Source organism: Poecilia mexicana, unplaced genomic scaffold (assembly GCF_051168715.1).
Source record: "Poecilia mexicana isolate PSO_F unplaced genomic scaffold, ASM5116871v1 scaffold_2, whole genome shotgun sequence".
Classification (NCBI taxonomy): Eukaryota; Metazoa; Chordata; class Actinopteri; order Cyprinodontiformes; family Poeciliidae; genus Poecilia; species Poecilia mexicana.
In genome coordinates this window covers 4,507,301-4,578,853 of record NW_028263371.1, presented here as the reverse complement: position 1 = coordinate 4,578,853, position 71,553 = coordinate 4,507,301, and the positions used below count along the sequence as shown (strand labels likewise).

General features: G+C 37.6%; 3 protein-coding genes and 1 long non-coding RNA gene across 7 annotated transcripts; 3 read left to right on the top strand and 1 right to left on the bottom strand.

Moving 5' to 3' along the window:
- The first annotated feature begins 1,150 nt into the window (after nt 1–1,150).
- On the top strand, nt 1,151–25,286 carry LOC106919790 (uncharacterized). Of its 3 annotated transcripts, none has more exons than XM_014990377.2 (12): nt 1,151–1,368; nt 14,819–14,877; nt 17,722–17,925; nt 18,011–18,122; nt 18,209–18,299; nt 18,833–18,920; nt 19,842–19,975; nt 20,487–20,673; nt 20,885–20,984; nt 21,115–21,181; nt 21,327–21,398; nt 22,265–25,286. In XM_014990377.2, exons 3-12 carry the CDS (start codon nt 17,835–17,837, stop codon nt 23,240–23,242), a joined length of 1,920 nt encoding a protein of 639 aa, XP_014845863.2. In that variant the 5' UTR covers nt 1,151–1,368; nt 14,819–14,877; nt 17,722–17,834; the 3' UTR covers nt 23,243–25,286. The 3 variants fall into 3 exon arrangements, with proteins under 3 accessions (XP_014845863.2, XP_087865379.1, XP_014845862.2); XM_088009253.1 differs by lacking the exon at nt 1,151–1,368 and adding an exon at nt 7,991–8,830 and having other exon boundaries at nt 14,822–14,877; XM_014990376.2 differs by lacking the exon at nt 1,151–1,368 and adding an exon at nt 7,991–8,830.
- Nucleotides 6,687–7,213, bottom strand: LOC106912838 (uncharacterized). Of its 2 annotated transcripts, XR_015764378.1 has the most exons (3): nt 7,136–7,213; nt 6,855–7,060; nt 6,687–6,783 (listed from the first exon to the last, which is right to left on the bottom strand). It is a non-coding gene; the product is annotated as an uncharacterized LOC106912838 (long non-coding RNA). The 2 variants fall into 2 exon arrangements; XR_015764377.1 differs by having other exon boundaries at nt 6,687–7,060.
- A 5,439-nt stretch (nt 25,287–30,725) lies between the features above and the next one.
- On the top strand, nt 30,726–40,248 carry LOC106919791 (uncharacterized). Its single transcript, XM_088003846.1, has 11 exons — nt 30,726–30,804; nt 32,341–32,487; nt 32,569–32,674; nt 32,810–32,891; nt 34,280–34,367; nt 34,441–34,580; nt 35,725–35,911; nt 36,164–36,263; nt 36,345–36,459; nt 36,676–36,679; nt 36,809–40,248. Exons 2-11 carry the CDS (start codon nt 32,409–32,411, stop codon nt 37,852–37,854), a joined length of 1,947 nt encoding a protein of 648 aa, XP_087859972.1. The 5' UTR covers nt 30,726–30,804; nt 32,341–32,408; the 3' UTR covers nt 37,855–40,248.
- An 82-nt stretch (nt 40,249–40,330) lies between these two features.
- On the top strand, nt 40,331–58,563 carry tmprss6 (transmembrane serine protease 6). The gene is made up of 18 exons (XM_014990374.2): nt 40,331–40,765; nt 42,909–43,041; nt 44,269–44,411; nt 45,036–45,103; nt 45,337–45,524; nt 45,616–45,657; nt 46,656–46,860; nt 46,998–47,134; nt 47,497–47,609; nt 47,702–47,811; nt 48,891–49,033; nt 49,117–49,215; nt 50,552–50,665; nt 50,870–50,986; nt 52,188–52,356; nt 53,603–53,880; nt 54,640–54,776; nt 56,161–58,563. Exons 1-18 carry the CDS (start codon nt 40,691–40,693, stop codon nt 56,323–56,325), a joined length of 2,436 nt encoding a protein of 811 aa, XP_014845860.2. The 5' UTR covers nt 40,331–40,690; the 3' UTR covers nt 56,326–58,563.
- The last annotated feature ends 12,990 nt before the right edge of the window (nt 58,564–71,553 follow it).

Below are 71,553 nucleotides of genomic sequence, written 5' to 3'. Positions count from 1 at the left end.
GGATCGTTCCGGAACCTAATTTAAATCCACAAAAAGGTTCTAAGATAAAGCTGCTGCTATGTTTAGCTCCTTAAGCATAATGGAAAGACAAGACTTGGTAAATACAAGACGTACAGCGTTTTGTATCAATTCAGCTGGGCTTCCTTATTTGGCTCTTTTGTTCTGTTGAAAAACATGACTCTTGGACTCATTTTTTGAGTCATTGTTCACAGCTCATCCTACAGTACGAGTCAGGGACACGTCATGTTGTCAGACAACACAACCAATAAAAATAAACTCAATATGCTATTTTTATCAAATTTTATTGAAAGTAACTGTCCCTGCTGCCAGTTTGACGCCACAAAGCTTACAGGACATTAACAGCATCCATCGCTATGAGGAGAGAAGTGCCGAGCCGTTAATATCGATCCTATATTTGGAAGTGTGGCCAACATGGACTGAATGACTTCATCCACTTCCTCCTCTGCCATGGCCATGAAACTACAGACAGACTGCAGATCTAAAACTGCACAGAAAATCAGCATCATCATTCACAACTTGTCCTTCTGTTCGCGCTTGAAATTCTACTGGAGAAATCCGCTTGATTTGAATGAACAACGCCCATTGTTTGTTCACTGGAGGGAGATGAGAATCCACAGGAAATGCATTCGAAGGCTGGTAGTGGAAGGAAGCAGTAGAAAGTCTGTGAAAGATCGGAGTTAAAGTCATATGCTCTACAATGAAGAAAAATTCAGTGAATTTCTGTGGACTTTTGGTAAAAATATTCTGGATTTAATTAGTGACAGACTATAATCTGTTTTCTTCCTTCACAGATTTTATTGTAGTCACATGAGAGGAGGCTACTTACAGCCTAGCTCTGCAGCCATAAGTTTAAGATATAAGTTTAGATCTGCACCATTTTATTTTACTGTTAAACATTAAAATTTGCCTCAGCCATTCTTTTGCTGCATCATACTTCTAAAGCATTAAGGCTATAATTTTCCACATTAGAAATCTCGAGTTACTTAGAAACTGAGTCAATAGATGAGGAAGTTCACACTGGTTCAGAGAAAAAACCCACTTCATTAAATGGTCACAAGCAAGCGTGTGGGTGGGTTCCTCTTCCTTTTTGGTTGCTTCCACAGTTAGGAGTTAGTATTTCATGCTTCGAACTTCAGTAGCCTCTAACACTGATGGAGCTACAGATACCAGCAGTGCCATGGGAGCCGTCATGTTCTATGGACCATATTTTCCCTCCGTACCTGATGAGTATCACTTTCTGATAAATATACATTTATCTTGGCTTGAACACTTGTATAAGTACAACTGATTGGGATCCATCCGTTTCATCCACTTTGTCCTTCACAAACCGATGTATCCTCACACAAGGTGGGTAAAATGATCAAAAGGTCTTTAAACAACTGGAAGAAAGTTCAAGACGTGAAACAGGACAAGAGAGATAACTCATTGTTGTGTCGATGACCTGCTAGTTGCTCTTTGTCAATCAGTTCATTGGTGATAAAACAGTATTTGTAGCATTATGCTAGTAAATATACCTAAAGATCCTATTTCTGTTTTGCTAAAGCTACAGTGAAATGGAATTTAATGGAGGCAATGTTATGCGATTTCCAGCTTCAGAATAGTAAATGTTAACTTCAGTTGTTCTAAAAATGCTGAATATATCAAATATGACTTAAAAACAATTTGACCTCATAATTTTTTTTTAAATTGGGCAGCTGTCTCTTTAAAAACTCATCCTCATTTCTGAATTCAGGAAGTCATCACAACAGCACTCCTCTATTAATCTTTTAAAACATTTTACCAGCGTTGCACTAAAAAGTAGCTGTATAATGAGCTAACTGCTGCTAGGAAGCTAACTCCTGCTAGCCAGCAGCAATTAGCAAGCACCTGTTGGAACTGACTGGGGGGGTTATGTAGTGTTGTAGTCAAGACCACCTAACCTGAGACCAAGGTGAGACCAAGACCAGAGTGTATCGAGACCGAGACAAGACCAAGACTTTTAGGGTCCGAGACCAAGTCAAGACCAAGATCAGCGCCCCGCGCTACATGACACGATAAAATGAGAAATATGATCAAAATTGCTTCTCAAATTGATCTGAAAGATCCACATTCCTATAAAAACGCCCAGATGTTAAATGCATATAGCTGAAATAAACTTAACCAATATTAAAAGCAGAACAAACTCTTTGTTCTGCTTTGCTTCCAGCTCTGTGCCACAATCCACTGAGGTCTCCTGCCATCCCTAAAAAGAAAACGCCCTGGGCGGTTGCCCATATTGTCCATGTCAGAAACCATCACTGTTTGTGCTATTAAACATAGCAATTGAGGCAATGCATTAACGGTAAACAACGCTCAACTATGAAGGTTGCCTTGCAACAAGCAAGAAGTAACCAAGCAGAAGGCGCTCACCGTGAGTGGTTGCCTTGGGAGAGAAAAGGATTTCTCAAACTTGCTTTAAAAGAATCAAGGCAACACTCCAGGTGTGTTTTTGAGGAGGGAAACCAATTATAACATGATGTAAAGTAGAAAAAGTATATTTTACATAATACTGCCCCTCGTTCAGCATGTATGAACCACAAAATGTTTTGTGGGTGAAGGTATCAAGTTACAAATAATGATTCACAACTTTTGCACAATGCATAGGACTAGTCATGAGTTTAGGGATTACAAAGCCTACTTGGAGAAATATGACAGGAAGAATGACATTTACTCAAAAAAGGGATGTCAGAAAAAAACAGCATTATTGAGAAATCTTTAAAAAAAAGTCATAGTCAGCTGTGACACTGAGCTTTCCTTTGAATCCCATTTCCTGTGTGCAGAATACTTCCTCTTGCGTTTTCTGACAGTTTTTATTATCACTTAGCTTAACTACAGCATTTTGTGTGTTTACTTATTATTTTAATAATAAATCCCACAAGAAATCATATAATTTTAGATTGACATTATTTTGATTGAGTTCTTTGGATAGCTGTAGTGTAATTGTAACACTATCCACATGGGGGCAGCAATGTTTGACCAAACAGAGAAGGATCCAGACTGTTTCATTACACATATTTACTATTAGTCTCGTCAAGGTGTGAAAGGTTGTTTTAATCTTTTAAAACATCGCAGTATTTCTTTGTTTTGTTAAAGGCAACGAAACAGTTGTAACTGGGGCAACAGGGAAATGTCACTAAGCAAGACAACATGCAGGAAATACAGATGTGAAAGTTCAACAGATTTTCTGTGGCTTAGCAGAAAGCTGAAGTTAAACACATTTTGGTATTTCAGAAACAGAAGCATCATTTGATCCAAGTTTTGCTTACAACCACTGACTCGTATCAAACTCTGCTACTTTTAGGTTGGTTTTATGCATCGCAGTCAGAAGCTTGACTTGGTATTTTTAACATTTTCAAAAGAATAAGCAAACAATATTATGGAGGTCGCCATGACATCATCCCTGAGCAGCGTTTAGCGAATGGGTTGAAATTTGGTGCCTTACAAGTTATTCTAGAGTTACAATCCTATGTTTTCTTGTTGGTCTGCTTTATTATTGTATGAACAACTGAAACCGGATGTTTTACACAAATCTTTTGTTTTTTCTTTTTCTCTGATGTTAATTTATGCTTCTCCTGGTTTTGGTCAACTGGGATTAACAAAATTACCTTGTGATGACAAACAGATCAAATCCTTGGACTGGTCGCCAGTCCACTTTTAAAGATGTTTTAAATTAACTTCTTACACGTTAAAAGCTAGATTAAAGTTTTAAATTGCACTCATAGATGTTACATTTTGGAGCAATGCATTGTGGTCTGAAAAAGTAAGACTTAAGTGTTTTGCCATTATTAGCATTATTACATTTGGAAGAATAAGAGGGAAACCTCACCAGTCTTGTCTGTGACTTATGGGAATTCCAGCATCATGTTTATGGGAGTTTTGCAGCAGGAGGGACTGGTGCACTCCTTAAAACTGTTGATATCATGATGAGGAAAAATACTGTTTCAAAGCCAGTAAAGCCAGTCAGTCTAGGTCAAAAAACATTTGACCTGAGTCATACAATTTAAAATAAGCTTCCACCAAATGTTAAATATATTTGTACATCTCTGAATTCAAAGAGTTTTAAGAAAATGAATCATAATTATATCAACCTTAACTGTATGTCAACAGGAAGACTTTAGTCTCATTTAATATTTCTGAGGTAAAAAAAAAAAAAATACAATGTAAAAAATCATCTGAGCACTGATATGTAGATCTAAATAAATATTCTAGAAGTCAATAGCTTACTCACACCACATGAAAAAACACAACCTTTTTATCCTGCGTTAGTCGTTCTAGAAAAACCAAACCTGCCTCAGCAAAACAAAAAAGGAGGAAAAGAAAGAAGATCCTAAAAAGAGCTGAGGCAAAGGTCAGGTCCGTCATACCAGCAGGACTAATTGAGTCTCCATCTGTAAAAAAACAAAACAAAACAAACCTCCACCCCAGAAAACAGAGATAAAATGCTAAAAACCACAATCCTCTGTGGTTTTCAGCCTCTTCCGTGTTCATCAGGTCAGGTGGAGGAGCGAATGTTCAACAGTTTCATTAATGCAGCATGAGACTGGGTGACATGTTACTGCTACGTTTTATTATGTTGTACATATGAAGGCTTTGCAACTTTATAAATTTGCTTTGTTGATACCTTAAAATTAATTATGGGACAGATGAATATGATGCAACTTCTGCGGTCCATTAAAGTCTTTGAGATCTTCTAATACAAATAATGTGCCTTAATAATTTATGTAAATTCTGAATTTAGAAATTCACTGCTATATTTAAATTCAAATAAAAAGGAATATTTGTCAGATCTTTTAAATTCTGTATAAATTATTTTAATTTTTTTTTATTTTACTTTTAATTTAAAGCTGAAATTTTTAAAGCGTTTTGTTGACATTCTGCTTTGAGGTCTGTCTGTATTCTGTGGGAATTTAAGCGCTCTTGGGCTCCCCCTGCTGGAATCAGGGCCTTATGTCACTGTAAGACATATTATCAGGAAGCAATTACCAGAGAAGTTACTATTTGTGAAATGGAGTCACGATTTACAAAAATAAATAAATAAATAAATAAATAAATAGTAATTTTTATTATTTCATATAATTCTTATTTCTCATGCAGAATCCTCTCACTCTTGCAGATTCTGCTTACAATATTGAGGCAAATGTTAAAAGAATAATGTTCTTAGTAAGTAACATTTACAGCATAAACCAGGATGTGCTTATTGAAAACACTTTGGTGGTTGATCTGTTTGTAATTATCACAGATTTAGTTTTCTTTGCATTTCCTGAATATTTAAATCAAGTGTTTTAAAACTCCTTAAAATTTTAAAACAATGAAGAAATCGGTCTCTGAGAACTGAAAATGTCACCACTGCTGCATTTCCATTGAGCATTTGACGTTTCAAAGTTAAATTCACTTAATGGTAACATGCCAATTACAAAATAACTCTCATTTCTCCCTAAAAGGTTTTGGTGCTAGGACGAGGTGGGTTTTTTTTTTGGTCATACCAAATTTAGTTTATTTCGGAATGGAAACACTTTCTTCGCATCATGAGTCACATGATCAATAACCGGCTGTTGCCTCTATCGCAAACCATGAAGAAAAAGATGACAGGAAGTAGCTGGGAGGATCGTGGCGCAGTACGTTTGTTTTTTCACAACATTAAAGGAATAGCAGCAGCGTTTCAAACTCTGTTAATGTTGAAAAAACTATTTCTCAGGTGCAGTTTTTCCATTAAATAAGAAACGCATATAAAATCACACGTGAATAAGTTTATGTAGACGATAATTCATCAAAAATCATGCCGCATCATCACCCTCCAACTACTTCCTGTCATCTTCTTTTTTGTGGTTTACGCAGTGGCGCAAAAAGGGGGGTATGCAGCGCATGCAACGCATAGGGGCGCAGCACCAGAGGGGGCGTCAAAACCCCGTCTGGAGGGGGCGGTGCGCCGATTATGTTTTCCTATACACTTCAGCGCGCCTTACACTCCTTCACCTCGCGCACGTTACGAGGTAAATGTAGCGAGTTTTACCTTTCACGTAACTTCGTCTTCGTCTGGGGGGGCGAGGGGGGGGTAGAGCGAGCGTATGTTTTCCACGCTCCTTCAACCTTCCTTCGGGAGAGAGGGGGGTGGGGAGGTGCCGATTTATGTTTTCGCATCCACCTGAATAATGTGTAGTTGCGCCACTGGGTTTACGCAAGTGTCAACAACCGATTGATGATCATGTGATTTGTGGGATGCGGAAAAAAAAAGAGTTTCCATTACAGTTTTGCAAATTAAACCAATTTTGACACCAACAATAAGCCCACGTCATGCCCGGCCCGACGCTGGAACAAGTCAGCGTCGGGCTGGGGCTGCGTTTGTCGTTTGATTTTTACCCAGGAAGCACATGGGCTAAACTGTGAGTGAAAGAGTCACTGGAACTGACTACTATATATTCCATTGAGGGAAAGTATATTTAACATTACATACTGTTAAGGAAGAGATATCTAAATTAGTTAACTTTGGAAAAAGTCTGGCTCTCTCTCTTCCTCTTGGATCCCAGGTCCTCTCGGCAGGCCACGTGTAGCCACAAGGAAAACAACAATGCGTGTTGACATCACAGAATTACTGTCATAATGAGAGGTACCAGGACTCGAAGGCAAGCAACAACTACGGACACCCAAACTCAGTTTACAGATTTATTGAACAGGAAGGTGTAATGGGGAAAACAATGGAGAGGTGAAGATCAGCGGCAGCAGGGAGGAACCGGGCCAGAGGAGGAACTGAGAAATGGGTGAGCAGTTAGACAGAGGAATAATGACAGGAATGATGATGTAACCTGATGAGGGCTTACGGATTGGGGGTTCAGGTGAGCAGAGGAGGGTACAGCAGTTGGGGCAGCGAGGGGTCTCCAGGTGGGGGAGTTCCAGCAGGTAACTGAGGGTGGACAGGCAGCAGCAGGGTGGTGGTGGTGGAGGAATCCAGGGGCTCGGCCAAGCCGAACAGCGAGGGCCAAGTAGTCCAGGTGATCTGATTCTCAGAGAGAGGTCAGGGCTGGTTCTAGGAGGAAGAAAGATGGGAGAGGCGTCAGGAACAAGTTAGACACTTGAGACAGCACTGAGAGCTAGAGTGTACCACTGTAGAAGCGGAACCATCTGGCATCTTCTTCAGGGAAGCCTCTCCTATTTAAGGCCATTGTTGATTGGAGATGACAAGCACCAGCTGGATCCCGTCAGCCTGCCACCCTGAAAATGTAGAGAAAACACTCCCCCGCAGAACCCAACAATTACAGAGTTTAATCCAATATAAGACAATGCATAAAATTACAACAGAAACTGCAGAACAACGGAGACATACATTCATTTACCTGACATAAATGGAAAGAAGAAAGAAAGAAGTGCAAAGACGTCTTTGGAGAGTTGCAAGAGCAAATCTGATCTGTTACTTCTGTGTAGAAAGTTTTATAGTAAAGGTGTATTCTTATCTTTAATTTATTCAAATAAGGCGTATCTTTGCTCATCCAACCAGGAGCCATCTCTGACCCTCTATCTGAAGCCAGAAACCCCTGCCGTGTTTACGGCCTTTCACAGATGAGTGTGAAAAGCTACAACATCTACTGTATTGTTTTCCCACACAGACAAAAGGCAGTTCAAACGATCCCAGCAAACCATCTGCTGTAACTACAAGTAACATAAAGGTCAATAGACCAGAATACATTACTAATTTCAAAACCACAATTAGGGTATTTGAATCAAGACATGTTAAGTTTTAAAACTAGCTTATTTTAAATTTATTTTCTCAACAATACACCTTTCTGAACAGGCAAGGGCACACGTTCTCCGTCTATAATCAGACATTAAAGTGACTTGAAACCATTCCTCCAGACCCGGGCCCCCAAGGGCACCCATCCGAGCCCGGGCCGCCCCCCCTTGGGCTCCGTGCCTGGTCATGCTAGCGCCAAAACCTTTCGTTGAAAACCAAGGGGTTTTTTAATTTACGAAAAGTCCAATTGCGCAATTATATGGTCAATGAAAACACAGCTACTGAACACACGTCATTTGAGTTGCATTTCTTACGTAATGGAAACATCACAATTTCAAAATGGTGTTTTGTCAACATCAGGGGGATATCGACATCGTTTTGTGTGCTTTTGCAATGGAAACGCAGTGACTGGTGACTGCGAAATATGGATTAGTCTGATTACAAAATTATAGAGTTTCCTCTGAAATTGTGTAAAAACCTCTGAATGATCTTGAAGACTAATGTGTATTTACATAAACACAGTGGCTAATGTAAATTTGATAAAGGGTTAAACTATATTATGACACTGATCTAACTCAAGACAAAATGGGGGAGAAAATTAAAAAAATGTTCTTTAAAACGTAATACTAGAAAGCAGGAGACAGGTCCTCAAGAGAGTTTGATGACTATCTTTTAAGAGCATCTAATTCTTGGTTTGAGGGAAGAAGAAAAAAGAAAACTGCGTAAATTGTCACATGGTAAGCAAAACGCAGCAGTTTCCAGAAAGGCAGGTTCTCCTTCCTTCAGCTTAGAGATAAAGTGCTGTGAAAAAGGAAACGGAAAAAAAAGAGCAAAAAAAACTTGGGGTTTTCACCCTGACGTTTCGTATTGCAGATCACACAGTTACTATCAACAAAACCACACGCCGCAGTCAAGCCACAGCTTTGTTGTCAGCTTCACGTACGTTTCCCCGTCGTCACTTTAGAGAGGGAGAACGAGAAACATGAAAACTACAGACTAGTCACTTTGAGTTCAGGAGGTACGAAGTAATCAGAAAAGCTCAGAACTCTACTGAACAGCGCTGCGAAGGTAGGCTGCTTTCCTGACTGATTTTGATGAACAGGTATTGATTTTAAGCCATCGTTTTTTCACTACAAGTCTTGAATGATTCTGGCGAGAAGTTATGTCACCTCACTATTAATATCCTGATGAAGATGACGATAAAATCGTGTGTTCGGAGAAACAACAAAGCGGGTTTCATTGATGTCTTTTTCGGCTAAGTGAGATAAAGCTGTCATATTGTGATAACAGCTTGACAACTTTAAGCAATCGTGAAAGCCTTTTTCTTTAGCTTTTGTTGTGTGTCTCTCTTGAAGTTGTTAAATAAAAAAGTATTTTAATGTGCTGATGAAACATCTCCATTTAAGCCACACATGGGGTAAACCATGTGAGGTTTTTAAAACAAAGATTTCAGTCATGGTAAACGCTCACAAACATTTAATTCTTACCCTTTGACTGTATTTTTATAGTAAAATTAAAAATTAAAAGAGAAAAGGGAAAGTTTTTGTCTATTTGAAATGCGTGGTAAATGCAGGAAACGTGTGGAAAGTGCAACAAGATAGAGAAATGACGCTAACAAACGAGGAGGTGGGTATAAGACAGCCAAACGTCACAGAGTATCCAAAGGTCATCTGCTCAAGGTGGTGACACGACCAGGTGTTGTTGTTTTTTTATTACTGGTACAGTCAGGGGATTCAAATTCTCATTGGACGAGAACTAGTGAGAGATCGTTTTAAATCCAGCAACAAGCCCACACCTTTCTTCCACTGAGTCGTGGCACGTTGTCTGGTGCCGCTGCCGCCGCTGCCGGGGTTTACATCGCTCACTCCCACATGTCACATCCTGCTGTTGAGCCAGCTTCCATCCACCCACTTTCACTCAGTTATGAAAAAAAGCCATAAATTGTCATGTACAACCAGAAACAGAGGTAACAAAGTCTTTGTAAAGTAAGTCCTGGCTGAGGAAACTAGATAAAATGTGACTGATTTAAAAGTGAACTCAGCTTTGTTGAAATGCCAGGTTTTTGATGATACCAGGGCCGGATTTGCAATGATGCGGGGCTCTGGGCTGGATCCAGTTTTGGTGCCCTGTTCTCTAAAATATATATATGTTTTTTACTAATTCAAGAACTGTAATTTGTACTAATTACAGTTCATTAATAAGTAGTCATATACACCAACGTGTATGAACTGATTTAATAGTAGGTTTAATACGTTCCCTGTCCAACAGCACCATGTTGTTCCCAAAGAAACAACAAAATAGCAACAAAATGTTATTTTCAAATATCCTGATATTGTTTTTATTTATTTATAAAATCCCAAAATATTGAGATAACTCACCGGAAAAGTTCAGTTTCAGTAATTGTACCGTTTCTATATTTTCTATGAATATTGGATAACTGTATTAACTCTTCCGTAGTGTATATATAATCTTGTGAACTTATTTATACCCTTCTCCTGACTGATACCTTGTTCAATGTGGTCACATTACCCATCGTAACCTCTCTGTGGACCAGAGCGAAAGTTAAACGATGTAAATGCCAAGATAGTTATAGGACAACTGGACCTAACTTTAGTATTATCAGATTGTCTGTAAGCAATGTGAGGCTTTTACCCCAGAAGACTGAAGGCTGGAACTAAAACTAAGGCTGTTTTCACACCGGACAGTCCGATAGGCTCAGTTTGATTGGGGACCAAAATAGCAACATTTGTTACATTTTCAGCTGGTGTGGTTCGCATTCGCACAGTACTTTGTCAAATGAACCAAACCCTCTGAGAAACCTGTTCCCCCTCTTGCCTGTGGTGGCGCTGCACCGAGAACCACTGCTGAAAATGACACGCAAGCCTCTGAAGAAGACATAAAGTGCAACCTCCTTCTTCGCAAAATGTGAACAAAAATGTAATGGTGTCAGATTTTAGCGGTTGCAGGATTTCTCCTCTGTCTTTGCTGAAAGACTGCGAGCCATTTCACCTGCTCTCACATTTGTTTTGGTTGTAGTTACCCAGAATGCCGTGCGCCTTAGTCTGCTTCCTCCTTTTGGAGCGGTCTCTGCTTGCGTCGCCACCAGAGTTCACTTCAACCGACGGAGACCTACGGTGTTAGGAGGACCAGAGTTCGATTGCGTAGTCACACCTCCACAAACGAGAGCTGGTGTGACACCCTGGGGGTGAGAATACACCCCAATGGGTTCATTCACACCAGTCCTGCTTAGTCCCTTTAATCAAACTATCAGGTGTGAAAACACCCTAATGTTCTTCAAAAAAGTCCTATATGAAGACCATGTAGCCTTCTACACTGTTTTACTGCTAAACCGTACAGTTATTAAGGGAAGGAGAGTTTGGGAGTGATTTATAATGTTCTATAGTTTTTTAGACCTGGAGTTTCAGAGGTATGTTCACTTTTGAGAGCCACTGCGTTTCATAAGAGGGTTCACTGTTTTTTGCAACACCACCAAAATAGGCCACTCACTTGGCCTATTTTGTGCTCAAACACTCAACCTTTCTTCTTACACTGTACAACTTTAGTGCAAAATACCAATCATCTTCATAGAATCTACTTTTCCAAGAATACAAAAACAGTGAAATTTATCAGTAAAGAAAAGGACATGCCTCCACCTATAGTTCAGCCAGATGAAAGATTTGCACAGTATTCCTTCTTTAAATGCCTCAGTTGACAATAAAAAAACAAAACCCTGCATTTTCTCTGTTAGCTTTCAGTATTATTACAAGTTACCAGTCAATAAAAAGTTATAGATCAGGACATGACCAAATGGGTTTCTTCTTTGTTTATTTCTTGTCAGAAAACAAAAGTAGATTTCCGGGAAGAAAAAGAGGTTAGGAAGTGGGTTTTTTTTCTCTACTTTCTGTAGTTTGTGGTTGTTTTCTTGCTTAGGTCTCTATAAAAACAGAGTGAAAAAAAGAGAGTCTGCGTTTTCAGTTTTCTGTTGGACCTGATCAGGGGAAGTCCAAATGTCAGAGGAAGACAGAAACAGAACATAAATGTAGATTTTTTTTAAGCTATAGGCACAGTTTAAGTAGAGCCCTAACAAGTGAGACAAGACTGTTTTAATCTGATTATACTATTAAAAATGTTGTTTCCAAACATGTTGCTGCTGTTTTGTACATGGGTTTAAAGGTTAGCTGAAGTGAGTCACTCAAATTTCCAAATGTGACTCATTGTACAAAACTAGGCTGCTCTGAATCTCGTTCTGTGGCTTTAAAGCTTGATGTGCAGAAGCATAACTGATGTGGACGCAACGCTTTGGGTATGGTGTGTGGTGTTTGGGCATTTTCAGCATGAACGGTACAATGTTGAAAATGTTTGCAGATTTTCAATCTCAGTCAGGAGATAGTGCGTCTCTGTCCGTCCATCTGTCCGTCCGTCCATCCAGGCCTGAGTTCTAATAAGACTCAGTGTCTCAGCAGCAGAGTTATGTAGCAACATTACTTTAGCAACTTTAGAAATACTCTATTTCTACTATGCTGTACTTTTTTCTTTGACTTAAGTCATTTTATCATGAAGTATTGCTACTCTTACTTGAGAGTAACATTTCTGGATACTCTGCCCACGTTGACTAACTTTACAGAATGAAGAACAAGGTTGTTTTAACTAAAAATCCACTCATGCCTGCAGTTTTTCTTAAAGTTTCAAATTGAAAAAAAAAATGACTTGGAAAAATATTCACGTTTGCCTGATTTTGTTATTTTGTAATCATCTTACCTATAAGAATTATTTTCATTTTGGTCTTTAAAATACCTAAATTTCCAAAAAGCTTTACATTTTGGTCCATCTGATGATGCCATTTAACTTTTTTTTTTTTTAAGTTGCCTGTTTTACCAAATCCTTTTTATACCCTTACTTGAGTAATTTCTTAGATGGTTACTTTTTACTCTACCTCAGCAGTAAATGGTTGATAATTTATCTGCATTCTGACACTGATATAAACCAAAGGAAATCCCATTATTCAACTGTGGACTACTATGTTATGGTCTAGTAATGTAAACGGGTTAGTGACATTTTTAGCCTGGTAAACACCAGGCCCTTGTTCTACATGAAGTTGATAAACGTTTGCTTCCTGGTGGCATGGACTCTGTTGAAGTTTTGAACTTTGCCCAGTCGCTAACATTTGGCTGTGACTTATATAATGTGCCAGTTGGATGCTGTGATGCAGATGCTCATGCTAATTCAATATTTGTAAGAGTGGCCAAAACGGACTGAACGGCTTCGTTCACTTCCTCCGCTACCGTTGTTAAAAATACGGGCAGACTACGATTGTGAAACGGCGCGGAAAATCGATGTCATCGTTCACAACTTCTCCTTCTGTTTGCTGATAGAAATTCTACTGGAGGAATCCAGGTCAACGGGAGAAATCCCAGACAAAGAAGTTAAGGGAGATGAGAATCAAGCGGGAGAAATCCCAGACAAAGAAGTTAAGGGAGATGAGAATCAAGCAGAACTGAGTAGGAAGGAAATGAACAGGCTAGTTCAATATACCGTCAGTGTTCCAAATAATCTTTCTGTTCCAAACTGGAAAAAAATAGGTCTGAAAGAAGCAAAGTAAATTATAAAGAATCATTTTGACTTGGGATATTTTTGCACAAAAGCAAATAGCCGTTCGATAAGGTAAAGGTTATTGGTGGTAGCTGTAGGTCACCAACCTGATCGGAAAATCTGACTAAAAGAGAAAAGTGCAATTTCTTTCCAGAATAACCATTACATATTACTAAAATATCTACTTCTTCTTTTCTTGTTACTGATAACACACCAAAGCAAAAAATACACCCTTCACTTTTTTTTTTAAATTTTGCCTCTTTTCGGTAAACTATATGACTTCTAAAAAAGTCCCACCGTCTAATCAGATTAAAATTGCTTACAGGGGTGGAGGTGTTATTGAGCAGGATGTGCACCTGTCAAAAATAATGGAACATGTTCTGGTTTTTATAAAAACACTCTGACCTTTTATTAAACCGCACAAACAGGTGACCGGAGAAGGTGAGAACGCCTGCACATGGAAATGAAAGAACACGCACAACGCTTTGCAGAAATAATTAGAATAATAGCACTGATAATAAAAAAAAGAAGAAGTCATTAATTGTTCCATTTATTAGTTCGGGGAATAAAAAATATTGTGCCAAAGACGTTTATGTTCTCTTGGGATTGCGTTATGACTGGTTAAAAAGAAAAGTTTTTAAAAATGTCAGCATTAGCACTGACTGAGAATCGTCTCCAGCTGTTGCTCCTGTTGCTGTTGTTGTGCAGAGACGTTTGCAGGTGGTCTCTGGTGTGCTTCCTGGTCGCTTTGCATTAGACTGGAGTAACCGCAGACCACAAATCCTACGTGAACCCACACATGCATTACTTTTCGTCCTGTTTGTGACTCACTTCAAATGCTCCTGTGATTCTGATGCAGAAGCTTGAGAGCGACCAGGTTCAGTTGGATTGTTTCAAACTGTTGACTGTTGCTCAGCAATCGGGTAAAAGTGCGTAGCAGGACGCGAAGGGGGTCGGGGGGGAGAGCGTGTCAAAATCTAATGCATGTTTTGTAATTTGAGATTTCGCATCAAGACTGTCACATACTGACCACATTCACAGCTTGTTTCTTCCTGTGTTCAGGTGCTACGGAGCCCCCTAGGGTACTATGGAGTACCACTCTCTGTAACTGCAATATTTTCCTTTTGCGAGGGAACTCAAAAGACATTTTTTTCCCCATTCCCTCTTGGGGGCTCTGTAAGATCCACAGCAGGTGTTATTCTAGAAAATCCCTGCTCATCACAGGAAGAGATAAAGAGCAAAACACTTCTCTTGAAAATAGATTTCTTACCATTAGAGGATGTTATTTGAAATGCAGAAAGAATCGGCTTAAATTGAGAAAACACGCCTTTTGTTCATGAGGCAGCACTTCTCAGTAGTGATCTGCCACTAGTTCAGACGTTAGTTTCTGTTATCAGTTTATCTGCGATTCTCAGTGAGATTCATACTGAAAAAAAAAAAAAACCCTTCTCTGACGTTGTTCCGCAGCAGGTGGGAGGAAATAAATTGAGCAACTTGAAGAAGACGCTGAGCTGATTCGCAGACAGGTAAGATGCTAAATGTTTCTCGTCTCCGCTCATGTTTATATTCTTCTTCTTCTTCTAAAAAAAAAAAAAAGATGATTTATTACTTATTGTTGTCAGTTTTGAAAGAGGGATTACTTTCTATCAGAGAAACACAAGCAGAACTGATGATTCTGTGTGGCCTGCCACAACAAGTGGTTGAGGCAGGGGAGACTTTTTATTTTTAATTAAAGCAAAGTTATTGCTGATATATTAAAGTTTTCTACAATGGAAAATATTAAGCATAACACAAAGTATTTGACTTTTAGCAACCATGTTTTCTCCTTTCTCTTAAATTTTGTAGTAAATATCAACAGACTGAGAGCACAAATCTGCTTTTATTAATTATTTAATTAAACCTCGCTTGATACAACAGGCATTTTTAAAGAGAGCAACACAAATCCTGAAAATATGCAGAATCTTTTTCTTTATTTTTTTGTTTTTTTTGTGTTCAAGTTCTTTTGAACCCAAAGGAATTAATCTGCAAACTCTTTCTTTTATTAATTTGAAAAACTCTTTACGTTTTGCATCTACAGTGACTTAAGCTTTCATTTTCTATGAAAACTGAGTTATTTAATTATTTAATTTAAGTTACTGCATGCTTAGCTTATTGTTGAGCAGTGTAAAATCAAATGCTGGAATTTTTTTTCGGAGTTTTAGAAAACTAAAAAATTCTGACTTCCCCATTTTGGCCCAAAATGTTAGAACGCCACTAAGTTAGGGGACGTTTGAAGTTCAGAAGTAGATTCAAACAGAGAAAAGACATCTAACACCTTTTTGTTATCAAAACAATTCTCATTAGCGATCTTCCAGAAGTTCAGAAATGACTTTCTGTCTTATTAATCTTATCTGCGGTTGGTGTGTGTGTGTAAAATCTGTACTCAGAAGAAGAAAAAAAGTCGTCCAACACTCTTTCGCTGCAGGTGGGAGGAAATAACTTGAGGGATAAAAAGCAGACCTTTAACTTCTCGTCTCCTCTCAGTGTTTTGCTCTTCTGAAAGGAAAAGGATTTATTACATGTTGTGAGGTTAAGAGAAAAAAGCCGACTTTCTGAAATGTGGGAGTGCTTTCTTGTAGAGGACATGTTATGATGAGATTTGCATACAAGACATTTCGTAGGAAATGTTTTACCAAAGGTTTTTCGGTTAGAACATCTTAGTCTGTTATACCTCTACACCCACATCTCCAGACACTGTGGGAGACTGTTTTCATTATTCAGCTGAGGAACAACAATTAATATTAAAAGAGTCTCACCTATGTGACTTTTTACCACTTCTAGTACATTCTAAGTACTTTTATTTAAGTTTTTGGATTTTCATCATTCCCTCTTTTCCCCTTCCACATTTCCACGTAACCAACTTTGTGCAAATGACAAGTTTTTTGTTTAGCACTTTTGCTGATTTTGAAAACATTTAGCTTCACATTTAGCTTCCCCTAAACAAATATTTCCACATGAATTCTAAAGCCCTAATTTTCTTGGCTGCTTTGTAAACTATAAATTGAATAAAATTTGATACCACTTATAGTAGTGCTTCTATTTTGAAAGAGGTTCCGACGGAGCTATTCCGTTTCCTCTCCTCACATACGTTTTTGTCAAACAAGAAACATACAGCAACAATACAAGACAGCAGAAAACAAAATGTAAACATAAATACAATATCTAAGAACATTATAGATCATGTAAATGACATTAAAATTAATTTAGCACTCCAGGGTCGCAGTCTTTTAAGGGCAGATGTAATTTGAAATTAAGTTAGCACCTTAGCTTCTGCTAAATACCCCGTTGTTCCAGTTCTTTACTTTTTGCGGCGTTGACGTTTATTATTAATGCTGTAAGGTTAATGCAACTAACATTTTAGTTAGTTGTCCACCACTGAATCTCCTCAGTTAGCTAGTAGCATGAAGATCAAGGGAAAGGTCAGGGAGTATCCCAACCTTGTATGTAATATTTATAATAATGTTTTTTATATATATATTTGTTAAAACTGTGTCACTCTGTCATGACAGTTTAGAATGAGACAGATAACCTGCAAAAAAAAACAAAAAAACAATCAAGCTCCTCCACATTCTAGTGTGGCCAATTGAAGAAATGCACGTATCAAAAACAACCAATCGGAGGCAGGAGGAAGGTCTTTGTGCTGTCAACCAAGCTGGTGTACACGCTGCTAAAGATGTTAATGATGGCAAAACATTTACCATTACAGAAACACTGTTTATCTGACGTCATCTGTGGCTATGCTAACTAAGCTTAGCTTTCATGGCAGACTGTGCTATCAGGAAGATGCTGTAGCGCAGCAACGAGCAATGGGGAGGATGTGAGCGGCACTAACACAAGCATGATTTACAACGCCTGTATCTTCCTGTCTGTGATTGGTTGTTTCTGTCTGAGCCATGTAGCTTTGTAGTTGGCACTGGGAGGAGGAGGAGAAGTTTGATTCTTTTCACAGATTATCTGTCTCATGCTGTACTGTCAAGACATAGTGACAGTTTTAACAAATATGTAAAGGACGAATTTGTTAAACATTACCTGCTGCAGCTTTAAATCTACTGGTTTACTCAAATAATAGTGTCGTGTTTGTCGAGTGTAATATGTGAAGTTGCAAACATTGTGATGTGCCATGAAACACGGTGAAGCGATGTGAGTGGTAAAACTCCCGCTCACAGGTGTTTTCTGACCAGGTGTTTTCTCAGTACGTGTCAGTGGAACCACAGCGCAGTTGACCTGAAACATTTCCTAACCCTTTCTTTGTATTTCTATACGTGTGTTCAGTAAATTGGTGTTGAAAATAATAAAACTTCTTTTTTTTTTTTTCTATTTGTCAACTACAGGATGAGAAGAAGTACAGCTAGAAATTAAATGATATCCTCAAATCTCCAGGCCACACGTTGGAAATCCAGCCATCCTAGTGATTCACATCTCAAAGAAAATAACTTGTGAAAAAATGGTGACAACTAGGATAGGACTCTTCCTTTTCCTTGTACTTTGTATCTGCAGTGCTAAAGCTGATACTTGCCCCAGCCTTCCTCTAAAGAGTGAGTCATTTAACTCGATATTTGACCAATACCTGAAATTATTCTTCTTTTTACGTTAATTAAATGCCCACCTTCTTGTTTATAGGTCTAACTTGCTACAATGACTACAACGATGTTATAAACTGTGTGTGGAACAGCTCTCATGTCCAAAATCTTACAGACGATGTGTGCACAGTACATGCAAAACATCCTAAGATGTAAGAACAGCAGCAGTATTTTCCCCTACATAAAATGCTTCTAAGTAATGATGAAGAAAAAATAAAGGTTTTTCTCTTTTAACCAGGTACTATGAAGCTTCCTGTGAGCTAAAGCCCATTGATGCCTCAAACCCAGCTTTAAAAAACTGCTCAATGAAATTCTCGAGGACCTTTACTGTGAGTATACAACATTATTCTTTGGCTTAGCAGGTTCAAATTGGCAGTTTCTGCTTCTGGAAAAGCTTTAAATCTTAAATATATCTCAAATAAAATAAATGTCCTAACTAGCTCTCAATTCTTTTCTACTTTTTTATGCTTAGTCTCAATTTAGCTTTGTCAGGAATCATGTGTTCAGTTTTACAGAAGCATAGAGGTGCCACTCAGGCTGATAAAAAACAGACATATGTTAAAATGTTATGTTGTTCAAAGGTGAAACAAATATTGTCAGGAGACCCAGATGATTTAATACAGTACTTTAACAAATGTATTTCTATTTCCCCCCCTATTTTAATCCATTGCTTGAACCCTTTACTCAAATGATAATGTCTGTATTTGACGAGACAGAAAAAGGGAAAATGTTTCATTTTCGAAATTTCAAAATTTTTCTATTATGTAGGAATGGCCAACAAAAGCAGATGCTATTGCTTCTTAAAATGTTTAAAATTGCTGTGAATTTTTCTGAAAGTAAAAATTATTTTATTAATTTTCAGTTCCAGTCATTTCATAACCTAACCCTTGATGTGAGCTGCATGCCTTCAAAACATCGTGAAGTCATTTACTACAAGCCAGCGTGTCACAGTGAGTATAAACTAAGCACACTGCCTTGCTAAAAAAGAAAACTGCTAAAAAGTGCTGGTTAGTTGTACATTCGGCTATTTTTTGGGGGCTGGGTGTCGGGGGACGGGGGGGTAATTTTGAGTTGCGGGTTGAAAATCTAAAGTGACAATAATAAAAGTATGAAACCTTTATGATTGTATGAAAGGTTAATCCTTTTCAGAAGCGTTCTTCAATCGTAACCCCATTGATTGCTTGTGTGTTTTTAACACGCACTAGCTGAAATCACAGCTTTAGCTTAGTCTGGTTAAAGGTGCTGCTGCCAAAAGCATCAATTAAATTTTATTTGTACAGCACATTTCAGCAGCAAGGCATTTCAAAGTGCTTTACATCATTAAAAACAAAAACACAGAGTCAAACAAAAACACAGAGTCAACAGGTACAAAAAGTCTGGTTGTTTTTAACAAGGACGCATCTGTAGGTGTAAATGTAGCTAAACTGCTGAACATTTATTTTAAAAAATACAGCAGTTCTCAGTAAGTCTCTGTAAAAATCACCTAAGTTTTACAGTCAAAAGTCATTTCCATGTTTATTGAAACAAGCAAACAAAAAACATAGGTGTCCCGTGTAAAAAACACAAAGCACATAGTTTGCAACTAATTAACACAAAATTATAAAAAATTAATCCTGGAAGACATTTCATTGTAGACATTTTGTACAGAGAAACTGTTAGAGCCACCATTCGTAGGTAGCTATCATTTTGTTTTTCTAATAGCCATGTAGTAAAGAAACTCTCATAATTTAAAAACCCAATAAGATGATTTGGAGTTTTCGGTTGAAATGTGACAAATCTGAAAAAGTTCAATGAGGAGTAAAAGTATTTTTGCTAGGAACTGTGTAACCTGTGTAAACTGACAGCTAACATCTGAATGTTGGATTTTGCAGTAAAGTTGAACCCACCAGGACAACCTAATGTAAACCAGACCACTGTGACTTGGACCTATCAAGTTGAAAGCGGCAGTAGAATTAATAATTTCAAATTTGGTCTACAGTGGAAGCAAAAGGATGAGTCATGGACTGTAAGTAAATATTTTAATATATTATAATAAAGGCTGCCACATACTTCACCTGGTCAACGGGCGCAGCCACGCGGTTGCAGACCGTTTGAATTCGGACAAACTGTTCCTCAAAAGTATCTATGTCTGTTACGGATACAAAAACCGGATAGTGCAAGCGGACTAGTTGAAGCTTGCACTTCAACTAGTCCGCTTGCACTATCCGGTTTTTGTATCCAATGCAGTTTTGCAAAATAAACCAACTTCGGTACGGCTGAAAAACTACCTCTTCCTAGCACCAACACTTTTTATAAAATAACAGATTTTTTTTCTAAATTAGCATGTTTGCATTAAGTGAATTAATTTCCAAAATGTCAAATTGCTCAATTATATTGTCGATGTAAACGTGGCTAATGAAAAACGATTCAGCCACCTCAGATGAAGTATGCTGGGTCTCAACAGTAGACTGTTCCAATGAGAGATCGAGAAACTACCAGCCTGCTGACTGTGTGTACCATCTGTTTTTTCTTTACAGGATCGCCCCATTCGGAATATCAATTGTGAAATGAAATGCAGTGCTCAGCTGGATTCCAGTAGGTTCATAAAAGATGAGACTTATGAAGCTCGTGTTCGCGTGTTCTTTGAAGAACCAAATCTTTCGGGAACCTGGAGTGACTGGAGCCCCACCACTTCATGGGTGTCAGAAGTGGGAAAAACCCCAGGTAAAATTTTAGAAAACCTGAACAAAGGTTTTGTTGAACCAATTTTGATAACAATAACAATGGAAAACACGAATGTTGGAGATCAAATATCTAAAATTTAACATAAACCGGTGCATCCCTCCCAAACACAACACACTTTACAGAATCTCTACAGCAGTACCAACTCTGTCAGTAATGTTTCTCAACTAATGTGACCTTCTGTGTTTTTCAGAGTCGTTTGTGGATTTTCCCACCACCAGGGGGTTTTTGATCGTGGTAGTGGCGAGTCTTGTCCTCGCCGGCGTAGGCCTCTGTACACGCAAAAAACAACTGTGAGAAACTAAGACCATTTTCCAAAAACAGTTTTGTTAGATTTGTGATGTGTTATGTTGAGAGTTTGACCCCAGTTGGGTGTCAGCCATCTTTGGCTTTGGTTTATGATGGAGTTTTTAATTGTTTCAGGATCTACGTAGTGAAAAGCTTTAAAGGCGAACCCATACCGGACCCTGGGAAATCTGAAATTTTCCAGGTAATCAAATTTATTTCTCTTAATTCTGTTTTTGTTGTTAATTTAGTGGAATGCTCTTAAAGCAATACTTAATTTATGAAAAATCTTGCAAAGCAATGTTTTAAAATATAATTTTTATGCTAACCCACCTTATGTTTTGGCACAGGACTGGTTTTCTCTGAACTCAAAAGGTCAAGAAGTTATTCCTTCTTCAAAGCCTGAAAAATCTGCAGTCCAAGTGAGCTTTTAGTTTTTTTTTCTGTTTTTTTTCTGTATTATCTCAATACTTTCACGTAATTGCTGTTAAAAAAATTCCTTAAAAGATCAGATATTTGTGACACAATACTGAAATGGGAAAGCTTACAAAGTGTTTAACATTTAAGACATCAGTCAAGGAAAAAGAGCAGGAAAATGAAAAAAAATAAAAAAACATCTGAGCGAATACATATCCTATTTATTTTCATATAAACTTCCTATAAACTTATCAGAGTTTCACAACAAAAAGATCAAACAGAAAATGGAGATGGTACCATAGGAAGACAGAGTGATTGTACAGCAGTGACAACTAAACTAAAACTTTACTACAGAATGTTGTCAAGTTTTACTCTCCATAACAGAGGTAGTTATACCATAAAATTAAAATCTCAACAATTTATTATTGAAATATTATTTTTGGACTATTTCAAAAAGTGAAGGTGGGTTATGTTCCAGGTGCTGTAAATTTTTCTATTAAATAAAAGTGATTTCAGCCCACAGTCCTCCTTACTCTTTACCTGCCCGTATTAATGAAGAGTGGAGTGGAAGAGAAAATGTAAAAGAAAAAAAAAAAATCCACCACATTTACTCTCACAAATGGAGCATGGCTTCTGCCATGATGGAACCGCAATACAACGCCCTAGAAGTCTGCCTCTAGACCTGAAGAAAGAGTGAAAAAATAAAACCACAGCAACATCACTGGGTAGTGTGCGGTTCGTTATTACAAGACGTATTTAGTGGCAACCGTGCTCCAACATAGAGCTTGGTGACATTTAAACTCATATAAAACATCTGCTTTTTTGGTTCCATCCATTGAATTCTCCCCATCTTTATTTGTTTTTTCTGCAGATGTGGCTAACCTCCCACTTCACCGGGGAACACGTTCAGTCTTTCTTGAGCTCAGTGGATATTGTCTCCTATGAAGTAACCTCCACCGTGGACGCCATGAAGTTCTGTAGACCAGAAATAAAAATTATGCCAGAAAGCAACAGCTGCGACTCCAGCTGCTCCAGCTTCTCCAACCCCAGTTACTCTGAGCTCTGTTCTTCTGATTGCGCGCCCGGTAAGAAGCTGCAGCCCTGTGCGCCCGACGCCCCTTACAAGCCAGCCGGTGGCCGAGGCGAAGAACAGGACTCCGAAAAGGAAAGCGAAGCCACGGTGAAAAAAGAACTGGAAATGGTCAAGTTGCTTTTTATGGGTGATGATAAACAGAAGGCAGTGATCATTTCAGACTACGAGAAGGTAGAAAAGCAGCAACTGCAGCAGCAGGCTGAGAGGTTCAGGCTAAACAGTGTAGATTCGGGGATGTGCAGCTGTGAGGAAGTCAGTCAGGAGAGCATGGAAGCAGACAGCATCAATACAGCCGACGGACACGACGAAGGGACGAAGGAAGGAAAACAGGAGGACGAGGAAGGGGAGGGAGGGAACGTGAAAAAACTAGATTTCCAGATGTTGTTTGGTAGCAGTGGGAACGTCTTGGGCAAAAACTCTATCCAGACTTGTTTAGATTACAAACAAATCCCAAGGGTGCGACCTGAAAGCCCCGTGCCTCCGTGCCAGGATTCAGGCGTTAGCATGACAGCGAAAGAGAACGAGGAACAGCAAGACGGCACAAAGGACGAAGACAAACCCTCCGAAACAACCTGCTTCCTTTCCCCACCTCATCCTCCAGGGGCCCTACCACCGCAGCCTTTAAGCACCACTCTGAGTTCGTTTTTACCGCCTCTCCACGGTAACGACATCCTGAAGCAGATTGCTCTGTCAGGTAGCATGCTGAGGCAGCCCTGTAGCAACGGCTACATGCCGGTGAAGCAGAGAGAGAGCTGATAACAGACAGCAGGCCTTATGTCGCAGTCGGACAGCACTCATCGTTCCAACAGAGGGCGGTGCTCTTAATGAATGTATTTTCTCCGTTTTTATTCCAGCTTATGTATCAGTATGAGATACGAGGCACAACATGAGACATAACATACATGCTATTTGTATGAAAAATGCCTTTCCTTAGGGTGCTGTGGTAGTGCAGGGGCAAAGCACAACCCACGTATTGAGGCCTTTGTTGCAGGTTTGATTCCTGGCCTGACGATGTTTCCCTGTCTCATTACCCTCTTTTCTGTCGAGCTACTTTCAAACAGAGGCCACTAGAGCCAACAGAACCTTAAAAAAAGAGCATTTCCTTGTAACCATGGATACTGCCTTGCTGTGCACCTGGAGAAACTATGTTACTATGGGTGCACAATATTTTTATATTAAAGCCACAGAACATCACTTTTGAAAAGTATTTTTTACACGTTTGCTAAAACTGTTGCTTGTTATGACAATATGATATAAAACAGATAATCAGTGGTCAAGCCTACCTCCTCTGTTAGAGACTCTTCCCGATAGCAAAATGTTAGGGCTAGTTAGCATAGCCACCGATGATGGCGGATAAACAGTTTTCATGTCACGATAAGATGTTTCTCCACCATTAGCACATATCATGAGACTGATTGACAACGCTAGGACCCTCCTCCTGGCTCTGATTGGTTGGTTTACACAAAGAGCAGGGCATTTTTTCAGATAATTAAGAATTTATCTTTTCACAGATTATCTGTGTCATACTATACTATCACCACATAGTAACAGTTTTTACAAATTTGGGAAAAAAAACTTTTCTTTTTTTTTTATTATAAAAGTTACATACTGCAGACTAGCAGATGAAAGCTGTGATCTTATCACATTATGGCTAAAGCCAAAAGTGCAACATCTTAATGTTTAATTCATTGTTAAAGTGAAACTGTGAAGGTAAAAAAAACCCTGAAATTTATCAATTATGGATCAGTTATGGTTTCTGTGCAATTCATTAAAAGATATTAATTTACTACTATATCTTCAGTACAGCGGTCATAGTGGAGGACCAGGTTCAGTTCTGCTGGGGCTCTGGTCCCCTTATTCCCCCATCTAGAACCACCCATGATGAGGTCAATTTGCCTTTACACAACTCACAAATTTATTTTTATTACAGCAACTCTATTGTGTAGTTTTGAATAGCATATTTTTATAGATTGTTTTTCTTTTAACAAAGAATATTGTAACTTTTTCAGGTGATCCCTTTTCTTTTGTTCTTTCTTGCTTTTTTTTAATTTTTGTCAAAATGAATAAAAATGCATTTCTGCTATATATGATCTAATGTGAGTAAAATGTTATTATATTTTGAGGATGCCCTGCTTGCTTGTTTATCTAAGCAACATTTAATAGCATAATTTCTGCATGCAACAATATCTCTGTTTCACATGTGTATGGCAGCTTCATGATGTACCGAACAGTGACAAAATATTTTTGAACATTCATGAGGCTTTTTTTAAATATATATATATATATATATATATATATATATATATATATATATATATATATATATATATATATATATATATATATATATATATATATATATATGTATATATAAACTATTTACTTAAGATCTGAGTTTGGTAAAGATGATGGAAATAGTTCCCTCTGATAATGACACCCACATTGATCAGATGACATATTGGCAGCTAATATATTTTCCAATACTTGACCTTATTTATTTCCAAACATGGCGGAGTAGTTGTGCCACTTTTGAAATGACTGTTATGCCTACTAGTAAACAGTTTGTTTATATAATTTCTTTTTATTGTTAAATGTAGAAAATTTACCTTGCTATCATGTTTTACTTTTATTTTACTATCTCATAGTATACTGGTATTTGTATGTCAGTAAGCAAAATTTGAAATTTCTGAATTTTTCTCCAAATATTTTCCTTCTAAGAAATGTACAACAAATAAGCAGTACATGTAAATGTAGATAAAATACATTTTAATACACATATTAAAATGAAAACAGTTCTGTGTTTTGTCTTGCTTTTGTTTTTACTTAGACTTGAATGGATTTAAAGAAAATATTTCCAGAGTGAAATCTTTTAACTATAACTCTCTTTTTAGTGGAGAAAAGGCTTATTTCTCCCTGGTTTTACTTTTAACCATTTGACTTTTCAAACAGTGATGCCTCAAATTCACCGTGACATGCTCAATACTAATTTTACCGGCTGAATATGATTATTTTGATGTTATCAATGAAACAAAAACATTTCCTGAAGACATTTTGACAGAGTCAGACACTTGTTTTGCTTGAAGACGAGCCCAATGGAGAGTTTTGACCAAAAACCATGAAACCTACAACAACAAAAATCATATTTTCTATTAAAAGCATAAAAGTGATGTGGAAAAAGTTCAATCTGCAGTCACAATAATATCCTAGGTATATTTTTCGGAGAGATTTCCAAAATGTATCTGATTAGTAACTGTGGCAGTAAAACAGTGAACGTGAACATGTGAAAATATAAAATAAAGTTAGCTCCAGGCGTGGTAGACGTAAATAATCAAATTGTTGTTGCAGATGTGCTTATTGCACCGCATCCTGCCCATTGTGTGTAATTTTTCACCACGAATTCAGAAAACATGCCGGGGAAAATGACAGCAAAAATGAGCAGCAAGTACGACGACAGCAAAAGGATTCTTAATAGAAATCAAAACCAGACGATGTTTAGAGATGAGAAGGAAAACCAGTGAGAGATGCCGCAGTTTTAGAAGAAATCAGAAAAAAAAACGAAAAAAAGAACATGCTTCCTCACATTCTGAGGTGACGTTTAGTTTTCACACATGCAAAAAGCCTTCAGAAAAGTATATAAATGGTTGGGTTCAGATCAATGACTGAAAAGCCACCTCCTGTGGTGACATTTCCTGGTAATGAAGCATAATTTGTCTTATCTGTTGGGAAGATTAGGTGTGAAAAACTTTTTTTTATGATTTTACTCTATCACTACATCAAAAACCAAACCCTGTAGATTTTCCGAAACAGATAAGCTAGTTAAACTTTTTGTTAATGTGTTAAAAGGATTTCCTGAATGACAACAGCCAAGCACACATCAGCAGATGATTCCTCAGTTTTACAGGGTTACTCTTGCAAAAGACGGATAATAGTGATAGGGTGATGTGAACAGAGCAGTCATAATGCCAAAAAAAAAAAGTATGTATTTGTAAGAAAACAACATACTGACTGTGAAAAACTAAGTAGGTTATGCAAAATCAAACCCAACGGGAAACCTAATACGAGGTGAAGGCAAGTCGTCAGGTTTTCACACATGAACTGGCTTTCAAAAGTATTCATACCCTTTTAAACTTTCCCATATTTTGCCACATTAAACCACCAGTATGAACATATTTAATCAGAATTTAATGTGAAAGCCCGACACAAAGTGGTGCACATTGTGAAGTAGCAAGAAAATGATGTATGATTCAAAATGAGGATTTTTACCACTGAAAAACAGAAAAGCATGTTGTGCAACATCATTCAGCCCTGTTGAATCAATACTTTGTGGAGCCACTTTTTGCCGCAAGGTTTGTCTCTACCAGCTCTCTGCATCTGCAGTCCAGTGGTGCAACTACAACACATTTTCCGAACACAATTGAAAAGGCAGCTGAATACTTCTGCACACCGCACTTTTCATGATTTGATTTGAATCATGCATAATTTTCTTTCTACTTCACAATTATATGCCATTATGTGTTACATTAAATGTCAATTAAATATATTTATGTTTGTGGTTGTAATGTGACAAAATATGGAAAAGTTCAAGGGGTGTGAATACTTTTGGTACCCACTGTATTTGGAGACAATTTTAAAGGAGAAATGCAATAAAAAAAAACTCATCTAAATTTCTCTAATCTATATTGACTAATACATGTTGAGGCCTGAATAAGGAACAAACTACATTTTTAATACTTTATTAAAAATCCAGCAAAACTCTGAGTTGGAAAAACCTTTATTTTTTTCAGAAACTGAGTTTCTATAAGCATGTAGCTGGTTTTCTTAATCAAACAGGATGATTTCATTTCAGCCTGAGTTCTGAAAGAGCCTAGTTTTAAAGGAGAAAAATAGAACTGCATTTAAAATGTCAAAAACAAACGATAAAAATACAAACAATTTGTGATATAAAACAAAAATAACTTCTGCTTGAAGGTCCAATCACGGGTTAGGAAAATTACCACAACGATGTAATGAAATGTCACCGTAACTAGTCACGTAAAACATGTCTAACTCAATACATGCATCTGCAACCGTCACTAAACCTTCACCTTGGTCCTGCATGCTTTTTTGGGATTTTTCTTGACAAGTCGTTTTCTTTGGAACTGCACATTAGCATATTGATGTTTTGAGATGAGTCACTGAGAATCATATCAATACAGTTTGTAGTTGTGAGCTGACAAAAGTAACAGAAAGATTTCTTTTCAGGCTAGCATTTCAATCAGTGGCAGAGCTAGAAAATCGTCCATGGGGCGGGGGTCTAAGTAGAGGCCCCCCTCTGCCCCCGTGTGGAAGACCTCATCGATTAAAGTATGTTAAAGTCCACCACATGCAAATCGACAAAGAATCCACAAAAACACTTAAAAACCGTTTATTGTACTACTGCTTCCACTAAGAAAACAGGCATTTTTAAAGTAGTTTTGTATTGTGTGGTAAAATATATAAAAAAAACATTTACTTTCTGTAGCTCTCTCTCCCGGTTCCAGCTAAACGGCCCACTCATATTGAACGCTTTCACTGGTGTGTTTTGCATTTCTGGGCAACCAAGTATCAGGTTTGCTCATGAGCTTTAACGTGTCATGAAATTCACCTTCTTTTCAGAGGTTTCAGTTTCAGCCTGGCTTTGTGAGAAATATTTTGAGTAGCTGTGAAAAGCAACATTTCAGCCAGAGCGTTAATGTAATTCTGCTTTTTAAGAATTTTTTGTTTTAATAAAATCTTCCTTCCTTTTGAGTACAAATGTAATTTTTTTATATCTGTACTTTGCATTCACTGCATGCTGAAATGGCATGCACATCTGCACACGCGGTTAGTATAACCACTGGTGGACAAAATATTCAACAACGTCAAGATTAAACTCAAGTTATAGCAGCCGAGAAAAAATACTTAAGTATTCAAAAGTACAAATTATATTTTCTAACATCAGTACATTGCTGTGTTGTTTACTGCATGTTTTTATGGAACACAGTAACTCTCTGAAACCACACTGTAAAAAAACAAAACAAAAACATCTCTAATTTATAGTAAAATACCAGCAGCTGTGGTTGCCAGAATTTTACCGTATTTGTACGAGAAAAAAAAAAAAAAAAAAAAAAAATATATATATATATATATATATATATATATATATATATATATATAGTAAAATTCTGGCACCCACCCTGTTGATATTTTTCCCATAAATTAGGGATGTCATCAGTGCACCTGATGTTACATTGACATGTAGGACCACTTTGCTACAAAAATAGAAGTCTACATCAGCTGTAAAAATGTAACCTTAAAGATGTGATGCAAAACAGGACTGCTATTTTAATAGTTGTTTTTTTTTTTAAACAGCGTCACCCAAAAAACAGCCCTTTTTTTCTCCCCACGCATTCACTATGGGGTAGAAGTTTACTGTTGAGTCCATTTCTAAGAACAAACTACACTGTTTTCAAGAACTAAAACCTGTAAAACACAATCAATGTTTTACAATCCTGCTGTTTTACGTGTCTGTGGAAAGTCATGGAAATTGCTAAAAGATGATGCACTTTCAGTCTCTTTCCTCAGTTTCAGCATTCATACAGAGCATTGTGTATGTGTGTGAAGGTGCAGGTGTGTGTGTTGACAGCAACAACTTTACATAGGAGAGGAAACAGTGACGCTGATAACTGAAAGTACATGGAAGCTTACAAAACAACGAATGCTCTGCACCGGCAAGGTACAAATCACAACGATTGGCCAACTAAATATGACAGTATAAAACATATGCAGGTTTATTGTTGTTTTGAGGACTTAATCGTATTTCCCAGCTGAAAACGTTTTGGTAATTTAGCGTGTTTTCACACCTGATAGTTTGGTACACTAGGTTCAATTGGGGACCAGAGTTGCATTTGTTACATTTTCAGCTGACGCAGTTCACTTTGACACAGCACTGTGTTAAACAAACTAAACTCTATTAAAAACCTGTGCCCCCCTTGCCTGTGGTTGACGGAAGGAAACGATACAAAAACCTCTGAAGACACTGAGCAACTTCCTTCTTCACAAAATATAAATAAAAATGGAGTGGTGTGAGATTTTAGAGGTTGTAGGATTTCACATTTTTATCTTCTGCAAAAAGATAAAAAGCCTCTCGCATTTGTGTTGGTTGCATTTACCCAGAATGCCCTGCGTTGTAGTCCACTTCCTTGTTAACTGCTTTTGGAGCAGTTAACAATCCGCTTGAATACATCAGACCTGAACTAGAGTTCGCTTTAACCAATCAGAGACCTGGGTTTTTAGGCGGACCAGAGTTCACTTTTCTGGCCCATGTTGGAGTTTGATTACGTGTTCACATCTTCCTAGCCAGGCCACTGCCTTCCTACAGTGCCCTGCTCAATTCGGCTGGATTTTACCTTCTCAAATGAACAGAACCTTCTAGGCTTACGAACCAGAGTCTGATGAAAGTGGACTAAAAAGGTTTTATACAAACCTTTTTGTATAAAAAGGTTTCAAACAAATTCACCCTAAAACTAAAGGTTTCGCATAGATTTTTGGGTCTTGCCCTCATGCAGATTCACCACAGATTTTAAACCAGATTTAATAGGCCAAAGAAGGTGTGCAAACTATAGTGCAGTTTTTTAAGCAGTGCACATAAAAATTGCATGTGATGAAATAAAAAAGAAATTGCTGCACAAAATGTGATCATGGACCTCCCTGTGGATACTTCTGAAATGATCACAGATTAGCAATGAATAGCATGAATTGAGTTTCGTCAAGCACTACCAATAAATATCATTTATTAATATTTGTGACCTGAAGTGGCTACTTTGGCCCTAGCATGAACACTGATCAAAATCCCAGCCAGAATCACACCATAGGCCTGTTGATGGCTACATGTAGTCTAACCAATTGTTAACTGGAATACATGGAGAAATTTGATCAATTCAAACATGTGCAACAAATTCTTGTTTTTACAAACTCTTTGATATTCATCTTAGTAAAAGGTACGGCTCCAAATTAATGACCTTCATCCCTGCTGTGAGTACATTTAAACTTCCAGGGACAGTGGGCATTTAAACAAAATTTGTTGACAGTAACTAAAAACAACTTGCTTACATGTTTGAAACATCATCACACTCAATTAGCTTTCACACTTACTTCTAAAAACTGTGTTATGACTCATCCCTCCAGTGTAGTCGATATATATTAATAACGTGGCTGTGGTTAAGGTGAGGAGTCAACGAACCAGTTATGAGAGTTGCTCCTTCTGTGTCAGTTGCATTGAATGCAGCACCTAAAGCGGATTTATGCACCTTCCTAAGCAGGTGAGACGCAAATTTCAATTTTTTGTATCGCCTGTTGATTGTTAAACTCTATAGTAAAAGGTTTTTGAGTGATCGACCGCGTTTGGAGGGGAAAAGGTAGGCAAGCAGATAGCTAAGATTTCTTACTGCTGACGGGAAAACAGTAAGAAACAGTTTGTGCTGTCTGACTGTTGAGCACATAGTGGAAATTAGAGGTGGGTGATACGGACTGAAGATTTTTAACGCGATATTTCTCTGTTCTATTGTGATAATAAGTGACAATAAAAACAATTTATTACTTCTTTTCACAGAAAGTAGCATTGTATCACTAAATTGCTCACAGTAACTGCTTTTCATCCTGTTTTCTAATGTATTGACAGGTAAGGACATCGTCTTTGAACAAACAGTGGAAAAAATGCTAAAACTAACAATCTGGACAGTTCTTCACACACTGAAATGTATCATAAAATAATAAATCAAAAATTTTTATGTAAAAAATTTATCACAATAAATGATCGACAATATTAATGAGAATATTTTGAAGATTTTTTTTCTTGACAGCTTGTGTTAATCTATTGAAGCTAAAAATGCTTCAATAGATTTTTATTTTTTTGGAAATGAAAATGAATTTTAAAAGTAATATTCTGACATAAATGCCTCAAATCATGTTTCCAAACATTTCAAACAGTTATAAATTGTCTCTACATACAGTTCAAGTCCTGCATGTTGACTTTTGAACACAAACATGTTTTTTTTAGTAATCACATGCTAAACCTGACCTGAAATACACACCGGATCTATTAACCCAAGCAGAACAGGAGCACAAAGAAATAAGCGACTGTTTGGCTTCAGTCAGGTGTAACAAGGTGAAAAATACTGAATGAAATTAAAATAATACTTAGTAGAAAACCTTGTTTTGGTAATGGCAGCCCCAAGTTGCCTCCTGTATGGAGAAACTGGTTGTGTTTATTGTGACGTACTCCTCGAAACCGTTCTCAGATCTTTTACATTCTGTCGGCTCCTTCGATGAACTTTACTTTTCATGGTTCATTGGAAAACAGTACATGCTACTCTTAGGTCTTTGCAAGAGGGCAACTAATATTTTTGACACCGTCAAAAATTTCATGAGGAGCACCTGCTGGTGGCTGATGAAAGGTGAAATGATTCCTCCAACTTTTATATTCTGGACTCCACAGTGCCAACAGGAAGATTAGAAAGTTTATAATACAACGAGGGGTGAAAGTAGGGGGTACGGTAGGGTGCTGCGTACCCCTAAAAGATTTAGCGGGGGGTACGCAGTACCTGCAAGAGAAGGGAGCGGCTGTCTGCTCTAAAAAATCAATGGGTTCACTGTGCAGCCATGAGTGCACACACTAATCAGCTGTGACTGATTAGTTTTTCAAGAACAATCTAAAACACGACTTAATCACTTAATAAATAACTTTTTTCCCATTTCTTATTGTTTCTGAACTGTTCGTGCTTTGCTAGAGCAGTGGCGTAATCCTGCCGCCAACATTTAATCCTGTTTTTCTAAATGTTCTCATGTCACATATTCAGGTCGTGCAGGCTTAGAAGCTGTACCAGAGATCTGCTAAAGGAAACACTGGCAGGAAACAGAGAAAAACATGGCCACTCCTTTTCTGTTCATCCTGCTCCATCTGCTTTCAACTTCCGCTGATGATTGCATGGGCCCTCCCCATAACAGTCAGTGCTTTCTTTCACTTGAACTGTGCTGAGTAAATTAAAAAGTTTATATTTTGCTTGATCTCATCTTCTTTGTCCTAGGTCTCACTTGCTACAATGATTACAGTCATAATATCAGCTGCACATGGAAAAGCTCACATCATAAGAATGATGCCTGCTCAATATATGCTGAACTGACCAGAAAAAAGTATTTATTTAAATATAGATATAAATATAGAGCCATATATGTTTTTATACCACATTCTAACTAATTATTAAAAACACAAGAAAACAAAAAAAAGCTCCATGATTCTCCCTCTTATCTTATTTTTTTTTTACTCAGATATGCTTCCTGTAAGCTGCAGCCTTTTGATGACACCAGACCAGACTTGAAGTGCTCATTGATTTTTAATGGAACCGAACTGGTGAGTATTAAAGTACTATTTATACTACAAAACATTTAACATCTCTGTACATTACCGTGCTGTTGAAAGTTGTTTTAATATCTAGAGAGCTAAAGACTTTTTAATTTGTCATGTGACAAACTGTGTTTTGTCCAACAATCACCTTATGTTAAAGGGCTCATGATAAACATTTTTAATTTTATTATTTTAAATATTCCCACATTTATTCTATAAATCTTTTATGAACTCAGAAGGTACAGTTAAGCTCAAAATTATTCATACTAGATCTGGATGTAAAACAATTTCCATTCAATCAAAAAGGTTTGTTTCTTTATTTACAGAAAAAGAGACAGAGTATCAATTTGGGGAAAAAAATGTAACAATTAAGACATTGTTGGCTTTATAGGAATTACACCCTTCTTGTAAATTTTCAGTTTCAATTCGATCCAGTGTTAGTAAATGTAAGGATTATGTTAAACCCAAATCTGCCAGGGGTATTAACAAATTTGTGATCGACTGTAATATATGGTAATTATCATAAATTGAGAAATAATCTTACTGGACATTTTCTTAGTCTTTGAGTACATACTCTATTCAAACATTTCTTTGTTAACACAGTTACAACTATTTTCTCCTAATTTCTTCAGTTCAGTTGAATGTAAAAATGCATACATTTCTCCATGAAGGAGCTAAATTACTAAGATAAAGAACTTAAGAAGCTTTGCACATTTATGAAAATATATATTTAAGAATCAACAATATTAACAGTTTAAGTGTAATCTAGCTATGAGTGCTACTTAGGAATTAAATAAAAATTATAGTAATCACACACATGTACTTGCTAATGATTAATCAACCCCAAACACAAAGGATATAAAGATTATGAAAACTAATTAATACTTAAAGAAAAGTTTCTAGAAATGGGAAAGAATATCGACAATCATTTATGGATAAATGATTCTGTGTTTTTTCTCTGTCTCTTTTAGCTTCTTACATGCTTGCATGCATGCACGCACATACATATTCACATGTATGGTTAAGAAAAGAGAGCGTTCCTTTAGGCTGAGGCTTAGAAAAGGATTTTAACTCAGTTTTTATGGAGTTTTATGGAGTTTTTATGGAGTCCAGAACAATAATCTATTAGCTTATGTGTGTGTATGACTGTTTCTATCTCCTCCTGCCAACTGAGAGGGCTAACCTGTTTAAGATCCATTGACGTGGATGGATGAAAACATTGCATGTTATTTCTCTTATTTATGAGAAAGTGTGATAATCGATTAAAACAGATAAAATCAATAAAAAGTTGAGCTGACATTTTAAGATTGAGAACAAAAAAGTGGTACAAATGTAGCCTAAGGGCTTCTCTTGTGTTTGTTTTTCTTTTCTTAAAATTACCAATTTTCTTTCAGTTCAGAAGCTTTACCAACTTGTCCATGAATTTGAGCTGCTTCCCTTCAAAACAAAGTGAAATAATTTTTTACCAGCCAGCATGTCACAGTAAGTAGGAACCATCAACTTTACCATCTTGTCGCATTACCTGGTGAGCATTTTACATTTTATGATCTTGCAGTAAAGGTGAATCCTCCTCCAAAGCCTGAAGTCAACTTTACCATGGTTTCCTGGTTCTCCCAAGTTCCAAAGCCTATAAACATTAAATATTACCTATACAATACAGAGCTACAGTGGAAACGAAAGGGACACGGATGGAGCGTGAGTAGAAAATAATAAAGGATTTATCCATGATGTGTGGTAAACAACCTTTTAAAAAATCCTGCCGTGAGCAACTTTCATAAAAAGAAATGTACATAAAATACCGTATTTTTTAGACTATAAGCCGCTACTTTTTTGCTTTGAACCATGAGGCTTGTAGCACGGTGTGGATTTTTCTTCAACCACCAGGGGGCTCTTTAGCAGGAAGTGAATCATTGGAAGTCAAAATTGGAAATCAAAGAATAAAGCGCTAATTTTCATTTAGAAAATTAGCTGCTGGCATGTGCTAGCCTGCTGCCAGCACATGCTAGCAGCAGGCAAGATGGAGAAATTTCTTCAAACTCATACCCCCTCATCATGGAAACCACACAAAGAAGTTCATATGATGCTGTTTTTAAGTTGAGGGCTAAAGATCTGGTAGAACAGGAGGGAAATAGAGCCGCTGCACGTAAGCTCGGCATGAACAAATCCATTGTTCGGCATTGGAGACGGAGGGCTGCGTCCTTAATAAATCCAGCAGGTTTATTAAGAACGCAGCCCTCTGCTGCGGCCTTGTTAAAACTGAGAGCGGCTTACAGCCCAGTGCGGGATATATAAGTATGTTTCCAGTTTTTTAAAGAAAAAAAAAACCTTTTAGATGCTGCTTATAGTCCGGAAAATACGGTACATATTTTCTTAAACTTTCCGTGTAATGTGAGACAGATAATGTATGAAAAAATGGAGCTCCTCTGCCTATTGCCACTGCAGCTGTGTCAATACAAAAACAAATGCAGAAACAAATTACCATAGGAGCAAAACGGGTTATCCACCATTCTTGGTGCTAATGAGACTTAGCATCCACGGCAGGCTCCACCATGTGAGTGGAGCCTGCCGTGGAGCCGCGTAGCAGAGAGCAAGAGGGAGGAGCAACGCGTTCACGAGCAAATTTGACACTCCCAAGTCCCTCCTCCTGACTGATTGGTTGTTTCTGACTAAGAGCAGTGTATTTCTGCATATGGCAGTAGGACCACAGGAAAGAAGCAGATCATCTGTCTCAATCTACACTGTCAGGACATAGTGAAAGTCTTAAACATGTGAAAAACATTTTTATAATCTACTGCATCTTTGACTGATGTTAAACGTCTATTAATATCTGTCCCTATAGGAACTACAAACCAAAACGAGTGTATGTAAATGGGAATGTACGGCGCAGCTGGATGAAGACTTGCTTCTAGAAGGCAAGACATATGACGCCCGCGTTCGTGTGTTGGCCAATTATGACTTTGGCTTGGCTGGGGCGAGTTGGAGTGATTGGAGCCCCACTGTGTCTTGGGTGCCCAGACCAAGATCAGGTAAAAAAATAAAATAAAATAAAAATTAGGCCACCTTAAATGAAGCCAGCGGGATTAGTTGGGCAAATTCATTTGGTGTCAAGGCTGTCCAAATACAGCTCCCCTTTGTTTGTCCTGTCACCATGGAGATATGTTTTCTGAGATTGTGTTGTGTATCAGAGAAATCTAACAATAAATCCTAAACATAAAACTCAAAAAGATGTCGCAGAAGAACTCAAACCATCAGGACTTGTTCTTCTTTGTGTGTTTCAGGAGAGGATGTGGTTGATCTGAACTGGGTTATTTTGAGCCTAGCAGTGTTTGGTTTGTTGCTGTTGCCCGGCGTGTTCATCGCAACGCGCAAGAATGCCTGGTAAGTAACAAAAATAAATAAATAAATTCAAATATATTAGACAAATTATCACAGACCCGTATAGCTTTATTGTGTGCTTAGTTCCAGGATCTACATACTGAAGAAGATTACAGGTCCACCTCTGCCTGATCCTACAAAGTCAACACAATTCCAGGCAATGTTTTGGTTTTCTTTTCTTTTTCTGCTTCGCTTTTTAGCAACAAACATGTGATAGGCTAAATTTAATGCTAACAATCACATAAACAAAAAGACTAACTGGAAATGTGCAAAATCACATTTGAAAATAATATGATTTCTTAATTTCTCATATATGAATGTTACACATTTTAAAAACATTTTAATACAATAATGTGAGAAACACAATGGAAGACCAAAAAGACTTAAGGTGATCTATTATATTATGTTATTATAGAATAGTTGTATGAGCTATACAAAGCATGTTCATTACCTCTTTTCAGAATGAGCCTCTTGTTACTTTAAATCCAACTAAACTGCTGCAGGCCATGCCCCCAACTCAACGTTTAGCTGAATCATGCTAACTTAAGGATTTTTCTTGGTTTTAGGTCAAAAGCCTGACTGGTTTTTAAAATTTCTTCCGTCTTCTCTTGCTTCCCCACTCTCATATTTCTTTCCACAGACCTGGTTGGATCCGTACGTCACCAGTGATTTATATCAGTCCTTCTTAAAATCAGCAGGTATCGTCTGTGTTGAAGAAACGTCCGCCGTGGACGACGTCACACCCTGCATGCCGGACATAAAAATGATGCCAGAGTTCAACGAATACGAGTCCAGTTGTTCCAGCTTCTCCAACCACAGTTACTCTGGGTTTTGTAGTCCTCCTGTGTTCCCTCTCACTGCTGGGAGTCCGATGCCCCATGCTGTCGAAGCCTCCTACAAGAACGTTCCTGGTCCCGAAGCTGAGAAAAATAAAAACCGGGAAAGTGATGTTGCGAGAAGAGAAGCGGAAATGGTTATGGCACTTCTGATGGGTGGAATTAACAATGAGGCGGTGGTGATTTCTGACTACAAAAGTGTTCAGAAACTCGAGACCGAACTCCACAGTTTCCATAGTGTGGACTCAAGCATGACCAGTTATGAAGAAGTCAGTCAGGAAAGCATGGAGGCAGATAGCATCGATATGGTTGAGGGGACCCTATGGGTCCAAGAAAACCAGGAAATAAATAATGAAGGGAACGAGACAAAATCAGATATTCAGAAGTTGTTTGAAGGCAGTGAGAGCATCTTGGGCAAAATCACCGTTGTTTCAGATTACAAACAAATTCCGACGATCCGGGCCAAGAATACAGAGTTCCTCCGGCTCCACAGCGCAGATTCGGGCATGGACAGTTATGAGGAAGTCAGTCAGGAGAGCATGGAGGAAGACAGTATTCATATGATGGAAGGACATGATGATGGGTCACTGAGCAAGGAGCGGAAGGAGAGTGAAATTCAGAAATTGTTTGGAGGCATTTTCTGTCAAAATCCTCCTCAGGGTTTTTCAGATTACAAACAAGTCCCAACATTCCAGGCTGAAAGCCTTGAGCTTCCCTGGGCTTCCTGCCTGGATTCAGGCGTTAACAAAGTAAACTAGGAGAGTCTGGAGGACATCTTATCATCATGGAGGAGGATGATAAGACCGCCGAAGGTACTCGCTTTTATTTCCTCCTTTTCCCTCCCCCTGCTTTGGCAAACTCCTTGATATTTTTGTCACAACAGCCCTTGTATATATCTCAATCAAAGCTGGGTTCTGTTTTGCCACCACTGCAAATGAAACAGATTATGTCAGGTAGCGTTGCGCACCAGTCCCATGACAAAGATTACATACCAGTAAGGCAGGGACAGAGCAAAGAATGGGAGGCTTAAGTATCTGTCCCATGCAAGGCAAACAACAAGCCATAATGCCCAGCAAAATATGGCAATATAAAACATACGCAGTTAGTCACTGGTATTATTATTGTTGTGAGGATTTTATCCATTTTCCCAGTGTGGAAACTGTGGAAGTTGTGATACTTCTTGGTGTTTTTGATAGTCCAGTAGACTCGGTTTGATTGGGGGCCAAAGTTACATTTGTTGCATTTTCAGCAGGTATGGTTCACTTTGATGCAGGACTGTGTCAAACGAACTAAGCCATTTGAAAAACCTCTTGCCCCTCCCCATCACCTATGGTGGCGCTGCACCATGGACCACTGAAGGAAACTACACATAAACCTCTGAAGAAGACGTAAGCACAACTTCCAAAACGTACAGACAAATGGAAGGTGCCAGATTTCAGCGGCTGTAGGATTTCTCTTTTGTCCTTGGCAAAAGATCATGAGCCACTTCTGCCACTAGCGCTGGACTCACAGGTTTGTTTTTGTTGTATTTACCCAGAATGCTCTGCACCATAGTCTGCTTCCTGCTTTTGGAGTGGTCTCCAGTCCACTTGACGTTCAGATATGCATTCAAGCCCCAACAGAGTTCCAGAGTTCACGGATCAGAGTTCGCTTTTTTTAGTCCGCATTACAGTTAGCCTGCACATTCACACCTCTCCAAACAAACCAGACTTTCCAGGCTAACGAGCCAGAGTTTGTAATCTGCATTCATTCAGATTACATGAATGAATGCATGTAATCTGACTTTTTTTTCCTTTACCCCTGCTCTTTCTCATTAAAAGTAAAAAAAAACAAAAAAAAAAACAAAACAACAACAAAAAAACAGTAAGCAGTGGCAGTTTTTGCATGTATGCCACCCTGGGCAGCATGTTTGCAAGAGTTAGGCCTCTTGCTAACAGCAAACAGAATGCCACAGGTTGACTTGTACTCCGCCTATTGTGGGCTGACTGCCATACTGCCTGAAAATTAATCAAAGCCCAGGATATCCTCTCAGACGTGGGCTGTGCTGAACGATGTTCAGCTCAGCCAGGCAACCCGCCTCCTCTTGCGTCACCGGCAAACAGGATGCAGATCAACACAGGGGGCTGAACAGCACACCACAAATCATATGTCAAGTATTGACTGACTACTTGTGCAGAAGATTGAGTAATCACATGTGCAAAAGGCTATGCAATTTACTTAGGAAGTTCTAAATTGTAAACATTGTTCTTAAGTTTTTCATTGTTCTAATACTTCCCTGAGCAACCGCTAATGTTTACCCTTGTCAAAAACTGCCACTGAATATAAGTGAGCCTTGTGAGAGCTTATAATGCATTTATTATACAAAAATGTACTGTCAATACTATATCCAGTGTTATAAAAAGTTGTTTATCTTTATTTCTAAGAAAATAATGGGTCGATTGTATGCTAGATCCTAAATCCAGACCATTTTTATTGATAATTTCCTCAAATGTTGCTTAAGAGTTGTTTTTTAAAAGATTTGGCTGCTCTAGTAACATGAGTGGCACAAATGCATACATCCCAAATTTAAAGCTAGTTGATGATAAAGGAATATAAAGTATTTGAAGCTGCAGACTTAAATGTAAGAAATCCCTGTCTGTCTTCTGTTTTAAGACATGTACAGTAGCATTTAATTTGATGTTTTTTCTCAGAACAAAACAAGGACTTGTGAAGTTTAGATCTGTGGGGCTAAGGTGAACTTTGAACTTCAAAGCAGCTTGGATGGGTGATGCGTGTTGATTTGTGATGGAGGGTGGATGGTCTTAGAAAAGTAAATTGCCAAAAGTGTTAAGTAGCAATAAATGCTCTACTATTAAATCATAATGCATGACCTACAGTACAGTCAGGTGTTTTACAAATTATTTTCTTTTACTTCATTATCAATAATGCAGGGATTAATGTTTTTGTAGTTTGTCTTTAAATAAGATTTTATTTTTTGTTTATACTGCCATAAATCTCTCAAGTTTCTGGGATTTTTACAATATATTGAATGTATTTTATTCTTTTTATTGGTGTTCTTTGTATTGCCTATCCTATCAAGTAAAAACATAAACAAATGTAATGCACTGTAAGAAGTTTAATCACAATAAAATAAGTTTTGCATCTTCTCTAGATATACCGCTGTGTGTTTGGCTTTGGGGTTGACATGAACTGCAGAAGCAACCTTCACCATGCCTTGATCCCAACAGACTTACCTGTGCAGGGGGGTGTTGACTGGTTACCTTACTGTTGCCAGGCAATGCCATTAGTGCAACTGCGATGCACCTGACTCTCGCTCCTGTTGCTGTATGTGAATGATGCCAAACGCTGTGTGGGAATAAAACAAAGCCTTTCTGAGCTTTGCGGATGCCAGCCCTGCCTGACATCAACGTCCGAATTCAACCGATCTCTGGAAACCTTTGGACTTACAAACACAACAGGAGCTGCAGCGGAAAACAGCAGCTTTTACTGTTTGCAAGCTGAAAACTATTAATAAGAGTCTTAAGGTTGAACAATTGCGAGCCCTCCAGGAGGCTACAATGTCTACTCGGGCAACAAGTTACTTGGAGTGATTCAATGGCACTCGGGTGCGGCTCGAAGGAGTCCGTCTCTTGTGACCAGGAGGTTACACCTGCCACTCTGAGCAATGAGGTCAGTAATGCTGAAACCCCGAAAAAGAAAACTTTAACGCGCCGTCTAACATGCAGTTTTTATTGCCTCATATTTCATAACGGACGTCCTTGTTTATGGAAACAGAAACTTCTGCTGTGGTTTTAAGTGTAAATTGAAATCTAAGGACATGAGAAATGGGCTTTCACATGGCTTTAGTTTCATGCTAACTTTCAGGTTCCTGTACTCAAAACCCCTTCCTGTTATGTGTTCTTCAGCCACACTCGAGTTCAGGGGTTTTAAAACCGTCTTGTACACGATTTCACAGAAGCCTAGAAAGGGGAACTCCTTCATATATGCAATAAAGTATGGCTCAACTTAATGGAAAAAATTTGCACGTATAAAAAGGCAGGTTGACGTGTAGCTGCCACTCATGAGTCAGAGTCGGGTTTTGGTATTACTCTGAAGATGAGTAAGATAAGAGAAAGAAATGTGTGCTAAATATCAGAGTAGCCACTTAAAACATCTAAAGATTAATAGTCGGTATTACTGCAAAATATTTTAGCGTGCATAGTCATGAAAAAAGTTTTTAGAATTAATATGATGACCAGCAAAACCACTAGAAACTTTGAAAATACTAAGTTATACAGGCAAATATTCAGTTTCTAGTATAAGTTTTTCTACATTTTTGTACGACACATTTTTTACCTTTAAAACAGTAACATTTTAATTTCTGTTGTTTGTTTTTTTAACAGTATTTGAGCTTAATGTCTTTTTTGGTGTTTTTGTCAAAAATCCCTTTTTTTATAGAGAGCCAGAAAAGAAGAAGCATTGCAAACAAGTTCTTAAATATATAGCCACAGCTCCAAAACAATGGTGCTGTAGGGATGATCGACATTAAAATCAAGATTTAACTTGTGGAAAGTTGCAAAGAAGCATGGGAGAAAAAAAATCAGTGCAGAGATCTTCAAAGACATTCCTTAAAACAGCGTTTCCCAACCCTGGTCCTCAAGGCACACTGACCTGCATGTTTTAGATGTTCCCCTGCTTCAACACACCCCATTCGGAAGATTGCAATTAAGCAAAACCCTGTTAACCAGCCATCAATTGAAATCATTTGTGCTGAAGCACAAAAAATGGCTTCAGTCAACAAACAAGGAAGAACAATGTTGCTTCCTGTCCAAAGCAATGATGATACCCAGTTGTTAAAAATGTTCCTCATATGACCCAAACTAAAGGAAGACATGCGACAGACTAGCGACCTGTCCAGGGTGAACCCCGCCTCTCGCCCAAAACGTTCACTGGAGATAGACACCAGTACCCTTGCCCCACCGGGACAAGGGTACAGAAAATGGATGGATGGATGAAGGAAGACAAAAGTTTGACTTTAGTCTTTACTGTAAGCCAAAGCTTGTTGCAGACAAACTCTGTGTTCAGATTCAAGGATTTTGGCAAAAAGTAGAAAGTTTGGAACATCCCACAGATTTATGGATTTATAAAATTTACTGGGTTTCATTCTGCACTTCTCTCAAAAGATAAAACATCATTATTTATTCATGGTGAGGAAATTAAATGATGTTTTTATAAATATGCATATTCTTTTAATTTTCTGTTTTTATAAGAGTGAAATCCAAAAATATGTTTTTTAGAAAATTATTATTATTATTATTATTATTATTATTATTATTATTATTATTATTATTATTATTATTATTATTTTCTACATATCTCTGTTTAAGCAAATAAGTGTTGATGAATTTAACCAAAGCAGTTTCTAATTTAAACAGATCAAAAGTGTCAATTGAACATTCCTCATGTTCAAACAACATGAGGAACGGGAAAGAAAATATCACAAAATCACATCTTTTCTTAACCAAGGGAATTATTGAACATGACTTTGAACTTGTAGCGTCTCAGATTTACTTGCTTTCTGAAGTCAGATTGTTATTGTTATCTCTCAAAAATGTTACCCAGAGGAATAAAATAGCAGCTACCTTACTGTTAAGATTACGTTTGGCAACAATCTACAGGGAAACCACCTGAGATCTGTATTTCCCCCTGATTAACCAAGACGTAACACAAGCTAAACATGTTTTATATTATCTAAATTTATGTTTAGATATCATAGTAATTTATATTGGGGGGCACACATACTGTCATTTTTGTTTTGTTTTGTTCTAAGCAGGTAGGAGCTGCTACACAAAATGAAGAACTACATATAAAGACGACACGCACCTCCAAGTGCTTGCTTGCCTCCCTCGTCTTCCTTTTCGTCTTCCTTATAGCGGTCGCAGCCACACTGGCCTGGTACTTCCTGGGTGAGCGATTCTTTCTCAGAGTGGAATTATTCCTCTTTGGCCAAGCAAAGACTTTCGAATGTCTGAAATCCAAAAAAAAAAAAAAAAAAAAAAAAAAAAACAGAAATCTCCTCAGCAGTAAATTTTTTTTGGTCAGATAGTCATCTCAAACCTGGTGATGAACTGACTTCCCATGAATTCACCAAGTGTGGGGATGAAGGCAGGGGTTAAGCATGGCTGTGGTCAAGACAAAAGTAGCACTGTTGTTTGCTTATAAACGTTGTTGCTATATTTAGTGACTGTCCAGACGCCTATAGTGACTCTTTATGAAAAACAAAACAAGTGACAAATCTAGGGAGTTTTTCCTGTGTTGATTGAGACTTTTAGCTTTACTGTGTGACATAAAGTGTAAGTCATTGAATGAAGGCTTGTGAATCATTTGGTCTCTCTGCCGTTACACCAACATAAGAAAGGAAGTTCCACTGAGATCTTTATCATTGTATGAATTTAAGGTGAAAAACTGTCTTTTTCTGAAGCTCCTTAGGCCACCATCCACCTATACTGCCTTTTCAATCAGCTGTAAGGCAAGTGGTTAGACTATAATAATATAGACCTTCTGTTAGATATTATTCAGTAAAACATTTGAGACAATTTTTACATTTTGTTTTCCCAGTGAAAGTTGGGGTTTTGACCTGATGTCACATAAGTGCGAACAATTCGTAACACTTTATTTGAAGGGGGGTGAATAAGACTGTCATGACACTTTCATAAACATGACATAACACATGTCATGAACATCAATAAGTCTTCATGAATATTTATGACTGTTGTCATAAAGCGTCATTCGGTAAATTATGACACTTTTAATATAAAGTTGACATTCAAAATGCCTTTGTTATGACAACTTGACATTGACCAAGAAATCATTACTGATATAAATTTGTTATAAAAGTATCACTGATTGCTCTTTAAAAATTAGGTAACTTTATGTTATTAAAGGTAAAGTTTAAACAGTAATGATAAAGCGTCATAATTTACCGAATGACGCTTTATGACAACAGTCATAACTATTCATGAAGGCTTATTCATGTTCATGACAGGTGTTATGTCATGTTTATGAAAGTGTCATGACAGTCTTATTCACCCCCTTCAAATAAAGTGTTACCGAACAATTTAAAATGTGACAACAACTTATTGTCCATATGTACGGATTAAATTCTAATGTGTTTTGTTCTTTATATGTGACAGAATACAGTGTTTGGACGTTAGAGCCTCGTGTCCAGCAGCAGTACACGGCTTACTTGACCATCGTCAACAGGAACTTCTCAGCAGATCTGGCCTCTCACAATAACCCAACGTTTAAGACTGAAGCAAAATATGTACAGAACACGGTGAGCAGGAAACACGCTTTTCTTTCAATACTGGTTCACACTAATACATACAGTACCGGCTCTGAGATTCACTGACGCACAAAATGCACTTCCTGCCTTCAGAATAAAAGCACAGCAATGTTCTCTGTTTACTTTCACTTATCAGTAGCTGCGTTTCCATTAACCATAAAATTGCGCAAATTGAAATTACAAAAATAAATTTGCTAAATGGAAACATGCCGACTTAAAGAAAAACAAAACAAGTTTTTCAATTAAACAAAAAAAATGTGCTAGGATAAGGTGTTTTATCAGCCTATTGACATAATGTATTTTGTAAATCTGCAATGGAAACACTTTTTACGAATCACACAAGTCACATGATCAAAAGCCAGATGTTACTACTGGCAAAACGTTGAAGAAGACAACAGGAAGAAATAGCATTCCATTTCTTATTTAATGGCAACATCGCAATTGTGAAATTGTGTTTTTCCGGATATTAGTAGAATAGAGATGAAGATCTTTGCACTTTTGTGATGGAAACACAGTTGGTCACACTAAAATGTGAAAATGAAATCACACCAATTCAAAACACAGGATTAAATAAAGGCTGCTGAATGTTAAATAATGTGTTTTTTTATCTTTTAGTTAAAGAAGATCATGAAAGCCTCATCTCTTTCCAGATACTTTAACTACACCACTGTCTTTGCATTTGGGTATGTGGACCTCTGTTTTTCTTGAAGTATTAGAGTAATAAAAGCTGAAACCAAATTGACTGAACTTTACTTCATTTTCATAAAGTATACACCTAAAACCCACCTCCTCTGACAGTGGGTGATGTCTAAGTCAATAGTGAAAAGTGCTTATGAGTTGCAGAGCGGTTAATTTTTATTCATTTATTTCTCTATTATCAATTATGTTAATTTAAGGCTTGTCTGTGTTCCTGCAGGCAAGGCAGTGTGGTGGCTCACTTCTGGATAGTGCTGTCGGTCCCCAGCAGTCACGTAGGAAAAGTCACAGTAGAAGAAGTCGCCAGAAGCCTGGAGGACGGCCTCAGGTGGTACGGAAGGTCACAGCGTGGGGAGACGGCAAACGTCAATGGCTTCCTGTTCCACCTCCCTACCCTGTGTGTTACTGGTGAGACACAGAGTTATGAATGAGATCGTGAAACAGATCGTATTCCTGATATAATTTCAGTTTCATTGGTTTTTTGTTCACCTCCCCACAGAAACCGACTCCAAAGTTGTAGAAGTTTTGACATCTTCGTTTGGTATCACATTTTTCTTTTTTCCATTTCATCATTTTTTTACTTTGTAATTTGTTAATTTTATCATCACTCTGTGGGTGTTTTGTCATATAGCGAGCGTCACTAAGGGCACAAGTAACATGTTTTTAGATCCGTCTTTCTTGTCATTAGGTTGGAATCGATGCGGATTTTTATTTTTAGTGTCATTTTCCCATCGTTTCTAAGATACATTTCATGTTTACCTTTCCATCAAATCTTAAAAATAGAAATAAAATGGTGGTTCTTTAAAAATGACACAAATTTCCAATAATAGACATTTACCTAAAATTATGAGTTGTCCTTTTTCATGAAGTCGTTTGTTGCTTTCAACAAGTTTTCTTTGGATGGCCTGTGAGTAAACATGGCCCTTTGGGTTGTAAATGTTGTAGACTCCTGGATCAGTTAATATAATCTCCAATATATATATATATATATATGTACTCAAATCTTTAGCTGTAAAGTGAAAAGAGTTCATATACTGAATTAGTATGAATACTTTCACAACGCAGTGAAGATAGATAAATGTTTTTATGACAGATAAAAGAAAAATGTTTTAAGTAAGAGCCAAGCAGCAGGTTGATGTAATTTTAGGCTGATTTAGTGAAAAACCACAAATTAGAACAGAAGACAGAACAGCTGGCAGATTGTCATACCCGCCATGTTTTATGCAGCTGAATATTATCAAGGAATTTATAAGTGGTCATTTAGCAGAGGCTTTTAGTCAAAGCAACTCAAAAGAAAAGAAAAACAAGATTTTGTGAAATTATTTTGGTGTTAGCGTGTGGTACCAGAAAGACACCGCATGAAACTAATGCAAATATCATGGCACTACGGTAGTCATCCTGCAATAATTCAGTATTCATTTTTCACTATTTAGTTTTCATCTTTTGATGAGCCCTTAAAGGGTAAATGAAGGGTTTCTTCTTATTATTATTCTTTTTATTCTTAACATTAATTGTAAGTTCTGGCTTCTTCGTCCTCAGATTGTTACCGTTACCAGAAGGTGGTGTCCAGCAGCCCCATGGCTCTGCGCGGCCCTGAAACACATCGGCCCTCCTGCTTGTGGCACCTCCAGACCGACCCTGGGTCCCAGCTGGAGCTCCACATGGAGTGGCTGCTCCCCGAGTGCCGAGACCGGCTGGTGGTGTACGACTCCATCACCCCCTCCGATCACCATCTAATTACATCGTAAGTTGTTGGGTTTTTTTCCAACAAATACTACCAACTCGATCGCTTTAAGATCTGAGCTCTATGAAATTCAAAATTCATGACCTCAAAAAGAGAACAATCATGTGGCTACATTTCAGCTTTGTTTTCTACTGAAGGATGTATGGCTGCAGCAGACACGAAGACGTGGTGCGCGTGCTCTCATCCAGTGAGTGGATGACAGTGGTTTGGAAAAAAGGCCTTTACAATTACAAGGACCCATTTTCTTTGTCTGCACAAGCTTGGCCCCAACAGGGTAAGACTGAAGCTGTCTGAAAGAAATACTGTTTATGCAGCTGTGGTGTAGTTTTCAAAAGCAACATATTCTGCTATTATGTTGCAGTCAAAAGCTGTGTTTCCATTACAAACGTGCGAAAAACGCTGTCAACATTCCGCTGTCAAAAAAACAAAATTTCAGAATTAGTCTTTCCACTGAATAAGCGATTAAAATCACATCACGAGTAAGTTCCTTCACGCAATGTCATTAAAAAAAACATGACAACAAGTTTGTTAAGTACACATTTTCATTAGCAAACCACATGCAGCTGAATTCCTGAATTTCATACTGCAAGGGCAAACGGATTTATAACCCAGATTTTTTCTGCTCGGTATTCTCAGACTGCATCTCCTCCATTCAGCTGAAGGAAGTACAGGGGGTGCAGGGGACTCTGCAGACGCCTTTCTTCCCCAGCTTCTACCCTCCGAACACCAACTGTACCTGGACTTTCATCGTCAGAGTCCCTTCCATCCGTACCTCTACAATGTTTCTTTTAACATGTAGTTACAGCCGGTAAAATAAACCCCATTTCCTGTTTTCTCTCAGATGCCGGGTGCAGCGCTGGGTTTAGCTCTGGAGTTTGAAGGCTATGAGCTGAGCAGAGCCAGCTACAACCAAGCCTGCACCCAGGGTCAGTGGGTCATCCAGAACCGCAGGTATGGTCTTTTACAATTAGTCTGGATGGCCCTCTTTTTCCACTGTTCAACTAAACCACTGGTTTAAACCACAAACAGAAATCTAATTATAATATGAAGACTTTACAGAATCCTAAGTGATTTAAAATAGAAAAATGTATGTGTATTTTAATGTTAGACAGTCAGTGAAAGAAAAAACAAACGTCTGGCTTCATAAATATTTCTGTTCCTTTATAAAAAGGTCTATTTCAGTAAAGTCCAGGTGCTGCACCGCTGAAGTTAAAAGGCAGGCTTATGGTTAAGGCCCACTTCTTTGTTTTTCTTCCTCCATTTAGACTACATATGCAGGTGGCAGCTAAAAGGCCAGTACACATTACAAAAAATTTTCTGTTAACTATATTTTTCACATTGTGCATCTCAGTTTAGTTGTAATCACATTAAATTATGTCCATGTGTCAAAACATTTACTATATCACAACTTCTTTAAAGCCTGACTGAATCCCATTCCCAACTAAAATACGTTTTTGTAACTACAACTTCAGATATATTTTTAAATAATATTTTTTAAATCATTTACAAGACTCAAGTGAGGGGACTTTCAGTTGTCTGAACACAAGGTGGCACTATTGTCTCACTAAAGCATCTTAATACATCTAGTGATCTTTTTACAGGTTTTTTTTTTTTTTACCTGCAGGTTTCATATTCTCATCTTTATCTACAGAATATATTTTGATCAGTCAGAGGCAAAAATTTAATCAATCTATTTGGATAAAAATATATGATTTTCATTTTACATATCGTCTAGCGTAGGTTGTTAAAAACCACTCAGGTATGTGAACATTAACCGCATGATTGCGTGTGTGTGTGTGTCTGTACAATGTGTGTTTGTGTATTGTGAATAGAAAATAACTCATAGTGTTGTATTTTCTTTCTAATTTTATTACTGTATATCCATTTTTGCAACTAGCAAAGGTACTGCAGATGCAAATTAGCTTTTGCTAAAATCTGGTTCAGTGCATCAAATGGCAACATTTATGTTTGAGTTCTACATTGTGCCTTTTTTGTCATTATAAAAGAATCGATGCTGGTTGAATTCTCAGGATGTGCGGTACCAGAGGTCTGCAGCCGTACTGCGAACGCCTCTCCCTGCTCACGAACTCAACCACCGTCGTTATGACCTCTGAGGTGTCGCTGACCGGGCCGGGCCTTCAGGTTCACTACAGTGTCTTTAACCTTTCCGACCGTAAGTCGTGGATGCAGGAAAGATTCCCGAGAAGAGACCCTTTCTCCAACGTGAGTTTTTGTTCTTGTTTTCTGTGTGTGCAGCTTGTCCAGGTCAGTTCCTGTGCACTGTGAGCGGACTCTGTGTCCCCCTGTGTGATGGAATCAAGGACTGCTCCAATGGACTGGATGAGAGGAACTGTGGTACGAAGTTTAGATTTTAAATTCATAAGTGCATATGTCATCGAGGCTTTTCAACAAGGGAAAACAGTTAGACACCGTCAAATCTATAACTGAAATATTCGACACAGAGGCGACCGTTTTGTTGCCATTTCTAGAGAGCTGGCCCAAGGACCCAGATGCCCTTTAAAAACTCCATATTACAGATCTCAGAAAATTGTGGTGTTTGTAGTGAAGCTTACCAAATTGTTGAATGTATTATTATTACTTACTGATAACTAGTTCATTGATTTATAAATGTCACCAAAGTAAATATCTAAAAAGCAAGTTAAATGTTCAGCTTACCAACTTTATATTTACCTCCATTTTAAATATGGGTGTTTTCACACCTGATAATCCGGTAGACTCGGTTCAATTGGGGATCAAAGTTGCAACATTTGATAAATTTTCAGGTGGTGTGGTTCACTTTCACACTGCCATGTGTGAAACGATCCAAACTCTTTCAAAAAACTGTTTCCTGTTTGCCTCGCCTCTGGTGGGGCTGCACCCAAAACCACTGAAGGAAATGACACACGAGCCTCCAAAAATGACACTGAGCGCAACTTCCTGCTTGGCAAAATGTAAACAAAAATAGAGTAGGGTCAGATATTAGCGGGTTGGAGCACTTCTCTTTTGTATTTCACAAAAGAGAAATGCTACATTGTTCCCTCTAGCGCTAGCATCATGCATTTGATTTGGTTATAGTTACCCAGAATGCCCTGCACTGTTGTCCTAAATATTTGTCTTCCTAACTAAATAGTTAACTTTAAACCAAATTTTTAGTTTGAAGTTAACTTATATGGAGATAAATATTAATATGGTGAACAAAATATTTATCTTGCTAACTTAATAGTTAGTATCAAGCAAACTATTAAGTTACTTGTACTTATTTACCTTATTTTATAAAGCTAAATAATTAGTTTAATAACTAAATATTTAGTTTGGAGCTAAATGATTAACTAGATGATTAACTAAATATGTTTCTTGCTAATTAAATATTTGACTTCAATATAAATATTTAGTCTGTTGGCTAAACATTTATTATAGCTAAATAATTACCTTGCTAACTGAATATTTGTAGTTTGAAATGGTCACATTTATAAATGAATAAATAACATGGTTTGAATATGATTTTGAAAAAAAAAAAGTCAATTTTTTTTCTTACAGGCTAAGTAACTCAAATAACTGTGCAAACGGCACCTCATACAGTACCAAATGTATTTATTTTAAAAATCTATTTATTTAATTTTTAATCAAAAGTAAAATTTATTGCAATGTTTTATAAGACATGTGCAAAGCGATACTTTGTCATGTGTTTCAGTGTGTGTGGCACAGTACATGTGCCCCGAGGACAGTCAGTGTGTCGACTACTATAAAGTGTGTGACCAACACCCAGACTGCCCTGAAGCCTCCGACGAGATGAACTGCACTGCTGGTAACACTCTGACCTCCAAGACTCACACACAGGCATTAGAAGGAGCATGAAGAAAAGCTCCCTTTCCTTTAATCTTTGCAGTGAAGTAATTCAAAGCAAGCTGCTTGTGTTAATTAGACGTGAAACATTAAGTTACAAAATCTCTCCACGTTAGATTTCCTGAACAGTGTTGGGTTGTCAGTGTGTGCCTGTTTGTGTGTTCAGGAGTGGAGTGTACAGATATGACCTACGTCTGCGCTGATGGGACGTGCCTGAAGAAGCCGAACCCAGAGTGCGACTCAGTCACCGACTGTCCCGACGCCTCGGATGAGAATCGATGCGGTGAGATCAGACGAAGTTCCATAAACTAATCTGGGTTTTATCATAATTACTATGTGGATATTATCAGGGTAGCACTTTGTTTTGCATGTAGACCAATCAATCATACTCTTACAACTAAATATTATTCATTGTTTTCCTTTTAAAGGGGTAGTATGTAAAAATATATTTTTTTGAGCTTTACATCATGCTATGTTATTCTTTTGTTAAAAACATACCTGGAGTGTTGATTTGATTCTTTCATGCATGTTTGAGAAATCCTTTGATCTCCCTTGGCAACCATTCAGCTGTGCGAAACGCCTGGGTGGACCTAGCTCCGCCTTTCAGAACGAAGCTCCTCCTTGGAACTGCAGTTTCCAAGCTTCCGAAAACTGAAAGTTTGTTTCAGATTTGTGGTTCATAAAAACTGAATGCGTCTTCTCTGTGTTTGATTGTGGTTCTGGGGATGTGGAACAGACCAGAAGCACAAGACCTGAGAGGTCTGGAAGGGTTGATACCATGACAACAGGTCTTTAATGTATGCTGGTGCTAGACAGTTCAGTGATTTATAAACTAACAGAAGTATTTTAAAGTCTATTCTCTAAGCTACATGTAGCCAGTGGAAGAGCTTTAAAACCTTCCACTAGGAAAATATAAGGCTGAACTCTAAATGTTACTGAGTTCATAGTGATGGAGTAACTCCAACCATTTTAGTCGCCACCTTCTGCTCATGAAAACTTTATAACTTGTTTGAGTAAACATTTCCAAATAAGGCTGGCTCCTTCAATGTAAATGCTTGAAAGCAGCCATAAAGGAAATGCAGTCAGAGCTTAAAAGCCCCCATGTATTAGAACAATGCAACACTTGGCCTTACCTTGCGGTTTAATAAATAAATCCATCACATTTTGAATTAGGTCGCTGAGATGTTTCTGTTGAGTTATCTGAGGATTTAAGGGTGTGCATCGGTGCAGAAGCATTAATGTCTCTCAAACTTGTTTACATTTTTTCAAGTTAGAACCAAACACCAATCTGTTTTATTAAGACGTGCTGATAGAACCACATAAAGTACACAATTGTGAAGTGGATGAAAAATACAGTTATCTTCTACTTTTTTGTTATATTAAGTTCTTAAAAGAAGTTTGTAGCTGCGACGAGGCAAAATGTGAAAGGTTTAGAGGGCAGGAATACATTTCAAGGTGTTTTTTCAATGTCTGCCCATGTCCAGAATGTGGCCTGAGACAGTTCTCCACCCGCATCGTCGGGGGCAGTGACGCCTTAGAGGGGGAGTGGCCCTGGCAGACAAGTCTGCAGGTGCGAGGGACCCACATTTGCGGAGGAGCACTGATCTCCAGTCAGTGGGTGGCGTCGGCCGCCCACTGCTTCTACGACGACAGGCGAGTGCCAACAGCAAACAGACAACCCGAAGCGCTTTGTTGTTGCAAATGTCATGTTTTCACTCCCTGCCTACACTTTGAAGAATGCCCTTTCATTTCCCTGTTGCCTAAATCAGGATCGTCTCTTTGTTTTCTTTTAAAGTCCCTCTGTGTTTGGCTCAAGTGATGGATAAGGATAAGGATGTAGGAGTTAAAACCGTCTCAGAGTGAGTGAGGGAGCGATGTGAGTGAGTGCATTTCTGCTCTTATCTGCACCCGTCTCTCAAAAACAGCTCAACCGGGATGCAGCCCAAAAGAATTACGGCAATGTTTTGCAGGAGGATTAACACTTTTTAAAATTTTCTTGGGAAGGATTAAAAGTTTTTTGAGTTGTACTGTTTAAGTTTGTTTGATTGATATGGATCAAAAATCAGGGTTGAACACAGTGGCACCCCTAAAGGAGGTTCGGTGGGGTATATGGCCCCCAGCTGAAAATCTTGCTCAATCCACTGGACCCTTCCTAGGGAATCATGTTCAGGTCACAGAAAGGAATATAGTCATGTTCTAACAAAGCATAAATGCAAAGCCTAATAAATTAATAAATACATTTATAAAATTAAAAATGTATTAAAGCTGCAGTATGCAAGTTTTATATATAAAAATATGTTCTACTTACTTGTTAAAATTATCATTATGCCATGACAGTATGAGACATATGATAATATAATCTGTGAAAAGGTTGAGCTCATCTGCCTGTGTGTAAGCTGTACTAGTAACTTTTACAAAAATATATTTTTCCATATGTGTTCAAACTGTCACCATGTTGTGACAGTGAAATATGAGACAGATAATCTGTGTAAAGATGAGCCTCCTCCACCACCTCTGCATTATGTTTCCAGTTTCTCTTTCTCTCTACCAAAAACTCGATGAAAAAAGTCTTCTGTCTAATGCTTTGGTCTCAACTAGCCCTTTTTTTAAAGGACAATTTTGTTTACAGAGACTTAATATTTCATTTTATTTGTCATTTCTGTTTAATTTATTTATTTTGGATATATAAAACATCTTCCGGTTCCAGTGTTAAATGATCATTAGAAGTTAAATTTAATTATCTTTGAGAATGTCCTCTTGCATTACTATGCAATGTATTATTTTGTCTCAAAACAGTAATATAATGTTTTATCGATAACTTCTGTGACGATTTATGGTCCTGGAATATTTATCACCATGACAACAGGCCTTTACCCTCTCTCTGATATTCCCGCTGCAGTGTGTACTCCCCCTCGGTGTGGACGGTGTATCTGGGTAAACTGCTGCTGAACCGCAGCAGCTCCATAGAGGAGGTGGCTCGGGTTCAGCAGATCCACCTCCACCAATACTATGACAGTGAGTCCCACGACTACGACCTGGCCCTGCTGAAGCTGGACCGGCCCGCATACGCACTGCTGACCGGACACGCTCGGCCCGCCTGCCTGCCACCGCCCACCCACCAGCTGGAACCGGGCCTGCTCTGCTGGGTCACCGGCTGGGGAGCGCAGCGGGAGGGAGGTGAGCTGGCCAACAGGTCGGAGGTCTCGGGAAGAAAGCAGAGCGACCCACGAATAGAAGCAAAACCAAAATACTACAGTGTCTGGAAAGATCATTGAATTCAATGTGTATCAGAGCACGCTTGAGGAAAATGTGAGATAATCTTGGAAAAGATTAAAGCTGAAGTAAAACTGGATGGGGTGACACGACAATGACGTAAAACGTACTACTAAATTGAATTAAGAAATGAAGAGACCAATTCTGACATAAAGCCCAGATCCTTGATTTCATTGAGATGCTGCATGGTAGGATGCCAAATTTACTTTTATTTTGCTTGATATCAAGATCGTGAATGTTCTCACAGGGCCGTTAGTGGCAGAATGTATTAATAAAATATGAATAAATAGCCGTCTCTGCATTTAATAAGAACTTAAGATTAAATAACGTTGAACATCTTTCTAAATTAGCGCCACAAAATTAGTGATTTTGACTGCGAAAAAGTGAAAATCAAAAATTTTGTGGCACTATTTTGGAAATACTTGCAAGGAATTTTTATATTTCCTCTAAAGCAAATATGAGTTTTTGTTACTCGTCACATCGATCACAGACTTTGACTTGACTTCCAGTGAGGCTGAGGAAGACGGGAAGTAGAAATAAGAAATATTGCCGCCTGTAGGTGGGCACTAGCAATGACTTTAACCCAATGTCTTTCATGCTTCTTGTGAAAAAAAGGAACTGATAACAGAGTGATCCTGATGTCTGACCTCTGACCCCCTGCAGGCGGAGCCAACAATGTTCTGCAGAAAGTGGACGTTCGCCTGGTCAGCGAGGAAGCCTGCGTTCGCTCTTACGGCTACCTAGTCACTCCCAGAATGCTTTGTGCTGGTTATCGTAGTGGAGGGAAAGACGCCTGTCAGGTACAGACATATAAACATAACATAACACTAAGTGTTTGCTAACCAATCTGCATTGGTTAGCAAAGAAAAACTGCATGTCAGACTACAGGCAGTGAACCACACAACCCCTCTGTTTTTCTGATCAAAGGAACTTTTTTTCCTCTCTGTACATTTTGTTGTTTTGACTAAGTTTTAGTAACATTGGGTGGACAGACACACATCTGTTTGGTGACATGCAGAAATTAGAAACATGTCCACTGGCAACTGAATAAGTAAAAACGCTTGATTTAAAACAATGTTCTAAGTGAAACGTTCTCCTTCATATGCAAACACCTTTACAGATCTATCCATGTACCCACTTCCCAAAAAGAAAATGGAAATTTGTTCCATGTCTTACTTTTATAGTTGCTTTCTAAATTACTTACAATTCTTTACCAATTGTACAGCTTCATTGTTTTCAAAATCTGTTTGAAATAAATGTATTTTTGCTAAATGACAGAAAACTTACCAAGAATATTTCGTAGAATTTCTTTAGTAATTTTCCTCAAATTCAAACTTTTACACACATTTGGTAAGTATCAGTGATAGCTGTCTTTTAAAATGTATGTTTTGGGTCAAACCTTCTAGGGTTTCTTCCTCAAGCTGGAGTTCTGGCTCATTCCTCCTGAAAGAGCTGGTGGAGCTGTTTGTAGGCCGCCAATCTCACACACGCCTTTTCAGAGATTCCCACAACTTCTCCAAACTGTTGAATTCGAGGAACGTTACAAAAAACTTTTTTTTAATTTAAATATTTCTGCCAAGTTTTCTGGCATTTACCAAACTGAAGCAATTTTAGTAATTCTAACTAAGCTAAAGCAAAAGAAGTTTGGTCTGATTTCACTTCAGACACTAAGAAAAAAAATATATGTGTGTTGTTACTCAGTTTATGTTATTATCTGGTTTCAACCATACCTCAAAAAACATAAAGATGGCTCTAGGAAGTCTTGACTGAATTAACTTTTCTTACTTTTATTTGCAAAATTTTTTGAAAATTGTGTCATTTTCTCATTTTCTTAATTCATTATTATACAGTTATTTGTGTCATTAATAACTATAAAAACTATGACAGCTTTGTTTGTAACTTGACAACATATGACAAGGTTCAAAGGGTATAAATAACTTCGTACGGTACAAATATATAAAATACATTGTTTCGGTTACGGTGATCTGTCACAAGATACAGGTTGATATGCGTTTATTTTCTACTAACGCTAAAGACACCTAGCAGTATTCCACAATGAAATTCAGCTGTATTACAAATAATAATAAAATTGTATAATAATAATAACTAATTTACCTCTTTAGACAGCATGAAGATTTTTGTATGATATTTCTCCATCTTTAATTCTGTGACTGTCTGTGCCAGGGGGACTCTGGCGGACCCCTGGTCTGCCAGGAGCCGTCAGGGCGCTGGTTCTTGGCCGGAGTGGTGAGCTGGGGCAAAGGCTGCGGCCGCCCAGATTACTATGGCGTCTACACCCGCATCACCAGACTGACCAACTGGATCAAGCAGGTCATCAGCAGCCCGTAAATCACTGGGGATCAGACCCACAGCGGCGATGCATGTGTTTCAACCAATCAGAGAAGTCTCTAGGTAAAATGGTGGAGACTTCTGTTTAAAAGTCAACAAGTAATAAAGCTTATATCATTATTTATTTGGCAGCTTTAAAACTAATTTGGACAATTTTTGTCCCTATTACTTTTAAATCCTGTATTCTGATATAGATATATATATATATATATATATATATATATATATATATATATATATATTATATATATATACACACACACACACACACACACACACACACACATATATTAGAGGTGTGCCGATCGATCGACCACCAATCATAATCGGCCGATTTCCATGTAAAGTGTATGATCTGTGATCGCCGATCACGGTCTCTTGTTGCCGATCACACAAACCGATCACCTGCATCTCATTTCGCAGCAACAAATCCTAAGCGATGTGGAACTATAACGCACTGAGTGAATGGGGACGTTTGCGTGTTGCGGCGGAAAATTACCTCGGGGTGAAGCACGTCAAAATGCATCAACACGACGAATCTAATATGGCATAAAAACATTGTCATACTTGACGGAGTTTGGCGACATCGAGGCTCACTGCAGTAAAAAAAAAAAAAAAAGACATACGGAGGATCAGATGGCAGGTAAAGCAGCGCACAGCTACAAACACTCACCCGGATAAGCATGACAGTCAGAAAGCTAAACAAATAACCCGCAAAATTATTTAAGTCTTCGAGCTGTGATGTAAGACGCTGGTTCTGCTCTCGCTGTTGAACCGCTGCTACGCTACAGGTGGTAATATTTCACAGATGGAGCTTCGCTTCTGCTACACCTGGTAGTGACTCTCACACCAAATCTCTGATTAAAGCTGCAGCATCTAACTTAAAAAATAAATTTTACATACGTATTAAAACTTTCGCTGTCATAACATGAGACAGATAATCTCTAAAAAAATAATCGATCTCCTCCCTGATCTGCATAATTACTCCGCTCAGTCAGAAACAGCCAATCAGAGCTAGCAGTAATCAGCTAGCCGCCATGCTATCAGGAAGTTTTCATTCAGTAACTCTGGATTGTTTATTGTAATGGAACCTGTTTTTGCCTTTGAATGTTAAGTTTTATACTTGAATTTTTTGGCAATGTTGAGAGGTTTTATTTTGGCTCTTTGCATTATTTAGCCTCTTCAGAGCCTTCATATGTTATCAGTCTGTTAAAGGTAGTATTATCAATAGCAGTACAATTTGCACAAAGCCTGTTTTGTTTTGTTTTTTCTTGGAAAAAGTTATTAAAAACAAGTTTTTGTCTAAATTAAGGTGAATTCACTGTTCCTTTTCTACATAATGTAACCGGTAGGGCTTACGATTAAAAAAATAATAATTATGTGATCGGTATCGGTGATCGGCCGTGATGACCTCCGTGGGTGATCTGAATCGAAATCGGCAGGAAAAAATCTGATTGGCACATCTCTAATACACACACACACACACACACACACACACACACACACACACACACACACACACACATATAACACACACACATATATATATATATATATATATATATATATATATATATATATATATATATATATACACACATACACACACACACACACACATATATATATATATATATATATATATATACACACACACACACACACACACACACACACACACATTTTCCCCTTTAAAAATATATTTGTAATAAACAATACAAAGGAGGAGAAAAAGTTTATGAAAATGCTAACAGCTGAGAGTAAATGTACAACTGAGAATGAGAATTTTATGCTTTCAGAACAAATCCTTAAAAATGTGTTTATTTTTTTACATATGGTTTTTGCCCAGGGAGACACTGCCTATGGGGGACCACAATGTAAAAAAAAAAAAAAAATCAAATCTGTGTATTCTAGCCTAATTGTATTTTGTTGTTTATGAATATGTCCAGTCAATTAGGAGTGACTGCCCCCATGTGGTGAATACAATGAAAGCACTTAAAAAAAAATACTGTAAAGTCATATTCAATAATATTGGATATGACTGTATGTTTGTTGGATTGAAATTACCTTTAGAAATAACATCCTAAAAAAACATATCTTTTTTTATAAGGCCCATATTTCTGTATTAAATATGTTTTTTATTGTCTGATGGAACATTCTAAATTAAAATGTCGTATTTTCATTTGCTGTACGTAGAAATCATCATAATTAGCATAAATAAAGGCTTTCTAGCATCCATCTAAGTGTAATTAATCTATATAATGTGATAAAGTTTTAAAATAAATTGACCAACTCTAGCACTTCATATTTGTTATTTCACTGAAGTTAGTATATGGTTTGAAGGTTATGAATAAGCACAAAATTAAAGGTCTAGTCTATTTTTTAAAGTGTAGACAATATTTCACTCACTCTAGCTCAAATTATCCACTTTTTAAATCATTCATTCATTAAACATATAAAAACACAAAACTTGCACTCAAAATTCTTTTTTTCGCCTCTACCTCAAATTGAAAAGCTCAATTTGCACCTCGGTTACAGCTTGTAATTAGTGAAACTCAAACTTTAATTTAAAAAAGTTTCATTGATCAGATCAGTATTTTTGCTCAATCATGCAGCTGACATGTAATTGTTTAAACATGCGTCACTGTTGGAGAGTGCAGAACAAGTTTGGGTTTTGACGTCTAGATTCCAACTTTATAACTGCATGTCCATGTTGCTCAACTTGTCATGGAGTGATGGGTGTCTCCACCCACTGAAAATGTCTTCCAGCATGCCAGGGAATAAGGAGACAGTATCTGAGCCTAGAGGTGGATTCTGAGTGAAAAACAGCTGAAAATAGCAAAAAGCAGCAAGAGAGATCGAACTGGCTGCCTAAACCAGATATCACCTGATTTCTTTTTGCCAGGGCCTCAGTAGGAAGTCGGTATGTGATTGGTTATATGTGGGGTAGCAGGAGGAGGGTGATGTTTTTCTTTTTTTTCCTCATTAAATAATTTTCAATGTACCATCATGTGAACTTAGAACAACTAGACATAGACTTTTTCCACTTTGTTTCATGTCATGAAATAAAGTCATGATTGCTGAGGGTCCAGTTTCATCATATGTTCCGTTACCATATTTGAACACTTCTTTTCCATTTATAATCACATAACCCAACAAATAAAACATTGTTGCGTATCCTTCCAGTTCAAGAGTATCACCCTGTGAGCGACCAGTGAAGCAAAGGCAACAACATTAGACTGACAATGGTGGGACACTGAAAATCGCGAAGGTCCAAATCCAAATTTCTTTTACCAGTATGAGAAAAGCATTGAAGATAGCGTCCCAATAGTCACATTAGGCGATGCGAGATCAAACATGTGACTAGCGGGGACCGATGATCATCATCCAGGGTAGCGTATGTCAGCCAGTTTGACTTTAGTTAAATGATCACAGTGAAACACTTTAAGCTGTGTCACACGTATACAAACATACTTTCCATTTTTAACAAGCAAAAATGTCTAAATACAAAGTTAGATAAATTGAACAAAAAGGACAGCTGTGTGAAAGAGGGTTCTCACCAACTCTCACCCCAGAATCCAAAATACCTTAAACATGCTGCTTCTATTGATCACAAGGTCTCCAGGTTATAACATGGACGTTATAAGATCTATATATTATCAAATCTTTCACAATGTTCCATAAAACCCACTTTAGCAGAAGCAACCACAGCACTTGTCACTGGTATAAAGTTGTCAACTTCATACTCCTCAATCCGGGAGTTCCCTCAATGCACATCTGTTTTGACAGGTTTATGAAGAAACAAACATCAATTTGCTTTTAAAAGCTTTTTTGGCTGCTCATGCTTCATACATCTACATCACACTTAATGTGTTTCTCTTTACCTCGCATGTCATTTACATCAAAGATTCTTCTGAGTGCCTCCAAAATGCAGCCAAAGCACCACAATTAGTCCTTTCACCACAGTTTGAGAACCATCTCCAACAAACACTTTCAGACCTAAATATAAAATTTTGTAATTTGTCACCGTGGAAAGTAAATTCACCTGAAGTATTATGCAAGCAAACAGCTCTGGATATGAATACCAACATCATTCCTGGAACCGTAATGATGAAAACTCCATCACTTCAGCCGTTCATGCACCAGAGAGTAACAGCGCTCTCAGCTGAAAACCAATGAATCTGCAGCCAAGAACATACATCACTCGACAATATTTTATTAATCAAAACACGGTGCTAATGTGAGGTGCAATGCCTATATTAGCACTCCAGCTGTTTCTTCATTCTGGCTGAACTTCGTTGGCATGGCTTTGTTTCAAGCAGACTTGTTTAATTTCAGGCATTTCTGCAATTGTCTTATGCTTCTCTCTGTGGAAACGAGTCCCTATCCTCAGGGAAAGTTTCCTCATCCATAAGTTCCCATTTTGAGCTTTTACTAGGCTGTAAAACATTGCAGTAGTTCTGCTCTATGAAGCACAACTACAGCCACAAAACAAGACTTCAGTGAGAACAGACACGATCAATCAAAACAACTGCTTCCAGTAATGTTTGAACTACCCACAGTTTCCTGTTTGGTGTGTTTCAAATAGCCGTGATGGTTGGGATGCATTTGTAAAACCGTAACTGAGCAAATATTTCTAAGGGTGCGTTCACACCAGTCGGCTTTCATCAAACTCTAGTCAAGTCCGGTTCGTATGGGGAGGTCTGAATGGGAGAAGGCCCACTCTAGTTCAAGGAAAAACTTAGAAAGCAGGGCATTCTGGGTAATTACAGCCAAAACAAATATGCTAAGCTAGCACTAGCAGGAGAAATGGTCTTTTACCAACGACAGAGATATCCTACAGCCGCTAACATCTGACACCACTCCATTTGTCTACTTCTGCGGTTTTTGTGTCATTTCTTTCAGTAGCTCTTGGTGCAGCGCCAACACAGGCCAGTAGGGGGAAAGCTTTTTTAAGGGTTTGGTTAATTTAACACAGTAGACTGTGAAGGCAAACAGCAACAGCTGAAAATGTAACAAATGTTGGAAATTTGGTCTACCGGACTATCAGGCGTGAAAACAGCCTAAGAACAATGCTAGGCACAAGTAAACATTTTATTTACCTCAGGTGTCTGGTGAAAAACAAGTAGATAATTTTCGAAATTTAGACTGGACTACGTTCATAAGCAAGTAGGGGTTCATAGTAATGTTTTTAAAAAAACAAGAAATTGTCTGAACTGTCAGGATTATATTTACTATTTTTCACCACCATTAGTTCAATAAAGGAGTATCAATAAATACTAAGGAATTTTAAAATATGACTAAATATGTGTATTACAAATGGGTTTGCTTTTCAAGAGCAGACCCCAAAAAATAATAGTCACTTTTATTGTTATCACAATAATACTAGAAAATATTGTGATAAAATTCGTATCACCCACTCACATAAGCAAAGCATTGTTAATACTACATGGTCTCAGACTGTTTGTCTGCAAAGGTAATTTAGATTTTTATCATTAAAAAACATTGCCTTCACATCTACCCTATTACATATATCTAAACCAGTTGTAGTGCATGAAGTGAAACAGACTCCCAATTTCACACAAATCACCAGATATCCTGATATTAAGTTCACACTGACCTCCAAAAATGTAAGACTTCTGCAAAAAAAAAAAAAAAAAAAAGTGTGTGTCTGGGTTTGTTGTTTGTTGTGCTGCATAATCGACTGTGCCAGACTCAGCCTTGGGGAGGTTAATCATTTCCATGCCACTGATAGACAGCTATGCTAAAAAGAGTGGCAGCTGGGGAGGAGAAGTAAACAGATCGTTCTGCCAAAGGATGGCCAGAAGCTCCTTCAGATTTTTCCTCTGCTGGGTCAAATCACCAGATATGTGGGAATAAAGATTCATATAAACGAGTGAATAATGTAGAGAATGAATTAGCATTGCATACCAAAGACCAGTAAACCTAGAGTGGGGTGTTTATTAAATATTTGGCATGGATTCAGCTTGTTGCTCTATTGCATTTTCTTTCTTTTTTTTAAAGGCAATTATGAAAGATGAATTTAGTTTAATTTAAGCTAATGAGGCATAATGATACTCGTCATTACCAGACTCAAGCTCTCCTTTCATGCACTAACTACAATATTTATGAGCCGATTTCAGCATATTTCCATGAGTTACACTTGGAATTAAAGGGAAGGCGCTTGTATCAAGTGACATGCCATTTCATACATTGTGTATAAATACACAATGAATTATGTTTTGAAGTTTAGCTGAGCATTAGCATGTAGGTTTCACTTCTGGATGGATTGATGTTAGCAGGAAGTGGAAAGGAAAAGTCCCCTCAAGATGTCTGTTATCTTTCACAGATCATTGAAACTCATCTTCATCTTCATCATTAAACAAAACAAATCAATCCGCAGCACAAAGAAGCAAAAGCTGCTAGCTTTTTAGAACGTTTTTGGAAAATTATATTATCAGATAAATGGTGTTGAGTGAAGAGGTAAGCTTGTATTTTACCCAAGAAGAGGATAAATCCTGATATGACTGAAACTATTAAAGAGGAAGTGTTATGTAAAATTACATTTTTTGAGCTTTAGTTCATGTTATCATGTGATCCCCTCTTATATGGGGTGTTGCCTTGATTGTTTCATGCATGTTTGAGAAATCTTTTAATCTCCATGGCAACCATTCAGCTGGGTAAAACGACTGGGTACACCTAGCCCCACCTTTGAGAGCTAAGCTCCTCCTCTGAGCTACAGTTTCGAAGCTCCCGCCTCACAGAGCAGTCCCCCGGTGACTTCCCCACACAGCTCCTTCAGATTAGCCGGTTAGCAAACATCAGGCGAAACAGCACATCTTCTGAGCTCATAATACGAGCTACTTCTCATACAACACTGGTAAAAACGTTGTTAAGGGGTTAATAGAGGAGCCATGTTGTGACAACTTCCTGGAGGCAGAGTTTCAGAAAGAGCAGGAGTTTCTTAAAAAGACAGAGGCCCAATTTCAAGCCGTTCATTTACCAAGTCAAATTTCTTTTAAGTCATATTTGACAATACATAAATACATAATACTGCCCCTTTAATGATACGCATTTTAACAGGAGATACCACCAAGTCTTTCTTCAGAGGATGTACCCAATGTTTGTTTGTTTTTTTCCATTTCGAGCAGTTTATCGGTGCTGAAATGAGAGAAAACAGAGGAGTGAAGAACATCGAGAGCTGAAGCTTTGAAAAACAAAAACAAGCTGTGGTCACTGTTTTTCTTCTGTTTTTTTTTCTGAGTATGACTTCCAGATGTTTTTGTGGTCACTCAGCAACTTTTGGAGATTAGTAGACTTTGTGTTTCTCTATAGTTTAAAGGAGGATATGGTTTGACCTTTGCAGTTATTTCTATTCTATGCTTGTTTCACAATAACTTTGTGAAAGTGTTGCCCCCCGAACTGGTCAGGCTTCCTGTAACGGTGCTAAATTAGCTTTAGCTCTAAAGGAATTAGGTATAGCTATGACTTTAAAATAAATCCCAAAAGCTTCACATAAAAATAAAAAATAAAAAAACTAATAGGGTTTTATAAACAGTCGTATCAAATGACCCCGACTCCCTGTTGCTGCTCTGTCACCACATGTACTTCATGGACTGACGTTGTTGAACGAGAGTTAAGTGCACTTTTACAAGCTTTTCTTACCGGGTTGCTGTGTTCTTTAGTGCCATGAACAAAACATTTTCTCTTAAAGATCAAAATGTTAAATCCCTTTCGTTTTTACAATAGTTGCTCTTAGAATGTGCTCCTTTACTGGTAAAGTTCTCATTACTCACTTCTTTCAAGCTTCACCGCTTCTCTTTACTCTGGTCCGACGAATGTTTACATCCCGCGGCGATGAGGAGGAGGTGGATGTTGACCTTTCTTTCCAGTGCCTGATGTGTAAAACATAAGTTTTAGCACTCTCTGAAGACAAACGGAGCTCGTAACACTGCAACTAAATTCTACTGATGATGTAGGGAAATCAGCTCCCGACACATTTAACTCTCTTCTGATTGACAAAAGCTAATAGCTCTTTCTCAGACTGACAGGAGATGAACCCCAATGGAGGGACGTTATCCTGTTCTGGTGAGGTTTTAACGTCAGTAACTTAGTGATGGATGTTCATGTTCTAACAAATGAGTCGACAGATAGCACTGCTCCCACACAGAAATTACAATGAAAACTCAAACAAAAACAGCCAAATATACCAGAATCCTAACTTGTAAGTACCAGGAGAGAAGAATTTATATTTTTCTTTTTCTATTTTGTTTTTTAAGCAGCAAACTCTAATTTTCTGTATGCAGAGTCCCCTATGGGTCATTTAGATTTTTATTTTTATTTTGTGTTACAACCCAAAACGTTTGTATTTCCTCACAATATTTCTGTGTTTTCTCGCAATAATGTATTTACTAGTCAATTCATGCTGCATTTTGAATACTAAAATAATTTTTGCTACAATATGAAGTTTTTGTAAGGCTTTTACATCTTATGTTTGAGATATCTTAAGTTTTATATCTTTTTCTTTAGATAAAGATAAAACGCACCTCAAATACTTCCACTTGGACTGGCTTTCCATCCATTCTCTAAGACGTACACAGAAACTTTCTGTAAGAAGGAAAGAAAGAAATTCAAAAAGAAAAATTTAATCTATCTGGACTATATTTTTTGGAGTTGTTTTCACAGGGTAATAAAGTCATCTGACAGTTTTGGTTGAGTCTTTTTCATGTCAGTAGTCAGAATGGTTAATAAAAGGTCATTTTCATTTGTAGTCTCCTCTCCACCGAAAGAAATTACACAAACATGAACTTTGAAGGCAATAGATCAAAATTCAACCAGTTTTCATCCCCAAACAGTTAAGAATGTATGAGCACGTTTTCACTCAGGCATTTTAAAGGCGAACATGTGTGTAATTTTAAAATGACATTTGTTATCACTGAGACTGTGTACAAAATAGGCTGTATTTGCTAATTTATTGCCATGAACAGAATTGGGAGGGAGGAAGTGATGTCACAGGTTATGGGCACAAAAATCTAATAAATTTCCCAAAATTATTGTATTTCTTTTTGAATAATCATTTGAAGATTAAAAGAAGGCAATAAAATCAAGAAAATAAAAATACATAAAATTAACAAGTGAGAGATTTTTAGTGGAATACTTTTTTTTTCTTCCATGCTACATGTGCAACAAGCAAAGTCTCAGTTTTTTATGAGTCTCAGTCTATTCACGGAATGGAGCCGTTCAAAAGAATCGAATTGTTTGTGAATGCCGAGTGAAATTAATGCTACATGAGTGTTGGCAGTCTTGGTTTATGCTTACATACATGCTAAAGGGCTACAACTGAAAGACAAGTAATATTTTGCCAGAGCTCTTATCATGGACGAAAACATTAATAAAGGCTCCCAAGTTAAACATCTGGCAGTTTTTAGCTAATGTTAGCCTCATAAGCATATGCTAACATTAGCATAATAGTCTGCAAAGACATTTATGCATTATATTTTATGAGAAAAAAATAATATGTAATAGTAAATGTGAATATTAAAGGCCTCCATGACACATGAAAATATATCGAAGACGAATAACTCACCTTTAGAGAAGCTCTGCTTCTTCCAATATGCAAGTCCGCAAATGTTCTGGAAGCTTCCCTCGCTACTTTAATGCGCATGCGCACTGCTGCGCTCTTTCACACTGCCTTACGTCCAGTTTACACGCAATAACTTAGTCCTGTACCTCTCAGGCAATGAAACAATGAAATGAAAGCAAATAAGCAATCTAACTAACATATTCTGGATGTAAAAGTTCAGATGAGACCAAAATTGAACTTCTTATCAATATAAACAAAAGTAACTGTTCATTACCTTAAACAAACTATCCTTACAATGAAACACGGTGATGGCTGCATGATGTTGCAGGCACAGGAATTAATAACAGATGGGGGGGAAAGTGACCTGGTCCAAGAAAAAAATCTAAATTGAAAATCTGTGGAATTTACCTAATTTTGCAAAGAAAGGAATTACATAAATGTTTATACACTTACAAATATTACAACTGTTATTGCAAAGTATTGATTTAGGGGCCATGAATATAAATGTACACCATAGGTTCCAGATTTTTATTTTATAAATTGCAATTTATTTCCTACTATCGATTAAAGTCCAACTGAAATACATTCATGGTTTTCGAAAACTCTTTCAAAGCACTGCAAGTCAATTTTGTCTTTTTAAAACAGTAGATTATTATATATTTTTTCTCTTTCTCTTCATGTAACCTTTTCTCCGTCACTCCCTTGGGATCCTCTCCCCGGATGATGGTTTCCACAGCTGAAGCCTGTGTGGGTGTTTTTGCTAACAGTGGTTCGGATTTATCTTGGGAGTAGTGGTTAGGCTCAGAAGGACGTGGGAGGAGGGTGTTTCAAGTGCACAGAGGTCACAAAGAATATATGAGCGCAGAGGACAAAAGGATTTGTAAAAACAAACAATAAAAAACAACAAGCCAGAAATTTGAAGACAGCATTTTTTACATTATAGGTTTTTTTTTAGGTGTGCTAAAATGTTTCTCTTTATACTTCCCATTTTTTTTATTACAATTTTATAGACAAAAAAACAACACTTTTTTTGTAATTCTGCAACCTTTTACAGTAACTTGACAAAACAATAGGCAGAGCAGTCTCTGGTTAAACTATTTGAGTTTGTTTAAATAAAAAGAAAAGTATTCAAATCTTCTGCTAGATCTTACTAAATTATCCATTGAAAACTCTTTATGCAACAACTCTGTTTGGGTTTTAAAATCGCTTGACAAACTACCTCAGGAATAAAACCGTTAACACATCAAAAGTCAATTAATGAAACTTTCTCTGCCACTTCAATGGCTTTAAAGAAATCAGAAACATTCCCATATCAAATCTACAACTAACACAAAACTTTCTCATTGAGTCAATAAATCAGTGGTTACATGGCAATTTATTTTCTTAAATATATATTTAAGAAATTTACTTGCACTTTTTGGAGAAAATGCAAGGCACTTTCTCCTGGTTTTGGTTTTTCTTACATCAAGTTAAAGAAAGCTCCTGCCGGAAATGCTGAGAGTCAGATATAACATATTGCATACAGGGATCATTTCTGACTTAAAAATACTGCATTGATTAATTTGACCTACATCCACTGCCTGAGGAAGTGAAACTTGACCTCAGGTCTGCAGCTGTAGTGTAATGGTGTGTTGAGTCATACATCTGAACCGTTCCAGAGTCCATCAGTCCATTCCAGAGTTATGAGATTTATAAATGGAACGCATACCCATCAATCCTGTTTTCAGAAACAATGGGACGAAATTTACTCCAGTGAAACAACATAAAGCTGAGAGATACCAATAGCTTAAAAGTTTTTATTGGAATATGTGGAGAATATATTCATTATTTTACCCCGGAACTCACTGAAAGATTCTGTGGTTATTGGGGGAGAGACAAACAACGATGTTTAACACAATGTGACTTTTAAAGCGTTTTTCAGTCATGCTGAATTTTAGATGACATGAAGGTTTTAAAATGACAAAATCTGTCTATCAGTTTCTTGCAAAGTTGGAAGTGCCAGTTAAATGGAAAATAAAACATGTGAGATAAAAGCAAAGTGTGGTAAAAGAGGAGGCAAACCAAATAATGAGCTCAACTCAGATATACTGTAGAATCGTTGAAATAAACAAGCTCTATTTAAATGATTTACTAGCAGGTCAAGTAGTAATCAGATTTGGGTCTGGCTCGCTAAACTGAGCCAAAAGTGTGTTTGCTCATAATTATGATTTAACAAGGGATGCTTGGGCAAGGTTGCTTTACATAAATTATTACCTTAAAGTTATTAATTTTAAAGTATTTTAAAAGTACTTTTTTTGTTTTCTTTTACATGTTAGCTATGTCCTGATAGTGCAATATAAGGCAGATAATCTGTGAAAAGATCAGGTTTCTCCTCCTCACAGTGCTTCTATAGCCGTCTGAGGAAATGGACCGCTCCCAGTCAGAAACAACCAATCAGAGCCAAGGGAAAGGTCTTAGCGCTGTCAATCAAGCTTGTTTACATGCTGCTAAATGTCCTAATGACAGAAAAGGTTACCAAAAAACTGTTTATCTGGTGTCAATAGTGTCTATGTTAACTAGCTTGACTTAGCATGGGAGGGTCTGCTGTTGGGAAGAAGCTGTAGCACAGCAGAGAACAATTGGCAGGGTGTAAGTAGCATACATAAGCATGATTGACAGCGTTAAAAAAGAGTCCTAAGTATTGTGAAAAAGAGAAATTTAGAAGGAGATTCGCAAATTGAGACAGACAAAAAAGTGATCTCAAATCTGCATACTTCTGATGGCAAATCCCAGTGAAGAAGACAGCATGACAAGAAGATGAAAAGAGCTGAAAAGTGTGAAGGAGTGCGGCTGCTGGCACAGGAGGAAGATGGGAAAATTGGATTTAACGAGTGAATAACAGATGAAAGAAAAAGAAAAGTGATGGGTGCAGACAGACAGACAGAGGTGAAGGATGTAGCTGAGATATGGGGCAAAACACATAATACTGTATATTATTAGTTTGGCCACTGTGGTAGTCAGTTACGATTCACGGGAGAATGAAGACACTCGTTCATTACTACGCAAGATAGGTTCAGTTCGATTCATATGGCAATCAGGGTTAAATAATCAAAGAAAATTTGTGGGATTTACAGGAAAAAACAAAGAAAGGGTCAAAATGAAACAGCAAAAAGCAAAATCTATAGGATTCACAGGGGGAAACAGGTGGGTTCACTGTAAAAACAAAAAATAGTAGTAGTTTTGCTCTACTTTTTAATGCAAATCTTTTAGTTCACTTGAAATAAGATAAAACTAACTGTTCAGAAAGATGCAGGAGTTTGTTTGAGGTAAAAAAAAAAAATTAGTATTAGTTTCACTGGCAGATTATTTCACTTAAGGAAAAATGTCTTGTTGCTAGTACTTAAGGATTTTTTTTTACTTAAAATAAACTCCTGCATCTTTCTGAAAAGTTACCTATAAGTCAGTGTTATCTTATTTCAAGTGAACCAAGATATTTCATACTAGAAAGTAGACAAAAAAACCCCCCCAAAAAACAAATCTATGTTAAAACTTTGCATTTTTGCAGTGTGCGTTACCAGACTGAAGACGATTCAAGGGAAGCAGCCCCAATGAATCATTGTAAATGTGAAGAACGAAACCCTGAAGCTTGGTGGACAAACCATACGTGACTCAGTGTGAAGCATGGAGCAGGAATTCAGCATCGCAGTTAAAGAGCTTCTGGTAACAAATAAACTTTACGAGGCAACGCATGGGGCGATCGGCGTGTAATTATCTGTCTTTACCATCAAAGCCCATCGTTCTGCGTTTTACTCAACGAGAACTGCATGAACTGGCTTCAGGCTGATGGCACAAAAGTGGGACTTTACTCCACCTTGACTTGATTTGTTTGTGGAGACCAAGGCTTGTTTCATCTCATCTCAAATTGAATTAAATCATCATGTTTCACTCTTCTTTTTTTTTCCAATTTATTTGTACTTATCAGAAGTTAATTAACATTAATCAGGACAATTTCATCCAATCCATTTTTGTCAGAATAAGTTGTTCTGCAATTGTAGCTTTTCGTTCAAGTTAGGCAGTTGTATTCATTGAATGATTGTGTTAGCACAACAGCTTGGGATTAAGGCCTGTAAAAATGTTTTGTTAGCTCCGATAAACAGGACTTTTCTTTAGTAAGCCCCGCAAACAATCAATAGGCTCTGGGCATAAAATGAAACACTCAATTAGCCGTAAGAGATAAAGCTGTTTGCAGATGTCAGTGGTGATCAAAGATATTTTTTTGTTCACTGATTTCTGTTTTCTTGTTTGTTTGTTTGTTTGTTTTGTTTTGTTTATTGTCAAATTGTGGGCTGAAAAAGTGTGAAGATACCTTGACTTTATTTTCCTAACTAAAACTATGAACTATGTCTGGACATAAATGTAACATTTTTAGATTTACCTGATCAACAATTATCTAGTCCTGATACATCTGTAAATCACTGTAGATCCAAAATGAAATTAATCTCAAGATTTCTGTATTAAGGCATAGGATTTCCAGAAGTTTTTGGTTAACTGTTTTTGATGTTTTTATTTTACAAAAAAAGAAAAAAAAAGAAGAAAAAAAGAGATTGGGTTAAATTGAGCAATGATTGCTGGATGCTTGTGATCCTTCTTAGCATCACATTCAGCTGAGAGTAGACAAATACTTGGTGTTTTACCCAAAATGCAACATTTTAAGAAGAGTTTAAGCTGTCAAGTAAAAAGTATAGGTCTACCAACTTTTTGTGTTGGTTGACCAGTTTGTGTTTTTCTTAAATTGTGATTACAGGGGCCACACTATCATTTCAGATGCCTCAAATTGTCCACAGGACACACTCTGGACATCCCTGCTTTCAGTCAAAATCTGCAATCTAGTTTATCAGGGTAGAGAAGAGAAGAGAAGAGAAGAGAAGGAGCTCCATCATTCTTCACAGGCCGCCATATTGAATAATAAAATGACCGGTTCAGAATTTGTTGAATCTTTTCAATAGGATAAAATAAGAAATGGTAAGAGAATGAAATTATGTTGCATTATATATATTTTTTCTCCCATTGAACTGAATTTCCCTGAGCAGAATTTCATTCAGCCAATCAGGTGGAAGATGACGTCACTTTTCTCTTTTTTATAATTGTAGCAGAATTCTATTTTTAGCAGCAGAGGAAGTGAACGAACGAAGCCGTTCAGTCCGTGTTGGCCACGCCTCCAATCACTGAATTAACATTAACAGCTGCCTGGTTCAACTGGAAACTTCTTTCTTCGCAGTTAGTTAAGTGAGGGATGGTTGTTTACAACGAAGCCTATTTCCGATACCGCCAAATGGCCAAACGTTATAGCGATTGTAAAATGTAAAACTTCAACATAGCCCACGCTTCCAGAAAGCAAATGTTTCTCATCACCATCTGTACCAACCAAAGCAGTTGCTTTTTAAGTTCTCAACGTTTTTAACCCAACCGATTTGAGTGTATTTAATGAAATAATCCTACATGATAACACCACAACACGGCCTTTTCAGCAGTAGCTCGAGAATTAAACCAGCAGATGACTGCTTGGTGTGCAATTAAGATTGCTGAAATTAAAGGACCGCATTGGAAAGCACCATGTTAAACACTCAATTCAATGCATAAAACACACCGTATAGAAGTGCAGTGTG

Excerpts from the sequence above, each read along its gene's own strand:
- LOC106919790 (XM_014990377.2), top strand. The coding sequence starts at position 17,835 with ATGGTGACAACTAGGATAGGACTCTTCCTTTTCCTTGTACTTTGTATC. Across the intron at positions 21,182-21,326 it reads GGAAATCTGAAATTTTCCAG|GACTGGTTTTCTCTGAACTC; the intron begins GTAATCAAATTT and ends GTTTTGGCACAG. Across the intron at positions 21,399-22,264 it reads CTGAAAAATCTGCAGTCCAA|ATGTGGCTAACCTCCCACTT; the intron begins GTGAGCTTTTAG and ends TTTTTTCTGCAG.
- LOC106919791 (XM_088003846.1), top strand. The coding sequence starts at position 32,409 with ATGGCCACTCCTTTTCTGTTCATCCTGCTCCATCTGCTTTCAACTTCC. Across the intron at positions 32,675-32,809 it reads GCTGAACTGACCAGAAAAAA|ATATGCTTCCTGTAAGCTGC; the intron begins GTATTTATTTAA and ends TTTTTTACTCAG. Across the intron at positions 36,264-36,344 it reads GCAACGCGCAAGAATGCCTG|TTCCAGGATCTACATACTGA; the intron begins GTAAGTAACAAA and ends TTGTGTGCTTAG.
- tmprss6 (XM_014990374.2), top strand. The coding sequence starts at position 40,691 with ATGGCACTCGGGTGCGGCTCGAAGGAGTCCGTCTCTTGTGACCAGGAG. Across the intron at positions 50,666-50,869 it reads CGAGATGAACTGCACTGCTG|GAGTGGAGTGTACAGATATG; the intron begins GTAACACTCTGA and ends TTGTGTGTTCAG. Across the intron at positions 53,881-54,639 it reads GGGAGCGCAGCGGGAGGGAG|GCGGAGCCAACAATGTTCTG; the intron begins GTGAGCTGGCCA and ends GACCCCCTGCAG.